The sequence below is a fragment of the Durio zibethinus genome, chromosome 22 (assembly GCF_047325235.1).
Source record: "Durio zibethinus cultivar Kanyao isolate XHJ-2024 chromosome 22, ASM4732523v1, whole genome shotgun sequence".
Lineage (NCBI taxonomy): Eukaryota > Viridiplantae > Streptophyta > Magnoliopsida > Malvales > Malvaceae > Durio > Durio zibethinus.
Window position 1 is genome coordinate 1970666 of NC_143183.1, and position 57092 is coordinate 2027757.

The following is a 57092-nucleotide window of genomic DNA, read 5'->3' on the forward strand; positions in this document are numbered from 1 at the left end:
CACTTAAAACTCCACCAATAACTTGTTAAAACAATCTCTTCAGAATTGACCAACTGGCATCCAACTTGTCTAGGATCAATAAATGCAGCCTATGCTTACCTTAAATTATTAAATGCAATTCCCATCCAATGGATCTTTCTCGAATTCTTTATAAATATCCTATAAACTGTCAACAATTTCAATTATGTCATCACCTTTGATCTAATACAAGAGGTAGATAGAAACCCAAGTACGCAAGGTAACACATAAAACCCAACACTCTTTAAAGTTTATCCACTGAAGCTTCCCATACTTTATCATTTTCATCTTCCTTATTTCCTTACCTTACCTTAACGTCAAACCACGCCTCAGAGTAACAATTCTGATGCCCTCTGATCGTACTTTTTGGTTACAGGTCACAGATATTTTTCCCTAAAACCTCACCTCTCTCCTAGTCAAGACATCCAACAACACCATCAACATTCATAATTTTATTTAAAATGTATTGAAGATTAAAATGTAACTCAAGTATATCTAAATTAATGAAATTACATAAACAAATAGAAATTACAATCCTAATCGACCAACCTCAACACACATATACTCAATCTTTTTTTTTTTTTATATTTTGGCAAGCACATATACTTATAATTTAATATTTTTTGAAGAAATTTTTTTTGGAAAAAAATTTCAAGTGTACAATTCCATGACCATTAGAAAGGAAAAAAGAGAAGTAAGGATCCTTCAGATTCAAACAAAGATGCATGCCTTATGATTCCCAGATTGTCTCTTTTTATAGTGTTCACAACAGGTAGAAGTATAATAAAATTTCAATCACTCAAACACAAATTTGGGGAATTGGAGAAATTTGAAAGGGCCAAACACTTTCTCTAACCAGCCGTGACCAACCAAAATGAGTATTGCCAATTTGCCATGCATTATCGTCATCGTATCCTATTCCAGGCTCCAGCTTCAGGTTTTTCAATAGCTTTGGCCAGTTTCATCATTCATTATATGACAAATATTCCACCCTTATTTGAATTTTCTGACAACTAATGCACACAACTGTTTGCAACATTTTTTAAAAAAGTTTAAATTATGGTAAGAAACTAAACCAGGGTTGTTCTTAATATTCATTGATGGGAGAGCTATTCGGTGGTTCTCTAGCAAATCTTGAAATTATTTTTTTCTATAGGAGGGCATAACCCAAAGGGAAAGGGAAAAAATCTTGGCTTGAAGTAAGATTTGGTGTCTTCTTAGAGTTACTTGCTCACTACCTCAAGAGGTCGCGACAAATTTTGAATTTTGATTTTAAGATAAAGTTAACTAAAATAGTAATTTAAATAATCAAAAAGAAATATGAGCAAAATGTGTTGTATACAAGAGTTACAGTTAGCAATGGGTTACCATTAATAATATTTGAATCTTACTATTTTTTTAAATTAAGGCGATTAACTTATCAATTGAATCAATTCATCTGATTTAATTTTATTAAGAAAATTAAAATTTTAATTTAATTTTTATTAAATTTATATATTTTTATTTAACACTTATGACAATATTATTGATTTTAATATATAATTGATGGATATAGTTAAGAAATGACAATGTGATTTTAAGTTTTATTAAATTATAATACATATAATCAACACCAATTTAAATATACATGCATATATTTTTATATATCTATATACATATAATTAGATAGATAAATAGATATACTCCAAAGATTTTTAAAATTTTTGGAAAGGGTAAGGACCCTCAAGCTCCCATTATGAATTATTTCTAGAACATTTACATATAATATAACCCACAATTTCTCTTTAAAAATTTTAACATTTGAGAGAATTCAAGAGTTGCATACTTTTAATTATACCTTACTTAGCAATACAATATATGTCAAATTCAAACCTAAGCATGTGGCTCAATATAGTGTAATTATCCACTTATACATCTTATATATATTTATTAAATATTTATTGTATTATGTATAAATACGTTAACTAAAGAATATAAATTTAATTTTTTTCACATGCAACAACCAAAAGAAATCAATTTATTTTACATTTTTCTCAATTTTTTCACTATTTTTTTGTTCCAGCCACATAAGAGTGTCTAAAATCAAATAAAACTTAAAATCCATTTGTAATTGGGATGAATAATCCTTCAAAATTAAGGAAACTTAGAGTCCCCTCTTCTCTTGTATCATAAATTTCTCACAGGCTTCGATTTTTTTCTCATACAACTACAAAAAATAAATCAATTTATTTTATCACATAACTCTTTCTTTGACGTATTTTTTCTCATTTTTTCACTTTTTTCTGTTCCAGCTACATAAGAGTGTCCAAAATATTGTAATACTTAAATCCGATGAATAATCCTTCAAATTTAAAGAAACTTAAAATCACTTCTTCTCTTGTGTTATAAATTTCTCATGGGCTTTGCTTTTCAAAAATTGCAATTACAAAAAATTGCAACCTTCCATTCTTCTTTTTATTGCATCCTTTGTTTCAAGTTTTAATATGTCTGATTAATTAGATCAAGTTTTAGTCCCTTGTTGGAATTTGAGTTTAGAGGGATAGGAGGCTTTTCTATGCATACCATTATCCAGCATATTTCTTAATAATGAAAGGGATGATGATGATCAGTTCTCTGATGATGCTTACATGGAAGATGTGGTAGTATTCGATATTGATGATGATATTATGGAGATTCTTGATGATGCTCTTGCTGATAACAATCCTTCAAAAATGATCAAGCCTGCTAGTAAATCAGCCATTGAAGGGTTGAAGAAGGTAAAGATCGATGAAAGATCATTGGTCATGTGTTCGGTGTGCTTTGAAGATGTTTCAATCGGGACTGAAGCCAAATGCCTGCCCTGCTCCCATGTTTATCATACAGATTGCATTGTTAAATGGCTTAAAGAGAGGAATTGTCGATTTTGATCTAAATGTTGTCTTGTCTGCCATTGATTTTGACGTGAATTCTAAGAAAATGACTGCTACTAATTGATTTCAATGTCATTTATAATATGTAATTATTGGGGTTTTGTTCTGTTTTCTTTTTGTTTCTTTTGAACAATTTGTTTGTAATCTTAAGGGTACTCAAATCAGAATGAAATTGTCATTTGGAACCCAAACCCTAAACCCTAGTCACCCAAGTCCTTATGTTGCATGATTATTAAAAAATATACCGAACTAATTCTGATGTTTTGGTATTTCTTATAATCTGTCAATTTCTATACATGACCGTGCTCTCTACAACTTACTGATATAAATTCTTGTTGATTAGTTTGTTTTGTTTTGCAGGGTTTTTCTATTTCTTATAAGTACCTTTGAGACCAAGATTGGTCCTAAACAACATTGTTCAGTCAATCAATGTTTGATCAAATCAAGTGGACACTTTACAGGAACTGGGCACATACAGAGCGTTGAGTTAGTATTCATGAGAGCAAACAAGAGAAGCTAGTGTTTCCAACACAATGAATTGATATACTGACTCAAATGAAACTAAATCCAATGAATTGATATACTGACTCAAATGAAACTAAATCCAACTTAGAAAAAGGCAGTAAAACTTTTAATCGTAGCTAAAAAATAGGAATAGAAAGCGAAGAAAATGGACTCAAATCTCGCTTGTTTTTTAAGTGGTGACGTCTTGTCAGAGCCTTTGAGTTGATGGTATGGGTATTGGAAGTGTTAATAGTTTGGTGATTGTATTGCTAGATCTATTCTTCCTAATTCTCTAGTCATAGATGTATTGTATTGTTGCGAATGCGCCTCAGTCTCAAGTTTCAAGTGTTTGAGGAAGTGAGCGAAGTTTCTAATGTGAGAGGAATAATATTCGAAAACTTTTTTTTTTTAGACTATGCTTAATGGATATTTTTAGTTCATAATTCTCTTTAGACTCTAATTACCCATTTCTATAAGAATTCTAAAATTCTTTTCCAGTTTTAGATTTCTCAACAACAACCTCTTACTCTGTAAATCTATTACAAATTCATAAATCCTCCAAGGGATTTTTATATTTGATTATATGTTGCATACCTGGTATGCACAAAACACAAAAAAGGGCAGTTATTTTATTTTCATCAGAGAACGATTATTCGATTATTTTTCCTCTTATCTAAGACTGCATTACTAGAATCAAACTTTGTGCCCATATTGGGTGTTTTCAACATTCTGTTTCAGTTCTATTTTCTGTTGTATTTTTGGTTCCGTGTCTCTTTGTCTAACAGCTCTGAATATTTTGTAGCATGCCTCCTGATTTAAATACAGAAACCATCAAATTGTTTGAAAAGAATCCTCTATTCTTCACAACCACTTTGATCTGACAAGCTTTCAACAGAAATTCTTTTGTTAAACACAAAGAAGGTCGAATCTATTTCAACTAGAATTGGTAGGGTGCGCCTGGCCCATGCAGTAGTGCAACGCATAGGCGACGCTCGAAAACCCCAGCAGCAAGCTTCTGTGATGTACCTTCGCCCTCAAAAAATTAATTTAATATCATGTGGATCAATGACCCACGTATCAGATATTAAACTGATAAGAACAGATACTACACTTGATCTTAGCCAAAAGGCCGAGAAAGGTATGCTTTGTAAATGTTCTCAACTTCTCTTTTATAAATTGCCTCGCCCAAACCCTTCTCAACTCTTCATGATGTGGAATAGAGAACACAGCCAAGTGCAGTAACATCTTATCTTTCGATGACCAGACTTCGAAAACTCTCAAATAGTTACCTGAATATCAGAGCAAAATCTGGCAACAAGAACACTCCTAACATTTACCATTTCCTTGGGAGATTATTTATTAATAATTTATGTGGTCAAAATGGTATTTGGCATCCGCTTCGAGAAGGCAGTGTTCATATAATCTATAGGTATAAATTCAATGGCTGGTTTTACGCTGTGTTTAGCTGCGAAATCAGTCATCTGTTGAGTCTCCTTCATTCTTTCAATCATGCTTATCTTCCTTGCCGTTAAGGGTATAATTCTTGTTAATTTCTCAGTCTTAATATCAAATCATGTCCAATACTAAAAATCTATACTTTATATATTAAAAGTATCCCTAAGGTTTAAGAAAGTTAATAGCTTACCTAACTTATGAGTTTTGTGGGCTTTGAGATATGAGGAGTGGGTCTATGTTTAACTGCCTTTTTTTTTTGTTTTTTTTGTTTTTTTTGTGGTGAGCTTTAGAATTTGTGATATTTTATTTATTGTTTATTGAGTAGGATTTTTTTCAGTTTTGTTTGAGAGGGCAGAGGGTTCAGTATTATCAGTATTAGCATTCAAGTTTATAGTCACTTCAAATGATGTTGCATGAAACTTTCTTTAAAGAGCGACAAAGTAAAGCCAATTATTGATCCCAATGGCATTTTTCCTTTCTCTTAAATTGTCTAAAGACTTTTTTATGTTGAAATTGGAAGAGTTATAAAAAAAGTGGTCGTATACCAATACCATGAGACAAAAAAATTCTTGTATAGTACTTAATATAATCTGTTCATAATATTTGATTTTAAATTGTGTATTTTAATTATGGTTATATTAAGATATGAAATAACAAATTTTTTAACAAATTAAATAATCCCCTCTATACTCTTAAAAAGATATGTGTCGAGAGTATAGAGAATTTATAGTTAATTTTATGTAATAGTTATTGCTATTTACGAAACATAAATAATGAAATTTTAAAAAGTTTAAATCCTATCATATTATTCATAATATAAATCTTTTTTTAATTTTAAAATATAATATTTAAGTTGATGTACAAAACCATAAAAACTGATTTACATGATTTACACCTACATTATTGGTGTAAATGTTTCTTAAACCTATATTGACTTTTAAATAAATCAGAGCAATCTATCAGTTCGGTTAAGTCAATTATAAAAACTTAAAAACCGATTAATTGGACTTCATCAGTTTAAGCAACCAAATTGACTAATTAATAGTACGAAAATAAAAAGTAATTGAAATGACTTAAATCAGTTGGTTTTGTCGATTTTGTTGGTCCTTTAGTTTCTAGCAAGTTTGGTCAAAGATTATTTGTTATAATTAATCACTATATTATCTTTTTGAATTTGACTATTTTCCATCCTATGATTTTGAACTAATCCGTGTGTGGATAATTAAGTTGATCAAATTATGTAACGGATATTTGTACATTAGTTAAATGATGAAATTAATTCTTCTATCTTAATGTTTTCAAATTGGATTCATATACTTCATTTTATTATCAAATTGAATCAAATTGTTAATAGTGCAAACATGTTCCGTTAAACTTGATAATGTGATATTTTAATTCTTTTGATGTGACATTTTCGCTTACGTGATGATTAATAAAGTCTATGTGGTCAAATATGATAACGTGATAAAATGTTTTTGCATGTCATCAGTTTTTCATGCCAACTTCTCTTAATTTACACAACTTATCCCTATATTTTGGTTAAATGGTGGAATTAGTTTTTTTATCTTAATGTATGTTCAATTTGATCCCTATACATAAATTAACTATCGAATTTAAGATTTAATCTAAAATAAATAAAATAAAACTAAAATAAAAGACAAAAAAACTTTTCAATACAAATAGATCAAATTGTAAACAAAGTCAATGTATAGGTCGACACAAGATTTGCACCAAACCCCTCTTGAAAAATAACATCGTTTCAACCTATTATAAAAAAAATTTTTTTTTTTTAATTTTCCTTTTTTCTCCTCTTTCATCCTTGTTTTTCTCTTACTTCTTTTTACAAGTCTCCTCCAAAGAACTCATATTTTAATGGGATTTATAGAAATCAAGGATTAAAAAATTCAACAATCACAAAAAATTTATCCATAAAAACTAAAACCGTTAATGCCCAGAAATCGATTATCGACACCACCATTTTGTATCATCATCTAAAGCAAAATTGAGCATAATACCCTAAAAATTATAAATTTCAAACCTTTAAAAAAAATTTTCTCGGTAAAAAATTATTTCTAATGGTTTTTGCTAATTGTCTTTATTTTTGTTGTGTTATCTTGTCGATTGCTATTGAATTCTCAAATTTTTTTCAAATTAATATTTCCAATAAAAATTTCATATTTTCCTTAACTTTTTTCAATTTTTTATTTTTATTTTTATTTTTTTTTTTACTTTGACTTCTTGATTTTCACTAACTAAACAATAAAAATAAATAAAATACTTTTAGAGTTTTAAATTTGGGTTTAAAATTCAATTTCACAATTAAACCAATTGATCAAAAAATGATTTTAGAGCCTAATGTCGAGATGAAATTTCAAAGCCATTTAATATTGAAATTTTTTTTCAAAAAGAATAGAATTCTACAATTGCTTTTATTGTTGACTGTATATATGAGTTTGTTGACTATGATTTTTTTAATCTAATTTTTATGCTTTAGTCATTTTACAAGTTTTTTTATTTTTTATATTTTAAGAATATTATAAAAGAAATTAACAAAAAGTGAAAAAATAAAATAAATAAAAAATAAAGAAAATATATAATTTAGTTTATTTTAGGCTTATAGTCTAATTTGAGATTAACCCAATTTGTCAAATTAAGTCCAATTAATAATTCAAATATCCAAAAAAAAATTATCTAAATATGAAAAAAATATCACGCTAGAATTAATAATTTATGCTTTTATATGTTATTTTAGATCAAATTTTAAATTCGATAATTAATTGATATATAAGGGTCAAATTTGAACACATATTAAAGTAGAATGACTAATTCTATTATTTAACCAAAGTATAGAAACGAGCCGTGTAATTTGAGAAAAGTTGATGTGAAAAAATGATGATGTGTTAAAAAATTTTACCACATCATCATTTTTTATCACGATGACTTTACACGTCAACAAAGTCAATGGCCATATAAGCAAAAATGCTACATTAAAAAAGTTAAAATACTATATTATCAATTTTTACAGAAAAAAGTTTGAACGATTAATAAATTAACTAAAGTCGGCTATTAAATGAATAGGAATCCAATTTGAACAGATTAAGATAAATAGATTAATTTTATTATTTAACTAAAGTACATATATCTGTTATATAATTTAACCTAATTAGGTTCATCACACAATAAACACTTTCCACCGCAGTCATCGGCATAACCTCCAAGACTTTATCTCTCTCTATTGCCTTAAATTCATATAAGACATAAAAAACAAATTCTAGGAGCAAGCCAAGCAACACTAAGCCATTTCTTAAAATCTCACGTCAAGAGTCTATTAAAGATGGTCTAAGTTTATTGTATAAATTTGTGGTCTTATTTTTGTTCAAGTCATTTATAGAAAATTTTAGTACAGAAAATGACCAACATTCTCTGTCTCTCAAATATCTATATCTTTGATAACAAGAGGTAGTGGGGTGCAACCATGGGTTTTAACAAAATAGAGATGAAGTTGATTGAGGATAAAACTTGCAGGCAAGTTACATTCTCAAAATATCGAGTAGATTTGCTTAAAAAATCCATGAAATTTCTATACTTTGTGGTGCTCAAATTGGGCTCATTATCTTGTCAAACACTAAGGGGAATTAGGGATATAGGTTTTAGGGTTTTGATAAAAAAGAATAAAAAATAAAAAGGAAGGGCTAAAGGGTAATTAGGTAAAGGGTTAGGAAAATTAATAATGTTTTTGTTTATTTTAATTATTTAATTATTTGAATTTTGATTTTTTCGATCGGTTCAAATTTAAAACTTCAACACAAAAAAGAAAAAAGATAAATTCGAGAACCAAATCAATTTAATGATGTGGGATAGGGAACTCACCCAAGTGCAGTTGTCACGGACCTAAGGGGGAGTCCTGAATCCCACATCGAACATAATAGGAGGGTCACTGGGGTATAAAAGGGTTCACACCATCTCCGCCTTGTGAGGCGCCTTTTGTAGGACAAAACCGTGAGGCCAGGGGGGCCAGAGCGGACAATACCTCACAAGGGTGTGAACCGTGGCGGTCAGGCTGATTCGGGACGCCGGAAGGGTGAATGCCCGGGTCCCGGAGCCGCGCGGGTTCGGAGCTTAAGTCTCGACCCGTGACACAGTAACATGTATCTTTCGATGACCAGTGAAAGCTGATTGCTAGTTACCTGAATATCAGAGCAAAATCTGGCAACAAAAACACTCTAACAATTACCATTTCCTTGGAAGATTATTTATTAATAATTTGCGTATTTGAAATGGTATTTGACATCTGCTTTGAGAAGGCACGGTTCATATAATCTATAGGTATAACTTCAATGTCTTGTTTTATGCTGCGTTTGGCTGCAAAATCAGTCATCTATTGAGTCTCCTTCATCCTTTCAATCATGCTTATCTTCGTTCCTGCCGTAAAGGGTATAACTTGTTAATTTCGCAGTCTTAATACCAAATTAAGTCCAATACTGAAAATATACAGTCAACTTAACGCATCTCTGCTTCGCAGATGCAGATGATTTACTAATATTTGCAAAGGGTAAGTTGGATTCTGTTATTGGTGTGAATGAGGTGCTGAAGGTGTTTTAACACCTTTTCTGGCCTGCAACTTAACTGTGAGAAAAGTGAGTTATATTCAACAGGAATTAATAGATAGGAGCTCAGTCCAATATAGCAGGTTTCAGGTTTTAAAATTGGATTGCTTTCTGTTAGATACTTGGGGGTACCTTTGGTTACCAGGAGGCTCACCGGAAAAGATTGTTCGCCACTAATGGACAAGATCACAACCAGGATTAAAAGTTGGGCAGCTAGGCATTTGTCTTATGGTGGAAGGTTGCAGCTAATGCAGTCCGTGCTGTTTGGTATGCAAAACAATTGGTCTAGGCGATTCATTATGCCAAAGCATGTGCTTAAGAAGAGAAATCAACTATGCTCCAGTTTCTTCTGGAAAAGGAGAGAAGGGTCCGCAAGGGGAGCTAGAGTGAGCCGTTGTGCAATTTGTTTCTCTAAATCTGAGGGAGGACTTGGTCTGAAAGATATAGTATCTTGGAACCAGGCTTGTCTCATGAAGAATATGCAGGACATTTTTATTAAAGTTGGTCCAATATGGATAGCATGGCTAGAAGCTTACGTTTTGAAGGAGAGGAGCATCTTGCAGGTTCCAGAACAACAAAACAGTAGCTGGAACTGGAGGAAGCTACTTCAGCTAAGATGATTGCACGGCATTTTATAAACATAGAGAATGCAGTTGAGATCTAGCTTTTTCTAAGCAACACCTACTCAGCTGCTATAGTATGAAATACGATTAGGCCGAAACAAGAGAAGGTTGAATGGCATAAACTCATATGGTTTCAATACCATATTCCAAAGCACTCTATAATATCTTGGATGGCTATATTATATAGACTTTCAACGAAGGACAGGTTGAAAACGTGGGGAATTGAGGTGTATGACAAATGTTGCCTGTGCCAGAGAGAGGACGAAACCAGAGAACATTTGTTCTTTGGATGTGATTATTCAAAATAGATTTGGCAAAAGATATTACGGAAGTGCAGGATCTTTCGGGGGTGGAGAACTGGTCCGAAGAGTTGAGATGGGCAGTGAGCAAATTGAGGGGAAAGCCTCCATCATATTGCGATTAGCCTGGAATTCCGGACATCAGATATGGAAAGAGAGCAACAGCAGGATGTTACAGGCCCTTGAACACATAAAAGATGCTGTGAGGCTTCGATTACAGGGACTAAGTGAGATACACATAAAAGATGTTGTGAGACTTCGATTACAGGGACCAAGTGAGATTGCTGCGAATACAGTAAATAAGATGATGTGTGATACGTGGAATCTTAATGTTGCTATGATAGAATAGGTTGCAATTAGAGATGCGTATATCGATGGTTTGTAAAAGACGGATTGTCGTATTGTAGTAGAATTCTGCTAGCTTGATAAATAAAATACAAATTATCAAAAAAAAAAATTTCTGAAAATATACTATAATAGAAAGAATTACGAACTTAAGATATATATGCAGACCTAAACGCACTATTACATAACATATTAACGATATATATTTTTTTGTATATTTATTGTATTTTGTATAAATACATAAAATATAAAATATAAAAATAAATTTGATTTTTTTTTCATGCAACTACAAAAAAAAAAAAATCAATTTATTTTATCACATAACTCTTTGACATATTTTTTTTCTCTTTTTTTTTTCTTTTTTTGTTCCAACCACATAAGAGTATCCAAAATCTAGTAACACTTAAATCCATTCTCAGCTAGGATGAATAATCCTTCAAAATTAAGGAAACTTATAGCCACCTCTTCTCTTGTATTATAAATTTCTCGTAGCCTTTGCCTTTGAGAAACTGCAATTACAAAAAATTGCAACCTTCCCTTCTTCTTTTTATTGCAATCTTTGTTTCAAGTTTGAATATGTCTAATGAATTAGATCAAGTTTTAGTCCCTTGTTGGAATTTGAGTTTGAGGGATAGGAAGCTTTTCTATGCATACCATTATCTAGCATGTTTCCTAATAATGAAAGGGATTATGATGATCAGTTCTCTGATGATGATTATATGAAAGATGTGGTCATATTCGATACTGATAATGATATTATGGAGATTCTTGAGGATGCTCTTGTTGATGAAGATCCTCCAAAGACGATCAGGCCTGATAGTAAATCAGCCATTGAAAGGTTGGAGAAGGTAAAGATCAATGAAAGATCATTAGTGTTATATTCGGTTTAGTTTGAAGATGTTTCAATTGGGATTGAAGCCAAACGCCTGCCCTGCGCCCATGTTTATCATACAGGTTGCATTGTTAAATGTCTTAAAGAGACGAATACATATCCATTGTACCGCTATGAAATGCCTGTTGTCGGTTTTGATCTAAATATCCCATTGCCTGCTATTGATTCTGATGTGGATTTTAAAAACATGACGACTACTAATTGATTTCAATGTCGTTTATATTATGTATTTGTTAGGGTTATGTTCTATTTCCTTTTTGTTTCTTTTGAACAATTTGTTTGTAATCTTATGGGTACATACAGAACATAAATGCATTGATACACTGACTCAAATGAAACTAAATCCAACTTAAAAAAAAGGCAGTAAAACTTTTAATCATCTAAGACTGCACTACTAATACGTCTATTACACCTTAAATTCTTCAATTTTAACTACTATGCTCTATGCACCATAGAGAATAATTTTGTTTTTGAAAAATTCTTCAATTTCTACTTATACCACCCCTTTTTGCTTTAATAAGTAAAAATGCATGCAGTAGTTTATACTTTCTGACAAAGCTTTTGAGACCAAGATATTCCCTAAAGAACATCGTTCAGTTAATGTTCAATCAAACCTGTTGAACACTAGCTTCTCAGATTTGATCTAATTTATCAATGCATTAGCAAGCATTCAAGGGTTACTCTGAAGTAGGCCTTCAGACTCAAAATATTGCTGCTAATATATGACATGATACAATCGATTATCTATAGAATGGACATTGACGAGTTTTAGAGATGAAAAGCAATGCTGTTTCAAGATTATTGTTTCCGACACCGGATTACCTGACTGTGCAGCTGCACTCGCCTTAACATTACGGTCTTGGAGACTGGGTGGTTATATTCTTTAAATTTCAACATGATTTTTTACCTTTCATTATGATCAAGTTTTCTCAAATTAAAGCATGCCTTTGATTGATTTTTTTTTTCATTGTTTAATAGGAAAAGGGATAGCAAGAAAAAATAATTGTTTATTATATTCAAGAAATTCATCATATATAAATATATATATTATTAGTGTATGTTACAAAGAATTCTGGGGGAAGTTAGGAATTAATTGTCTCCACTAATATCTTGTCTTATCTACAAACTGGACAGATACAATATATGTCATTGTTCTTTGCCGAAATCATTAAGGTTTCATTGATGGATGCTTTCATTTTTTTTTTATAAAAATCCATAAACTGCAAAATAATAAAAAATAAAAATATCAATAAAAAAATTAAGTTATTTGAAAATTTATCATTACTAATTTCACTTGTGAAAAGAATTCCTTATATTGTATACATATGTGATAAAATTCAAAACCAAACACTTACTTTATTTGGAGAATGAGGGTTTTAGTAAGAGATTTATATACTTATATTTTAACCAAATATTTAGGTGTTCAAACCGACACAGTTAGATGCAAATTATGCATATAATGCATTTTTTTAGCATTTATTTTTTTTAGGGTATTCGAGGTTGTAATGGATTGAATCATACTCACTATTAATCAATTATAACAAAAAGTTATATAGATATTCATTAGTTATAAGTTTGAATTTTACATAATATTTTAATGAATCATAAGTAATTTTGAATTATAATTAATTATAGTAGAATAATTATAAGTGACATGTTTATTTTTTTAATTTTAGTAGTACTATTATTTATTGTTATGTCTAAATCAATTGGTTAACAGTCAAAATTTAATTAACACAATTAAGCCTTTGAGTCGTCTAAGCAAAGCATAACTAAATAGCTATGTCACCTATTCTAAGGAGATGGCTTGTCCTTCACCAAAATAAGGACTCACTTAAAACTCCACCAATAACTTGTTAAAACAATCTCTTCAGAATTGACCAACTGGCATCCAACTTGTCTAGGATCAATAAATGCAGCCTATGCTTACCTTAAATTATTAAATGCAATTCCCATCCGATGGATCTTTCTCGAATTTTCCACAAATATCCTATAAACTGTCAACTATTTCAATTAGGTCATCACCTTTGATCTAATACAAACAGTAGATAAAAACCCAAGTCCGCAAGGTAACACACAAGACCCAACACTATTTAAAGTTTATCCACCGAAGCTTCCCACACCTTATCATTTTCATCTTCCTTATTTGCTTACCTTACCTTAACGTCAAACCACACCTCAGAGTAACAATTCTGATGCCCTATGATCGTACTTTTTGGTTACAGGTCGCAGATATTTTTCCCTGAAACCTCACCTTCCACCTTCTAGTCAAGACATCCAACAACACCATCAACATTCATAATTTTATTTAAAATGTATTGAAGATTAAAATGTAACTCAAGTATATCTAAATTAATGAAATTACATAAACAAATAGAAATTACAATCCTAATCGACCAACCTCAATACACATATACTCAATCTTTTTTTTTATTTTTTATTTTTTGGCAAGCACATATACTTATAATTTAATATTTTTTGAAGAAATTTTTTTTGGAAAAAAATTCCAAGTGTACAATTCCATGACCATTAGAAAGGAAAAAGGAGAAGGAAGGATCCTTCAAATTCAAACAAAGATGCATGTCTTATGATTCCCAGATTGTCTCTTTTTATAGTATTCACAACAAGTAGAAGTATAATAAAATTTCAATCACTCAAACACAAATTTGGGGAATTGGGGAAATTTGAAAGGGCCAAACACTTTCTCTAACCAGTTGTGACCAACCAAAATGAGTATTGCCAATTTGCCATGCATTATCGTTATCATATCCTATTCCAGGCTCTAGCTTCAAGTTTTTCAATAGCTTTGGCCAGTTTCATCATTCATTATGTGACAATTATTCCACCCTTATTTGAATTTTCTGACAACTAATGCACACAACGGTTTGCAACATTTTTTAAAAAAGTTTAAATTATGGTAAGAAACTAAACCAGGGTTGTAACACTCATTTATGGAAGAGCTATTAAGTGGTTCTCTGGCAAATCTTGAAAAAAAATTTTTCTATAGGAGGGCATAACCCAAAGGGAAAGGGAAAAAATCATGGCTTGAAGTAAGATTTGGTGTCTTCTTAGAGTTACTTGCTCACTACCTCAAGAGGTCGCAGACGACAAATTTTGAACTTTGATTTTAAGATAAAGTTAACTAAAATAGTAATTTAAATAATAAAAAAGAAATATGAGCAAAATGTGTTGTATACAAGAGTTACAGTTAGCAATGGTTACCATTAATAATATTTGAATCTTACTATTTTTTTAAATTAAGGCGATGAACTTATCAATTGAATCAATTCGTCTGATTTAATTTTATTAAGAAAATTAAAATTTTAATTTAATTTTTATTAAATTTATATATTTTTTATTTAACACTTATGACAATATTATTGATTTTAATATATAATTGATGGATATAGTTAAGAAATGACAATGTGATTTTAAGTTTTATTAAATTATAATACATATAATCAACACCAATTTAAATATACATGCATATATTTATATATATCTATATACATATAAATAGATAGATAAATAGATATACTCCAAACATTTTTAAAATTTTTGGAAAGGGTAAGGACCCTCAAGCTCCCATTATGAATTGTTTCTAGAACATTTACATATAATATAACCCACAATTTCTCTTAAAAAATTTTAACATTTGAGAGAATTCAAGAGTTGCATACTTTTAATTATACCTTACTTAGCAATAAAATATATGTCAAATTCAAACCTAAGCATGTGGCTTAATATAGTGTAATTATCCACTTATACATCTTATATATATTTATTAAATATTTATTGTATTATGTATAAATACGTTAACTAAAGAATATAAATTTAATTTTTTTCACATGCAACAACCAAAAGAAATCAATTTATTTTACATTTTTCTCAATTTTTTCACTATTTTTTTTGTTCCAGCCACATAAGAGTGTCCAAAATCTAATAAAACTTAAAATCCATTTGTAGTTGGGATGAATAATCCTTCAAAATTAAGGAAACTTAGAGCCCCCTCTTCTCTTGTATCATAAATTTCTCAAGGCTTCGATTTTTTTCTCATACAACTACAAAAAATAAATCAATTTATTTTATCACATAACTCTTTCTTTGACGTATTTTTTCTCATTTTTTCACTTTTTTCTGTTCCAGCTACATAAGAGTGTCCAAAATATTGTAATACTTAAATCCGATGAATAATCCTTCAAATTTAAAGAAACTTAAAATCACTTCTTCTCTTGTGTTATAAATTTCTCATGGGCTTTGCTTTTCAAAAATTGCAATTACAAAAAATTGCAACCTTCCATTCTTCTTTTTATTGCATCCTTTGTTTCAAGTTTTAATATGTCTGATTAATTAGATCAAGTTTTAGTCCCTTGTTGGAATTTGAGTTTAGAGGGATAGGAGGCTTTTCTATGCATACCATTATCCAGCATATTTCTTAATAATGAAAGGGATGATGATGATCAGTTCTCTGATGATGCTTACATGGAAGATGTGGTAGTATTCGATATTGATGATGATATTATGGAGATTCTTGATGATGCTCTTGCTGATAACAATCCTTCAAAAATGATCAAGCCTGCTAGAAAATCAGCCATTGAAGGGTTGAAGAAGGTAAAGATCGATGAAAGATCATTGGTCATGTGTTCGGTGTGCTTTGAAGATGTTTCAATCGGGACTGAAGCCAAATGCCTGCCCTGCTCCCATGTTTATCATACAGGTTGCATTGTTAAATGGCTTAAAGAGAGGAATTGTCGATTTTGATCTAAATGTTGTCTTGTCTGCCATTGATTTTGACGTGAATTCTAAGAAAATGACTGCTACTAATTGATTTCAATGTCATTTATAATATGTAATTATTGGGGTTTTGTTCTGTTTTCTTTTTGTTTCTTTTGAACAATTTGTTTGTAATCTTAAGGGTACTCAAATCAGAATGAAATTGTCATTTGGAACCCAAACCCTAAACCCTAGTCACCCAAGTCCTTATGTTGCATGATTATTAAAAAATATACCGAACTAATTCTGATGTTTTGGTATTTCTTATAATCTGTCAATTTCTATACATGACCGTGCTCTCTACAACTTACTGATATAAATTCTTGTTGATTAGTTTGTTTTGTTTTGCAGGGTTTTTCTATTTCTTATAAGTACCTTTGAGACCAAGATTGGTCCTAAACAACATTGTTCAGTCAATCAATGTTTGATCAAATCAAGTGGACACTTTACAGGAACTGGGCACATACAGAGCGTTGAGTTAGTATTCATGAGAGCAAACAAGAGAAGCTAGTGTTTCCAACACAATGAATTGATATACTGACTCAAATGAAACTAAATCCAATGAATTGATATACTGACTCAAATGAAACTAAATCCAACTTAGAAAAAGGCAGTAAAACTTTTAATCGTAGCTAAAAAATAGGAATAGAAAGCGAAGAAAATGGACTCAAATCTCGCTTGTTTTTTAAGTGGTGACGTCTTGTCAGAGCCTTTGAGTTGATGGTATGGGTATTGGAAGTGTTAATAGTTTGGTGATTGTATTGCTAGATCTATTCTTCCTAATTCTCTAGTCATAGATGTATTGTATTGTTGCGAATGCGCCTCAGTCTCAAGTTTCAAGTGTTTGAGGAAGTGAGCGAAGTTTCTAATGTGAGAGGAATAATATTCGAAAACTTTTTTTTTTAGACTATGCTTAATGGATATTTTTAGTTCATAATTCTCTTTAGACTCTAATTACCCATTTCTATAAGAATTCTAAAATTCTTTTCCAGTTTTAGATCTCTCAACAACAACCTCTTACTCTGTAAATCTATTACAAATTCATAAATCCCCAGTTTTAGATCTCTCAACAACAACCTCTTACTCTGTAAATCTATTACAAATTCATAAATCCTCCAAGGGATTTTTATATTTGATTATATGTTGCATACCTGGTATGCACAAAACACAAAAAAGGGCAGTTATTTTATTTTCATCAGAGAACGATTATTCGATTATTTTTCCTCTTATCTAAGACTGCATTACTAGAATCAAACTTTGTGCCCATATTGGGTGTTTTCAACATTCTGTTTCAGTTCTATTTTCTGTTGTATTTTTGGTTCCGTGTCTCTTTGTCTAACAGCTCTGAATATTTTGTAGCATGCCTCCTGATTTAAATACAAAAAACATCAAATTGTTTGAAAAGAATCCTCTATTTTTCACAACCACTTTGATCTGACAAGCTTTCAACAGAAATTTTTTTGTTAAACACAAAGAAGGTCGAATCTATTTCAACTAGAACTGGTAGGGTGCGCCTGGCCCATGCAGTAGTGCAACGCATAGGCGACGCTCGAAAACCCCAGCAGCAAGCTGCTGTGATGGGCCTTCGCCCTCAAAAAATTAATTTAATATCATGTGGATCAATGACCCACGTATCAGATATTAAACTGATAAGAACAGATACTACACTTGATCTTAGCCAAAAGGCCGAGAAAGGTATGCTTTGTAAATGTTCTCAACTTCTCTTTTATAAATTGCCTCGGCCAAACCCTTTTCAACTGTTCATGATGTGGAATAGAGAACACAGCCAAGTGCAGTAACATCTTATCTTTCGATGACCAGACTTCGAAAACTCTCAAATAGTTACCTGAATATCAGAGCAAAATCTGGCAACAAGAACACTCCTAACATTTACCATTTCCTTGGGAGGTTATTTATTAATAATTTATGTGGTCAAAATGGTATTTGGCATCCGCTTCGAGAAGGCAGTGTTCATATAATCTATAGGTATAAATTCAATGACTGGTTTTACGCTGTGTTTAGCTGCGAAATCAGTCATCTGTTGAGTCTCCTTCATTCTTTCAATCATGCTTATCTTCCTTGCCGTTAAGGGTATAATTCTTGTTAATTACTCAGTCTTAATATCAAATCATGTCCAATACTAAAAATCTATACTTTCTATATTAAAAGTATCCCTAAGGTTTAAGAAAGTTAATAGCTTACCTAACTTATGAGTTTTGTGGGCTTTGAGATATGAGCAGTGGGTCTGTGTTTAACTGCCTTTTTTTTTTTGCTTTTTTTTTTTTTTGTGGTGAGCTTTAGAATTTGTGGTATTTTATTTATTGTTTATTGAGTAGGATTTTTTTCAGTTTTGTTTGAGAGGGCAGAGGGTTCAGTATTATCAGTACCAGCATTCAAGTTCATAGTCACTTCAAATGATGTTGCATGAAACTTTCTTTAAAGAGCGACAAAGTAAAGCCAATTATTGATCCCAATGGCATTTTTCCTTTCTCTTAAATTGTCTAAAGACTTTTTTATGTTGAAATTGGAAGAGTTATAGAAAAAGTGGTCGTATACCAATCCCATGAGACAAAAATTTCTTGTATAGTACTTAATATAATCCGTTCATAATATTTGATTTTAAATTGTGTATTTTAATTATGGTTATATTAAGATATGAAATAACAAATTTTTTAATAAATTAAATAATCCCCTCTATACTCTTAAAAAGATATGTGTCGAGAGTATAGAGAATTTATAGTTAATTTTATATAATAGTTATTGCTATTTACGAAACATAAATAATGAAATTTTAAAAAGTTTAAATCCTATCATATTATTCATAATATAAATATTTTTTTTAATTTTAAAATATAATATTTAAGTTGATGTACAAAACCATAAAAATTGATTTACATGATTTACACCTAAATTATTGGTGTAAATGTTTCTTAAACCTATATTGACTTTTAAATAAACCAGAGCAATCTATCAGTTCGGTTAAGTCAATTATAAAAACTTAAAAACCGATTAATTGGGCTTCATCTGTTTAGGTAACCAAATTGACTAATTAATAGCACGAAAATAAAAAGTAATTGAAATGACTTAAATCAATTGGTTTTGTCGATTTTGTTGGTCCTTTAGTTTCTAGCAAGTTTGGTCAAAGATTATTTGTCATAATTAATCACTGTATTATCTTTTTGAATTTGACTATTTTCCATCCTATGATTTTGAACTAATCCATGTGTGGATAATTAAGTTGATCAAATTATGTAACGGATATCTGTACATTAGTTAAATGATTAGATTAATTCTCATATCTTAATGTTTTCAAATTGGATTCATATACTTCATTTTATTATCAAATTGAATCAAATTGTTAATAGTTCAAACTTGTTCCGTTAAACTTGATAATGTGATATTTTAATTTTTTTTATGTGACATTTTTGCTTACGTGACAATTAACTTTGTTGACATGTAAAGTCTATGTGGTCAAATATGATAACGTGATAAAATTTTTTGACATGTCATCAGTTTTTCATGCCAACTTCTCTTAATTTGCACAACTTATCCTTATATTTTGGTTAAATGGTGGAATTAGTCTTTTTATCTTAATGTATGTTCAATTTGATCCCTATACATAAATTAACTATCGAATTTACGATTTAATCTAAAATAAGTAAAATAAAACTAAAATAAAAGACAAAAAAACTTTTCAATACAGATAGATCGAATTGTAAACAAAGTCAATGTATAGGTCAACACAAGATTTGCACCAAACCCCTCTTGAAAAATAACATCGTTTCAACCTATTATAAAAACAATTTCTTTTTTAATTTTCCTTTTTTCTCCTCTTTCATCCTTGTTTTTCTCTTACTTCTTTTTACAAGTCTCCTCCAAAGAACTCATATTTTAATGGGATTTATAGAAATCAGGGATTGAAAAATTCAACAATCACAGAAAATTTATCCATAAAAACTAAAACCGTTAATACCCAGAAATCGATTATCGACACCACCATTTTGTATCATCATCTAAAGCAAAATTGAGCATAATACCCTAAAAATTATAAATTTCAAACCTTTAAAAAAAAATTTCTCGGTAAAAAACTATTTCTAATGGTTTTTGCTAATTGTCTTTATTTTTGTTGTGTTACCTTGTCGATCGCTATTGAATTCTCAATTTTTTTTCAAATTAATATTTCCAAAAAAATTTTCATATTTTCCTTAACTTTTTTCAATTTTTTATTTTTTTTTATTTTTTTTTACTTTGACTTCTTGATTTTCACTAACTAAACAATAAAATAAATAAAATACTTTTAGAGTTTTAAATTTGGGTTTAAAATTCAATTTCACAGTTAAACCAATTGATCAAAAAATGATTTTAGAGCCTAATGTCGAGATGAAATTTCAAAGCCATTTAATATTGAAATTTTTTTTCAAAATGAATAGAATGTCTACAATTGCTTTTATTGTTGACGGTATATCTTAGTTTGTTGACTATGATTTTTTCAATCTAATTTTTATGCTTTAGTCATTTTACAAGTTTTTTTTTATTTTTTATATTTTAAGAATATCATAAAAGAAATTAACAAAAAGTGAAAAAATAAAATAAATAAAAAATAAAGAAAATATATAATTTAGTTTATTTTGGGCTTATAGTCTAATTTGAGATTAACCCAATTTGTCAAATTAAGTCCAATTAATAATTCAAATATCCAAAAAAAATTTATCTAAATATGAAAAAAAATATCACGCTCAAATTAATAATTTATGCTTTTATATGTTATTTTAGATCAAATTTTAAATTTGATAATTAATTGATATATAAGGATCAAATTTGAACACATATTAAAGTAGAATGACTAATTCTATTATTTAACCAAAGTATAGAGACGAGCCGTGTAATTTGAGAAAAGTTGATGTGAAAAAATGATGAAGTGTTAAAAAATTTTACCACATCATCACTTTTTATCACGATGACTTTACACATCAACAAAGTCAATGGCCATATAAGCAAAAATGCTATATTAAAAAAGTTAAAATATTATATTATCAATTTTTACAGAAAAAAGTTCGAACGATTAATAAATTAACTAAAGTCGACTATTAAATGAATAGGAATCCAATTTGAACAGATTAAGATAAATGGACTAATTTTACTATTTAACTAAAGTACATATATCTGTTATATAATTTGACCTAATTAGGTTCATCACACAATAAACACTTCCCATCGCAGTCATCGACATAACCTCCAAGACTCTATCTCTCTCTATTGCCTTAAATTCATATAAGACATAAAAAACAAATTCTAGGAGCAAGCCAAGCAACACTAAGCCATTTCTTAAAATCTCACGTCAAGAGTCTATTAAAGGTGGTCTAAGTTTATTGTATAAATTTATGGTCTTATTTTTGTTCAAGTCATTTATAGAAAATTTTAGTACAGAAAATGACCAACATTCTCTGTCTCTCAAATATCTATATCTCTGATAACAAGAGGAATTGGGGTGCAACCATGGGGTTTAACAAGATAGAGATGAAGTTGATTGAGGATAAAACTTGCAGGTAAGTTACATTCTCAAAATATCGAGTAGATTTGCTTAAGAAATCCATGAAATTTCTATACTTTGTGGTGCTCAAATTGGGCTCATTATCTTCTCAAACACTAAGGGGAATTAGGGATATAGATTTTAGAGTTTTGATAAAAAAGAATAAAAAATAGAAAGGAAGGGCTAAAGGGTAATTAGGTAAAGGGTTAGGAAAATTAATAATGTTTTTGTTCATTTTAAATATTTAATTATTTGAATTTTGATTTTTTCGATCGGTTCAAATTTAAAACTTCAACACGAAAAAGAAAAAAGATAAATTCCAGAACCAAATCGATTTAATGTCTTAAATAAAAAAATCCAAATTGATTTAATTAAAATGAACGATTTAGATCAATTTTATTGATTTAAAGTTAATGCTTTCTCCTACTTTAAACAATAAAAAATGAAATAGAATGATGCTTTCTCTTAATCCTTTTACATATTGCTCCTATTAAAAATCTTTTGAATTATGTTTTGTTATACTAAAATGCAAATAGAATGATGTTTATATTGCCTTTGATATAATCAAAATAAAAATGGCTATTCCTCTTATTTTCTTAAAATTATAGCAACTTGAATTAGGATAACCGACGCGGAATGCAGTTACAGCAATAGTATACTCTAATAAAAAATATTACGAACTTAAGATACATATGTAGAGCTCACCTCACTCTTACTTAACATATAAAAAAGGTTCTTCCTCTTATTTTCTTAAAATTATAGCAACCTGAATGAGGATAATCGACGCGGAACATAGTTACCACAATAGTATACTATAATAAAAAATATTATGAACTCAAGATACATATGTAGAGCTCACCTCACTCTTACTTAACATATTAACAATAGATTTTTTATTATATATTTATTATATTATGTATAAATACATAAAATAAAGATTATCAATCTAAATTTGATTTTTTTCACATGCAACTACAGCAAAAAAAAATCAATTTATTTTATCACATAACTCTTTCTTTGACCTATTTTTTCTCAATTTTTTTTCATTTATTTTTTTCCAGCCACATAAGAGTGTCCAAAATCTAGTAATACTTAAATCCGTTCTCAGCTAGGATGAATAATCCTTCAAAGTTAAAGAAACTTAAAGTCGCCTCTTCTCTTGTATTATAAATTTCTCATAGGCTTTGCCTTTGAGAAATTGCAAATACAAAAAATTGCAACCTTCCATTCTTCTTTTTGTTGCATTCCTTGTTTCAAGTTTGAATATGTCTGATGAATTAATTCAAGTTTTAGTCCCATGTTTGGAACGTGAGTTTAGAGGAACATGAGGCTTTTCTATGCATACTATTATCCAACATGTTTCCTAATAATGAAAGGGATGATGATGATCAATTCTTTGATGATGCTTACATGGAAGATGTGGTCATATTCGATACTGATGATGATATTATGGAGTTTCTTGAGGATGCTCTTATTGATGACGATCCACCAAAGATGATCAGGCCTGCCAGTAAATCAGCCATTGAAGGGTTGGAGAAGGTAAAGATCGATGAAAGATAATTAGTGTCGTGTTTGGTGTGCTTTGAAGATGTTTCAATCGGGACTGAAGCCAAACGCCTGCCCTGCTCCAATGTTTATCGTATAGGTTGCGTTGTTAAATGATTTAAAGAGAGAAATACATGTCCATTGTGCCGCTATAAAATGCCTGTTGTGGATTTTGATCTAATTGTCCCATTGCCTGCCATTGATTCTAATGTGGACTCTGAGAACATGACTGCTACTAATTGATTTCAAGTGTCATTTATAGTATGTATTTATTAGGGTTATGTTCTATTTTCTTTTTGTTTCTTTTGAACAATTTGTTTGTAAACTTAAGGGTACCCAAATCATAGTGAAATTGTCATTTGGAACCCAAAACCTAAACCCTAATCACCCAAGTCCTTATCTTACATGATTATTAAAAAATTTACTGCACTTTTCCTTTTAATTCTGATGTTTTTGTATTTCTTATAATATGTTATTTCTATACATGACCATGCTCTCTACAACTATTGATATAAATTCTTGTTGATTAGTTTGTTTTGTTTAGCAGGGTTTTTCTATTTCTTATCAATATCTTTGAGACCAAGATTGGTCCTAAAGAACACTGTTCAGTCAGTCAATGTTTTGATCAAATCAAGTGGATACTTTACAGAAACTGGGACGTTGAGTTAGTATTCACGAGAGCAAACAAGAGAAGCTAGTGTTTCCAACAAAATGAATTGATACACTGACTCAAACGAAATTAAATCCAACTTTTAATCGAAGGCAGTAAAACTTTTAATCATCTAAGACTGCAATACTAATATGTCTATTACACCTTTTACAGAATCAAAATTTGTGTCCATATTGAATGTTTTCAACATTCTCTTTCAGTTCTATGTACCGCTGTAACAGAGCTCCGAATTTTTTGTAGCATGACTCCTGATTTAAATACAGAAAACATCTGATCTTACTTACATTTAACAGAAAACTTCTTGTTCAACAGAGAAAAAACCAGAATCTATTTGGTGGGGTGCGCCTGACCCATCCAGCAGTGCAACGCATGGGCGACACTTGAAGACCCCGGTAGCAAGCTACCGTGATGGACCTTCTCCCTCAAAAAATTAATTTAATATCATGTGGATCAATGACCCACGTATCAGATATTAAACTGATAAGAACAGATACTACACTTGATCTTAGCCAAAAGGCCGAGAAAGGTATGCCTTGCAATCGCTCTCAACTTCTCTCTCATAACTTGTCTCGCCCAAACCCTATTCAACTGTTCATGATGTGGGATAGGGAACTCACCCAAGTGCAGTAACATGTATCTTTCGATGACCAGTGAAAGCTGATTGCTAGTTACCTGAATATCAGAGCAAAATCTGGCAACAAAAACACTCTAACAATTACCATTTCCTTGGAAGATTATTTATTAATAATTTGCGTATTTGAAATGGTATTTGACATCTGCTTTGAGAAGGCACGGTTCATATAATCTATAGGTATAACTTCAATGTCTTGTTTTATGCTGCGTTTAGCTGCAAAATCAGTCATCTATTGAGTCTCCTTCATCCTTTCAATCATGCTTATCTTCGTTCCCGCCGTAAAGGGTATAACTTGTTAATTTCTCAGTCTTAATACCAAATTAAGTCCAATACTAAAAATATACAGTCAACTTAACGCATCTCTGCTTCGCAGATGATTTACTAATATTTGCAAAGGGTAAGTTGGATTCTGTTATTGGTGTGAAGGAGGTGCTGAAGGTGTTTTAACACCTTTTCTGGCCTGCAACTTAACTGTGAGAAAAGTGAGTTATATTCAACAGGAATTAATAGATGGGAGCTCAGTCCAATATAGCAGGTTTCTGGTTTTAAAATTGGATTGCTTTCGGTTAGATACTTGGGGGTACCTTTGGTTACCAGGAGGCTCACCGGAAAAGATTGTGCGCCACTAATGGACAAGATCACAACCAGGATTAAAAGTTGGGCGGCTAGGCATTTGTCTTATGGTGGAAGGTTGCAGTTAATGCAGTCCGTGCTGTTTGGTATGCAAAACTATTGGTCTAGGCGATTCATTATGCCAAAGCATGTGCTTAAGAAGAGAAATCAACTATGCTCCAGTTTCTTCTGGAAAAGGAGAGAAGGGTCCGCAAGGGGAGCTAGAGTGAGCCGTTGTGCAATTTGTTTCTCTAAATCTGAGGGAGGACGTGGTCTGAAAGATATAGTATCTTGGAACCAGGCTTGTCTCATGAAGAATATGCAGGACATTTTTATTAAAGCTGGTCCAATATGGATAGCATGGCTAGAAGCTTACGTTTTGAAGGAGAGAAGCATCTTGTTGGTTCCAGAACAACAAAACAGTAGCTGGAACTGGAGGAAGCTACTTCAGCTTAGATAGATTGCACGGCATTTTATAAACATAGAGAATGGAGTTGAGATCTAGCTTTTTCTAAGCAACACCTACTCAGCTGCTATAGTATGAAATGCGATTAGGCCGAAACAAGAGAAGGTTGAATGGCATAAACTCATATGGTTTCAATACCATATTCCAAAGCACTCTATAATATCTTGGATGGTTATATTATATAGACTTTCAACGAAGGACAGGTTGAAAACGTGGGGAATTGAGGTGTATGACAAATGTTGCCTGTGCCAGAGAGAGGACGAAACCAGGGAACGTTTGTTCTTTGGATGTGATTATTCAAAATAGATTTGGCAAAAGATATTACGGAAGTGCAGGATCTTTCGGGGGTGGAGAACTGGTCCGAAGAGTTGAGATGGGCAGTGAGCAAATTGAGGGGAAAGCCTCCATCATATTGCGATTAGCCTGGAATTCCGGACATCAGATATGGAAAGAGAGCAACAGCAGGATGTTGCAGGTCCTTGAACACATAAAAGATGCTGTGAGGCTTCGATTACAGGGACTAAGTGAGATACACATAAAAGATGTTGTGAGACTTCGATTACAGGGACCAAGTCAGATTGCTGCGAATACAGTAAATAAGATGATGTGTGATACGTGGAATCTTAATGTTGCTATGATAGAATAGGTTGCAACTAGAGATGCGTATATCGATGGTTTGTAAAAGACGGATTGTCGTATTGTAGTAGAATTCTGCTAGCTTGATAAATAAAATACAAACTATCAAAAAAAAAAAAAATTCTGAAAATATACTATAATACAAAAATTACGAACTTAAGATATCTATGCAGACCTAAACGCACTATTACATAACATATTAACGATATATATTTTTTTGTATATTTATTGTATTTTGTATAAATACATAAAATATAAAATATAAAAATAAATTTGATTTTTTTTTCATGCAACTACAAAAAAAAAAAAATCAATTTATTTTATCACATAACTCTTTGACATATTTTTTTTCTCTTTTTTTTTTCTTTTTTTGTTCCAACCACATAAGAGTATCCAAAATCTAGTAACACTTAAATCCATTCTCAGCTAGGATGAATAATCCTTCAAAATTAAGGAAACTTATAGCCACCTCTTCTCTTGTATTATAAATTTCTCGTAGCCTTTGCCTTTGAGAAACTGCAATTACAAAAAATTGCAACCTTCCCTTCTTCTTTTTATTGCAATCTTTGTTTCAAGTTTGAATATGTCTAATGAATTAGATCAAGTTTTAGTCCCTTGTTGGAATTTGAGTTTGAGGGATAGGAAGCTTTTCTATGCATACCATTATCTAGCATGTTTCCTAATAATGAAAGGGATTATGATGATCAGTTCTCTGATGATGATTATATGAAAGATGTGGTCATATTCGATACTGATAATGATATTATGGAGATTCTTGAGGATGCTCTTGTTGATGAAGATCCTCCAAAGACGATCAGGCCTGATAGTAAATCAGCCATTGAAAGGTTGGAGAAGGTAAAGATCAATGAAAGATCATTAGTGTTATATTCGGTTTAGTTTGAAGATGTTTCAATTGGGATTGAAGCCAAACGCCTGCCCTGCGCCCATGTTTATCATACAGGTTGCATTGTTAAATGTCTTAAAGAGACGAATACATATCCATTGTACCGCTATGAAATGCCTGTTGTCGGTTTTGATCTAAATATCCCATTGCCTGCTATTGATTCTGATGTGGATTTTAAAAACATGACGACTACTAATTGATTTCAATGTCGTTTATATTATGTATTTGTTAGGGTTATGTTCTATTTCCTTTTTGTTTCTTTTGAACAATTTGTTTGTAATCTTATGGGTACATACAGAACATAAATGCATTGATACACTGACTCAAATGAAACTAAATCCAACTTAAAAAAAAGGCAGTAAAACTTTTAATCATCTAAGACTGCACTACTAATACGTCTATTACACCTTAAATTCTTCAATTTTAACTACTATGCTCTATGCACCATAGAGAATAATTTTGTTTTTGAAAAATTCTTCAATTTCTACTTATACCACCCCTTTTTGCTTTAATAAGTAAAAATGCATGCAGCAGTTTATACTTTCTGACAAAGCTTTTGAGACCAAGATATTCCCTAAAGAACATCGTTCAGTTAATGTTCAATCAAACCTGTTGAACACTAGCTTCTCAGATTTGATCTAATTTATCAATGCATTAGCAAGCATTCAAGGGTTACTCTGAAGTAGGCCTTCAGACTCAAAATATTGCTGCTAATATATGACATGATACAATCGATTATCTATAGAATGGACATTGACGAGTTTTAGAGATGAAAAGCAATGCTGTTTCAAGATTATTGTTTCCGACACCGGATTACCTGACTGTGCAGCTGCACTCGCCTTAACATTACGGTCTTGGAGACTGGGTGGTTATATTCTTTAAATTTCAACATGATTTTTTACCTTTCATTATGATCAAGTTTTCTCAAATTAAAGCATGCCTTTGATTGATTTTTTTTTTTCATTGTTTAATAGGAAAAGGGATAGCAAGAAAAAATAATTGTTTATTATATTCAAGAAATTCATCATATATAAATATATATATTATTAGTGTATGTTACAAAGAATTCTGGGGGAAGTTAGGAATTAATTGTCTCCACTAATATCTTGTCTTATCTACAAACTGGACAGATACAATATATGTCATTGTTCTTTGCCGAAATCATTAAGGTTTCATTGATGGATGCTTTCATTTTTTTTTTATAAAAATCCAGAAACTGCAAAATAATAAAAAATAAAAATATCAATAAAAAAATTAAGTTATTTGAAAATTTATCATTACTAATTTCACTTGTGAAAAGAATTCCTTATATTGTATACATATGTGATAAAATTCAAAACCAAACACTTACTTTATTTGGAGAATGAGGGTTTTAGTAAGAGATTTATATACTTATATTTTAACCAAATATTTAGGTGTTCAAACCGACACAGTTAGATGCAAATTATGCATATAATGCATTTTTTTAGCATTTATTTTTTTTAGGGTATTCGAGGTTGTAATGGATTGAATCATACTCACTATTAATCAATTATAACAAAAAGTTATATAGATATTCATTAGTTATAAGTTTGAATTTTACATAATATTTTAATGAATCATAAGTAATTTTGAATTATAATTAATTATAGTAGAATAATTATAAGTGACATGTTTATTTTTTTAATTTTAGTAGTACTATTATTTATTGTTATGTCTAAATCAATTGGTTAACAGTCAAAATTTAATTAACACAATTAAGCCTTTGAGTCGTCTAAGCAAAGCATAACTAAATAGCTATGTCACCTATTCTAAGGAGATGGCTTGTCCTTCACCAAAATAAGGACTCACTTAAAACTCCACCAATAACTTGTTAAAACAATCTCTTCAGAATTGACCAACTGGCATCCAACTTGTCTAGGATCAATAAATGCAGCCTATGCTTACCTTAAATTATTAAATGCAATTCCCATCCGATGGATCTTTCTCGAATTTTCCACAAATATCCTATAAACTGTCAACTATTTCAATTAGGTCATCACCTTTGATCTAATACAAACAGTAGATAAAAACCCAAGTCCGCAAGGTAACACACAAGACCCAACACTATTTAAAGTTTATCCACCGAAGCTTCCCACACCTTATCATTTTCATCTTCCTTATTTGCTTACCTTACCTTAACGTCAAACCACGCCTCAGAGTAACAATTCTGATGCCCTATGATCGTACTTTTTGGTTACAGGTCACAGATATTTTTCCCTGAAACCTCACCTTCCACCTTCTAGTCAAGACATCCAACAACACCATCAACATTCATAATTTTATTTAAAATGTATTGAAGATTAAAATGTAACTCAAGTATATCTAAATTAATGAAATTACATAAACAAATAGAAATTACAATCCTAATCGACCAACCTCAATACACATATACTCAATCTTTTTTTTTTATTTTTTATTTTTTGGCAAGCACATATACTTATAATTTAATATTTTTTGAAGAAATTTTTTTTGGAAAAAAATTCCAAGTGTACAATTCCATGACCATTAGAAAGGAAAAAGGAGAAGGAAGGATCCTTCAAATTCAAACAAAGATGCATGTCTTATGATTCCCAGATTGTCTCTTTTTATAGTATTCACAACAAGTAGAAGTATAATAAAATTTCAATCACTCAAACACAAATTTGGGGAATTGGGGAAATTTGAAAGGGCCAAACACTTTCTCTAACCAGTTGTGACCAACCAAAATGAGTATTGCCAATTTGCCATGCATTATCGTTATCATATCCTATTCCAGGCTCTAGCTTCAAGTTTTTCAATAGCTTTGGCCAGTTTCATCATTCATTATGTGACAATTATTCCACCCTTATTTGAATTTTCTGACAACTAATGCACACAACGGTTTGCAACATTTTTTAAAAAAGTTTAAATTATGGTAAGAAACTAAACCAGGGTTGTAACACTCATTTATGGAAGAGCTATTAAGTGGTTCTCTGGCAAATCTTGAAAAAAAATTTTTCTATAGGAGGGCATAACCCAAAGGGAAAGGGAAAAAATCATGGCTTGAAGTAAGATTTGGTGTCTTCTTAGAGTTACTTGCTCACTACCTCAAGAGGTCGCAGACGACAAATTTTGAACTTTGATTTTAAGATAAAGTTAACTAAAATAGTAATTTAAATAATAAAAAAGAAATATGAGCAAAATGTGTTGTATACAAGAGTTACAGTTAGCAATGGTTACCATTAATAATATTTGAATCTTACTATTTTTTTAAATTAAGGCGATGAACTTATCAATTGAATCAATTCGTCTGATTTAATTTTATTAAGAAAATTAAAATTTTAATTTAATTTTTATTAAATTTATATATTTTTTATTTAACACTTATGACAATATTATTGATTTTAATATATAATTGATGGATATAGTTAAGAAATGACAATGTGATTTTAAGTTTTATTAAATTATAATACATATAATCAACACCAATTTAAATATACATGCATATATTTATATATATCTATATACATATAAATAGATAGATAAATAGATATACTCCAAACATTTTTAAAATTTTTGGAAAGGGTAAGGACCCTCAAGCTCCCATTATGAATTGTTTCTAGAACATTTACATATAATATAACCCACAATTTCTCTTAAAAAATTTTAACATTTGAGAGAATTCAAGAGTTGCATACTTTTAATTATACCTTACTTAGCAATAAAATATATGTCAAATTCAAACCTAAGCATGTGGCTTAATATAGTGTAATTATCCACTTATACATCTTATATATATTTATTAAATATTTATTGTATTATGTATAAATACGTTAACTAAAGAATATAAATTTAATTTTTTTCACATGCAACAACCAAAAGAAATCAATTTATTTTACATTTTTCTCAATTTTTTCACTATTTTTTTTGTTCCAGCCACATAAGAGTGTCCAAAATCTAATAAAACTTAAAATCCATTTGTAGTTGGGATGAATAATCCTTCAAAATTAAGGAAACTTAGAGCCCCCTCTTCTCTTGTATCATAAATTTCTCAAGGCTTCGATTTTTTTCTCATACAACTACAAAAAATAAATCAATTTATTTTATCACATAACTCTTTCTTTGACGTATTTTTTCTCATTTTTTCACTTTTTTCTGTTCCAGCTACATAAGAGTGTCCAAAATATTGTAGTACTTAAATCCGATGAATAATCCTTCAAATTTAAAGAAACTTAAAATCACTTCTTCTCTTGTGTTATAAATTTCTCATGGGCTTTGCTTTTCAAAAATTGCAATTACAAAAAATTGCAACCTTCCATTCTTCTTTTTATTGCATCCTTTGTTTCAAGTTTTAATATGTCTGATTAATTAGATCAAGTTTTAGTCCCTTGTTGGAATTTGAGTTTAGAGGGATAGGAGGCTTTTCTATGCATACCATTATCCAGCATATTTCTTAATAATGAAAGGGATGATGATGATCAGTTCTCTGATGATGCTTACATGGAAGATGTGGTAGTATTCGATATTGATGATGATATTATGGAGATTCTTGATGATGCTCTTGCTGATAACAATACTTCAAAAATGATCAAGCCTGCTAGTAAATCAGCCATTGAAGGGTTGAAGAAGGTAAAGATCGATGAAAGATCATTGGTCATGTGTTCGGTGTGCTTTGAAGATGTTTCAATCGGGACTGAAGCCAAATGCCTGCCCTGCTCCCATGTTTATCATACAGGTTGCATTGTTAAATGGCTTAAAGAGAGGAATTGTCGATTTTGATCTAAATGTTGTCTTGTCTGCCATTGATTTTGACGTGAATTCTAAGAAAATGACTGCTACTAATTGATTTCAATGTCATTTATAATATGTAATTATTGGGGTTTTGTTCTGTTTTCTTTTTGTTTCTTTTGAACAATTTGTTTGTAATCTTAAGGGTACTCAAATCAGAATGAAATTGTCATTTGGAACCCAAACCCTAAACCCTAGTCACCCAAGTCCTTATGTTGCATGATTATTAAAAAATATACCGAACTAATTCTGATGTTTTGGTATTTCTTATAATCTGTCAATTTCTATACATGACCGTGCTCTCTACAACTTACTGATATAAATTCTTGTTGATTAGTTTGTTTTGTTTTGCAGGGTTTTTCTATTTCTTATAAGTACCTTTGAGACCAAGATTGGTCCTAAACAACATTGTTCAGTCAATCAATGTTTGATCAAATCAAGTGGACACTTTACAGGAACTGGGCACATACAGAGCGTTGAGTTAGTATTCATGAGAGCAAACAAGAGAAGCTAGTGTTTCCAACACAATGAATTGATATACTGACTCAAATGAAACTAAATCCAATGAATTGATATACTGACTCAAATGAAACTAAATCCAACTTAGAAAAAGGCAGTAAAACTTTTAATCGTAGCTAAAAAATAGGAATAGAAAGCGAAGAAAATGGACTCAAATCTCGCTTGTTTTTTAAGTGGTGACGTCTTGTCAGAGCCTTTGAGTTGATGGTATGGGTATTGGAAGTGTTAATAGTTTGGTGATTGTATTGCTAGATCTATTCTTCCTAATTCTCTAGTCATAGATGTATTGTATTGTTGCGAATGCGCCTCAGTCTCAAGTTTCAAGTGTTTGAGGAAGTGAGCGAAGTTTCTAATGTGAGAGGAATAATATTCGAAAACTTTTTTTTTTAGACTATGCTTAATGGATATTTTTAGTTCATAATTCTCTTTAGACTCTAATTACCCATTTCTATAAGAATTCTAAAATTCTTTTCCAGTTTTAGATCTCTCAACAACAACCTCTTACTCTGTAAATCTATTACAAATTCATAAATCCCCAGTTTTAGATCTCTCAACAACAACCTCTTACTCTGTAAATCTATTACAAATTCATAAATCCTCCAAGGGATTTTTATATTTGATTATATGTTGCATACCTGGTATGCACAAAACACAAAAAAGGGCAGTTATTTTATTTTCATCAGAGAACGATTATTCGATTATTTTTCCTCTTATCTAAGACTGCATTACTAGAATCAAACTTTGTGCCCATATTGGGTGTTTTCAACATTCTGTTTCAGTTCTATTTTCTGTTGTATTTTTGGTTCCGTGTCTCTTTGTCTAACAGCTCTGAATATTTTGTAGCATGCCTCCTGATTTAAATACAAAAAACATCAAATTGTTTGAAAAGAATCCTCTATTTTTCACAACCACTTTGATCTGACAAGCTTTCAACAGAAATTTTTTTGTTAAACACAAAGAAGGTCGAATCTATTTCAACTAGAACTGGTAGGGTGCGCCTGGCCCATGCAGTAGTGCAACGCATAGGCGACGCTCGAAAACCCCAGCAGCAAGCTGCTGTGATGGGCCTTCGCCCTCAAAAAATTAATTTAATATCATGTGGATCAATGACCCACGTATCAGATATTAAACTGATAAGAACAGATACTACACTTGATCTTAGCCAAAAGGCCGAGAAAGGTATGCTTTGTAAATGTTCTCAACTTCTCTTTTATAAATTGCCTCGGCCAAACCCTTTTCAACTGTTCATGATGTGGAATAGAGAACACAGCCAAGTGCAGTAACATCTTATCTTTCGATGACCAGACTTCGAAAACTCTCAAATAGTTACCTGAATATCAGAGCAAAATCTGGCAACAAGAACACTCCTAACATTTACCATTTCCTTGGGAGGTTATTTATTAATAATTTATGTGGTCAAAATGGTATTTGGCATCCGCTTCGAGAAGGCAGTGTTCATATAATCTATAGGTATAAATTCAATGACTGGTTTTACGCTGTGTTTAGCTGCGAAATCAGTCATCTGTTGAGTCTCCTTCATTCTTTCAATCATGCTTATCTTCCTTGCCGTTAAGGGTATAATTCTTGTTAATTACTCAGTCTTAATATCAAATCATGTCCAATACTAAAAATCTATACTTTCTATATTAAAAGTATCCCTAAGGTTTAAGAAAGTTAATAGCTTACCTAACTTATGAGTTTTGTGGGCTTTGAGATATGAGCAGTGGGTCTGTGTTTAACTGCCTTTTTTTTTTTGCTTTTTTTTTTTTTTGTGGTGAGCTTTAGAATTTGTGGTATTTTATTTATTGTTTATTGAGTAGGATTTTTTTCAGTTTTGTTTGAGAGGGCAGAGGGTTCAGTATTATCAGTACCAGCATTCAAGTTCATAGTCACTTCAAATGATGTTGCATGAAACTTTCTTTAAAGAGCGACAAAGTAAAGCCAATTATTGATCCCAATGGCATTTTTCCTTTCTCTTAAATTGTCTAAAGACTTTTTTATGTTGAAATTGGAAGAGTTATAGAAAAAGTGGTCGTATACCAATCCCATGAGACAAAAATTTCTTGTATAGTACTTAATATAATCCGTTCATAATATTTGATTTTAAATTGTGTATTTTAATTATGGTTATATTAAGATATGAAATAACAAATTTTTTAATAAATTAAATAATCCCCTCTATACTCTTAAAAAGATATGTGTCGAGAGTATAGAGAATTTATAGTTAATTTTATATAATAGTTATTGCTATTTACGAAACATAAATAATGAAATTTTAAAAAGTTTAAATCCTATCATATTATTCATAATATAAATATTTTTTTTAATTTTAAAATATAATATTTAAGTTGATGTACAAAACCATAAAAATTGATTTACATGATTTACACCTAAATTATTGGTGTAAATGTTTCTTAAACCTATATTGACTTTTAAATAAACCAGAGCAATCTATCAGTTCGGTTAAGTCAATTATAAAAACTTAAAAACCGATTAATTGGGCTTCATCTGTTTAGGTAACCAAATTGACTAATTAATAGCACGAAAATAAAAAGTAATTGAAATGACTTAAATCAATTGGTTTTGTCGATTTTGTTGGTCCTTTAGTTTCTAGCAAGTTTGGTCAAAGATTATTTGTCATAATTAATCACTGTATTATCTTTTTGAATTTGACTATTTTCCATCCTATGATTTTGAACTAATCCATGTGTGGATAATTAAGTTGATCAAATTATGTAACGGATATCTGTACATTAGTTAAATGATTAGATTAATTCTCCTATCTTAATGTTTTCAAATTGGATTCATATACTTCATTTTATTATCAAATTGAATCAAATTGTTAATAGTTCAAACTTGTTCCGTTAAACTTGATAATGTGATATTTTAATTTTTTTTATGTGACATTTTTGCTTACGTGACAATTAACTTTGTTGACATGTAAAGTCTATGTGGTCAAATATGATAACGTGATAAAATTTTTTGACATGTCATCAGTTTTTCATGCCAACTTCTCTTAATTTGCACAACTTATCCTTATATTTTGGTTAAATGGTGGAATTAGTCTTTTTATCTTAATGTATGTTCAATTTGATCCCTATACATAAATTAACTATCGAATTTACGATTTAATCTAAAATAAGTAAAATAAAACTAAAATAAAAGACAAAAAAACTTTTCAATACAGATAGATCGAATTGTAAACAAAGTCAATGTATAGGTCAACACAAGATTTGCACCAAACCCCTCTTGAAAAATAACATCGTTTCAACCTATTATAAAAACAATTTCTTTTTTAATTTTCCTTTTTTCTCCTCTTTCATCCTTGTTTTTCTCTTACTTCTTTTTACAAGTCTCCTCCAAAGAACTCATATTTTAATGGGATTTATAGAAATCAGGGATTGAAAAATTCAACAATCACAGAAAATTTATCCATAAAAACTAAAACCGTTAATACCCAGAAATCGATTATCGACACCACCATTTTGTATCATCATCTAAAGCAAAATTGAGCATAATACCCTAAAAATTATAAATTTCAAACCTTTAAAAAAAAATTTCTCGGTAAAAAACTATTTCTAATGGTTTTTGCTAATTGTCTTTATTTTTGTTGTGTTACCTTGTCGATCGCTATTGAATTCTCAATTTTTTTTCAAATTAATATTTCCAAAAAAATTTTCATATTTTCCTTAACTTTTTTCAATTTTTTATTTTTTTTTATTTTTTTTTACTTTGACTTCTTGATTTTCACTAACTAAACAATAAAATAAATAAAATACTTTTAGAGTTTTAAATTTGGGTTTAAAATTCAATTTCACAGTTAAACCAATTGATCAAAAAATGATTTTAGAGCCTAATGTCGAGATGAAATTTCAAAGCCATTTAATATTGAAATTTTTTTTCAAAATGAATAGAATGTCTACAATTGCTTTTATTGTTGACGGTATATCTTAGTTTGTTGACTATGATTTTTTCAATCTAATTTTTATGCTTTAGTCATTTTACAAGTTTTTTTTTATTTTTTATATTTTAAGAATATCATAAAAGAAATTAACAAAAAGTGAAAAAATAAAATAAATAAAAAATAAAGAAAATATATAATTTAGTTTATTTTGGGCTTATAGTCTAATTTGAGATTAACCCAATTTGTCAAATTAAGTCCAATTAATAATTCAAATATCCAAAAAAAATTTATCTAAATATGAAAAAAAATATCACGCTCAAATTAATAATTTATGCTTTTATATGTTATTTTAGATCAAATTTTAAATTTGATAATTAATTGATATATAAGGATCAAATTTGAACACATATTAAAGTAGAATGACTAATTCTATTATTTAACCAAAGTATAGAGACGAGCCGTGTAATTTGAGAAAAGTTGATGTGAAAAAATGATGAAGTGTTAAAAAATTTTACCACATCATCACTTTTTATCACGATGACTTTACACATCAACAAAGTCAATGGCCATATAAGCAAAAATGCTATATTAAAAAAGTTAAAATATTATATTATCAATTTTTACAGAAAAAAGTTCGAACGATTAATAAATTAACTAAAGTCGACTATTAAATGAATAGGAATCCAATTTGAACAGATTAAGATAAATGGACTAATTTTACTATTTAACTAAAGTACATATATCTGTTATATAATTTGACCTAATTAGGTTCATCACACAATAAACACTTCCCATCGCAGTCATCGACATAACCTCCAAGACTCTATCTCTCTCTATTGCCTTAAATTCATATAAGACATAAAAAACAAATTCTAGGAGCAAGCCAAGCAACACTAAGCCATTTCTTAAAATCTCACGTCAAGAGTCTATTAAAGGTGGTCTAAGTTTATTGTATAAATTTATGGTCTTATTTTTGTTCAAGTCATTTATAGAAAATTTTAGTACAGAAAATGACCAACATTCTCTGTCTCTCAAATATCTATATCTCTGATAACAAGAGGAATTGGGGTGCAACCATGGGGTTTAACAAGATAGAGATGAAGTTGATTGAGGATAAAACTTGCAGGTAAGTTACATTCTCAAAATATCGAGTAGATTTGCTTAAGAAATCCATGAAATTTCTATACTTTGTGGTGCTCAAATTGGGCTCATTATCTTCTCAAACACTAAGGGGAATTAGGGATATAGATTTTAGAGTTTTGATAAAAAAGAATAAAAAATAGAAAGGAAGGGCTAAAGGGTAATTAGGTAAAGGGTTAGGAAAATTAATAATGTTTTTGTTCATTTTAAATATTTAATTATTTGAATTTTGATTTTTTCGATCGGTTCAAATTTAAAACTTCAACACGAAAAAGAAAAAAGATAAATTCCAGAACCAAATCGATTTAATGTCTTAAATAAAAAAATCCAAATTGATTTAATTAAAATGAACGATTTAGATCAATTTTATTGATTTAAAGTTAATGCTTTCTCCTACTTTAAACAATAAAAAATGAAATAGAATGATGCTTTCTCTTAATCCTTTTACATATTGCTCCTATTAAAAATCTTTTGAATTATGTTTTGTTATACTAAAATGCAAATAGAATGATGTTTATATTGCCTTTGATATAATCAAAATAAAAATGGCTATTCCTCTTATTTTCTTAAAATTATAGCAACTTGAATTAGGATAACCGACGCGGAATGCAGTTACAGCAATAGTATACTCTAATAAAAAATATTACGAACTTAAGATACATATGTAGAGCTCACCTCACTCTTACTTAACATATAAAAAAGGTTCTTCCTCTTATTTTCTTAAAATTATAGCAACCTGAATGAGGATAATCGACGCGGAACATAGTTACCACAATAGTATACTATAATAAAAAATATTATGAACTCAAGATACATATGTAGAGCTCACCTCACTCTTACTTAACATATTAACAATAGATTTTTTATTATATATTTATTATATTATGTATAAATACATAAAATAAAGATTATCAATCTAAATTTGATTTTTTTCACATGCAACTACAGCAAAAAAAAATCAATTTATTTTATCACATAACTCTTTCTTTGACCTATTTTTTCTCAATTTTTTTTCATTTATTTTTTTCCAGCCACATAAGAGTGTCCAAAATCTAGTAATACTTAAATCCGTTCTCAGCTAGGATGAATAATCCTTCAAAGTTAAAGAAACTTAAAGTCGCCTCTTCTCTTGTATTATAAATTTCTCATAGGCTTTGCCTTTGAGAAATTGCAAATACAAAAAATTGCAACCTTCCATTCTTCTTTTTGTTGCATTCCTTGTTTCAAGTTTGAATATGTCTGATGAATTAATTCAAGTTTTAGTCCCATGTTTGGAACGTGAGTTTAGAGGAACATGAGGCTTTTCTATGCATACTATTATCCAACATGTTTCCTAATAATGAAAGGGATGATGATGATCAATTCTTTGATGATGCTTACATGGAAGATGTGGTCATATTCGATACTGATGATGATATTATGGAGTTTCTTGAGGATGCTCTTATTGATGACGATCCACCAAAGATGATCAGGCCTGCCAGTAAATCAGCCATTGAAGGGTTGGAGAAGGTAAAGATCGATGAAAGATAATTAGTGTCGTGTTTGGTGTGCTTTGAAGATGTTTCAATCGGGACTGAAGCCAAACGCCTGCCCTGCTCCAATGTTTATCGTATAGGTTGCGTTGTTAAATGATTTAAAGAGAGAAATACATGTCCATTGTGCCGCTATAAAATGCCTGTTGTGGATTTTGATCTAATTGTCCCATTGCCTGCCATTGATTCTAATGTGGACTCTGAGAACATGACTGCTACTAATTGATTTCAAGTGTCATTTATAGTATGTATTTATTAGGGTTATGTTCTATTTTCTTTTTGTTTCTTTTGAACAATTTGTTTGTAAACTTAAGGGTACCCAAATCATAGTGAAATTGTCATTTGGAACCCAAAACCTAAACCCTAATCACCCAAGTCCTTATCTTACATGATTATTAAAAAATTTACTGCACTTTTCCTTTTAATTCTGATGTTTTTGTATTTCTTATAATATGTTATTTCTATACATGACCATGCTCTCTACAACTATTGATATAAATTCTTGTTGATTAGTTTGTTTTGTTTAGCAGGGTTTTTCTATTTCTTATCAATATCTTTGAGACCAAGATTGGTCCTAAAGAACACTGTTCAGTCAGTCAATGTTTTGATCAAATCAAGTGGATACTTTACAGAAACTGGGACGTTGAGTTAGTATTCACGAGAGCAAACAAGAGAAGCTAGTGTTTCCAACAAAATGAATTGATACACTGACTCAAACGAAATTAAATCCAACTTTTAATCGAAGGCAGTAAAACTTTTAATCATCTAAGACTGCAATACTAATATGTCTATTACACCTTTTACAGAATCAAAATTTGTGTCCATATTGAATGTTTTCAACATTCTCTTTCAGTTCTATGTACCGCTGTAACAGAGCTCCGAATTTTTTGTAGCATGACTCCTGATTTAAATACAGAAAACATCTGATCTTACTTACATTTAACAGAAAACTTCTTGTTCAACAGAGAAAAAACCAGAATCTATTTGGTGGGGTGCGCCTGACCCATCCAGCAGTGCAACGCATGGGCGACACTTGAAGACCCCAGTAGCAAGCTACCGTGATGGACCTTCTCCCTCAAAAAATTAATTTAATATCATGTGGATCAATGACCCACGTATCAGATATTAAACTGATAAGAACAGATACTACACTTGATCTTAGCCAAAAGGCCGAGAAAGGTATGCCTTGCAATCGCTCTCAACTTCTCTCTCATAACTTGTCTCGCCCAAACCCTATTCAACTGTTCATGATGTGGGATAGGGAACTCACCCAAGTGCAGTAACATGTATCTTTCGATGACCAGTGAAAGCTGATTGCTAGTTACCTGAATATCAGAGCAAAATCTGGCAACAAAAACACTCTAACAATTACCATTTCCTTGGAAGATTATTTATTAATAATTTGCGTATTTGAAATGGTATTTGACATCTGCTTTGAGAAGGCACGGTTCATATAATCTATAGGTATAACTTCAATGTCTTGTTTTATGCTGCGTTTAGCTGCAAAATCAGTCATCTATTGAGTCTCCTTCATCCTTTCAATCATGCTTATCTTCGTTCCCGCCGTAAAGGGTATAACTTGTTAATTTCTCAGTCTTAATACCAAATTAAGTCCAATACTAAAAATATACAGTCAACTTAACGCATCTCTGCTTCGCAGATGATTTACTAATATTTGCAAAGGGTAAGTTGGATTCTGTTATTGGTGTGAAGGAGGTGCTGAAGGTGTTTTAACACCTTTTCTGGCCTGCAACTTAACTGTGAGAAAAGTGAGTTATATTCAACAGGAATTAATAGATGGGAGCTCAGTCCAATATAGCAGGTTTCTGGTTTTAAAATTGGATTGCTTTCGGTTAGATACTTGGGGGTACCTTTGGTTACCAGGAGGCTCACCGGAAAAGATTGTGCGCCACTAATGGACAAGATCACAACCAGGATTAAAAGTTGGGCGGCTAGGCATTTGTCTTATGGTGGAAGGTTGCAGTTAATGCAGTCCGTGCTGTTTGGTATGCAAAACTATTGGTCTAGGCGATTCATTATGCCAAAGCATGTGCTTAAGAAGAGAAATCAACTATGCTCCAGTTTCTTCTGGAAAAGGAGAGAAGGGTCCGCAAGGGGAGCTAGAGTGAGCCGTTGTGCAATTTGTTTCTCTAAATCTGAGGGAGGACGTGGTCTGAAAGATATAGTATCTTGGAACCAGGCTTGTCTCATGAAGAATATGCAGGACATTTTTATTAAAGCTGGTCCAATATGGATAGCATGGCTAGAAGCTTACGTTTTGAAGGAGAGAAGCATCTTGTTGGTTCCAGAACAACAAAACAGTAGCTGGAACTGGAGGAAGCTACTTCAGCTTAGATAGATTGCACGGCATTTTATAAACATAGAGAATGGAGTTGAGATCTAGCTTTTTCTAAGCAACACCTACTCAGCTGCTATAGTATGAAATGCGATTAGGCCGAAACAAGAGAAGGTTGAATGGCATAAACTCATATGGTTTCAATACCATATTCCAAAGCACTCTATAATATCTTGGATGGTTATATTATATAGACTTTCAACGAAGGACAGGTTGAAAACGTGGGGAATTGAGGTGTATGACAAATGTTGCCTGTGCCAGAGAGAGGACGAAACCAGGGAACGTTTGTTCTTTGGATGTGATTATTCAAAATAGATTTGGCAAAAGATATTACGGAAGTGCAGGATCTTTCGGGGGTGGAGAACTGGTCCGAAGAGTTGAGATGGGCAGTGAGCAAATTGAGGGGAAAGCCTCCATCATATTGCGATTAGCCTGGAATTCCGGACATCAGATATGGAAAGAGAGCAACAGCAGGATGTTGCAGGTCCTTGAACACATAAAAGATGCTGTGAGGCTTCGATTACAGGGACTAAGTGAGATACACATAAAAGATGTTGTGAGACTTCGATTACAGGGACCAAGTCAGATTGCTGCGAATACAGTAAATAAGATGATGTGTGATACGTGGAATCTTAATGTTGCTATGATAGAATAGGTTGCAACTAGAGATGCGTATATCGATGGTTTGTAAAAGACGGATTGTCGTATTGTAGTAGAATTCTGCTAGCTTGATAAATAAAATACAAACTATCAAAAAAAAAAAAAATTCTGAAAATATACTATAATACAAAAATTACGAACTTAAGATATCTATGCAGACCTAAACGCACTATTACATAACATATTAACGATATATATTTTTTTGTATATTTATTGTATTTTGTATAAATACATAAAATATAAAATATAAAAATAAATTTGATTTTTTTTGCATGCAACTACAAAAAAAAAAAAATCAATTTATTTTATCACATAACTCTTTGACATATTTTTTTTCTCTTTTTTTTTTCTTTTTTTGTTCCAACCACATAAGAGTATCCAAAATCTAGTAACACTTAAATCCATTCTCAGCTAGGATGAATAATCCTTCAAAATTAAGGAAACTTATAGCCACCTCTTCTCTTGTATTATAAATTTCTCGTAGCCTTTGCCTTTGAGAAACTGCAATTACAAAAAATTGCAACCTTCCCTTCTTCTTTTTATTGCAATCTTTGTTTCAAGTTTGAATATGTCTAATGAATTAGATCAAGTTTTAGTCCCTTGTTGGAATTTGAGTTTGAGGGATAGGAAGCTTTTCTATGCATACCATTATCTAGCATGTTTCCTAATAATGAAAGGGATTATGATGATCAGTTCTCTGATGATGATTATATGAAAGATGTGGTCATATTCGATACTGATAATGATATTATGGAGATTCTTGAGGATGCTCTTGTTGATGAAGATCCTCCAAAGACGATCAGGCCTGATAGTAAATCAGCCATTGAAAGGTTGGAGAAGGTAAAGATCAATGAAAGATCATTAGTGTTATATTCGGTTTAGTTTGAAGATGTTTCAATTGGGATTGAAGCCAAACGCCTGCCCTGCGCCCATGTTTATCATACAGGTTGCATTGTTAAATGTCTTAAAGAGACGAATACATATCCATTGTACCGCTATGAAATGCCTGTTGTCGGTTTTGATCTAAATATCCCATTGCCTGCTATTGATTCTGATGTGGATTTTAAAAACATGACGACTACTAATTGATTTCAATGTCGTTTATATTATGTATTTGTTAGGGTTATGTTCTATTTCCTTTTTGTTTCTTTTGAACAATTTGTTTGTAATCTTATGGGTACATACAGAACATAAATGCATTGATACACTGACTCAAATGAAACTAAATCCAACTTAAAAAAAAGGCAGTAAAACTTTTAATCATCTAAGACTGCACTACTAATACGTCTATTACACCTTAAATTCTTCAATTTTAACTACTATGCTCTATGCACCATAGAGAATAATTTTGTTTTTGAAAAATTCTTCAATTTCTACTTATACCACCCCTTTTTGCTTTAATAAGTAAAAATGCATGCAGCAGTTTATACTTTCTGACAAAGCTTTTGAGACCAAGATATTCCCTAAAGAACATCGTTCAGTTAATGTTCAATCAAACCTGTTGAACACTAGCTTCTCAGATTTGATCTAATTTATCAATGCATTAGCAAGCATTCAAGGGTTACTCTGAAGTAGGCCTTCAGACTCAAAATATTGCTGCTAATATATGACATGATACAATCGATTATCTATAGAATGGACATTGACGAGTTTTAGAGATGAAAAGCAATGCTGTTTCAAGATTATTGTTTCCGACACCGGATTACCTGACTGTGCAGCTGCACTCGCCTTAACATTACGGTCTTGGAGACTGGGTGGTTATATTCTTTAAATTTCAACATGATTTTTTACCTTTCATTATGATCAAGTTTTCTCAAATTAAAGCATGCCTTTGATTGATTTTTTTTTTTCATTGTTTAATAGGAAAAGGGATAGCAAGAAAAAATAATTGTTTATTATATTCAAGAAATTCATCATATATAAATATATATATTATTAGTGTATGTTACAAAGAATTCTGGGGGAAGTTAGGAATTAATTGTCTCCACTAATATCTTGTCTTATCTACAAACTGGACAGATACAATATATGTCATTGTTCTTTGCCGAAATCATTAAGGTTTCATTGATGGATGCTTTCATTTTTTTTTTATAAAAATCCAGAAACTGCAAAATAATAAAAAATAAAAATATCAATAAAAAAATTAAGTTATTTGAAAATTTATCATTACTAATTTCACTTGTGAAAAGAATTCCTTATATTGTATACATATGTGATAAAATTCAAAACCAAACACTTACTTTATTTGGAGAATGAGGGTTTTAGTAAGAGATTTATATACTTATATTTTAACCAAATATTTAGGTGTTCAAACCGACACAGTTAGATGCAAATTATGCATATAATGCATTTTTTTAGCATTTATTTTTTTTAGGGTATTCGAGGTTGTAATGGATTGAATCATACTCACTATTAATCAATTATAACAAAAAGTTATATAGATATTCATTAGTTATAAGTTTGAATTTTACATAATATTTTAATGAATCATAAGTAATTTTGAATTATAATTAATTATAGTAGAATAATTATAAGTGACATGTTTATTTTTTTAATTTTAGTAGTACTATTATTTATTGTTATGTCTAAATCAATTGGTTAACAGTCAAAATTTAATTAACACAATTAAGCCTTTGAGTCGTCTAAGCAAAGCATAACTAAATAGCTATGTCACCTATTCTAAGGAGATGGCTTGTCCTTCACCAAAATAAGGACTCACTTAAAACTCCACCAATAACTTGTTAAAACAATCTCTTCAGAATTGACCAACTGGCATCCAACTTGTCTAGGATCAATAAATGCAGCCTATGCTTACCTTAAATTATTAAATGCAATTCCCATCCGATGGATCTTTCTCGAATTTTCCACAAATATCCTATAAACTGTCAACTATTTCAATTAGGTCATCACCTTTGATCTAATACAAACAGTAGATAAAAACCCAAGTCCGCAAGGTAACACACAAGACCCAACACTATTTAAAGTTTATCCACCGAAGCTTCCCACACCTTATCATTTTCATCTTCCTTATTTGCTTACCTTACCTTAACGTCAAACCACGCCTCAGAGTAACAATTCTGATGCCCTATGATCGTACTTTTTGGTTACAGGTCACAGATATTTTTCCCTGAAACCTCACCTTCCACCTTCTAGTCAAGACATCCAACAACACCATCAACATTCATAATTTTATTTAAAATGTATTGAAGATTAAAATGTAACTCAAGTATATCTAAATTAATGAAATTACATAAACAAATAGAAATTACAATCCTAATCGACCAACCTCAATACACATATACTCAATCTTTTTTTTTTATTTTTTATTTTTTGGCAAGCACATATACTTATAATTTAATATTTTTTGAAGAAATTTTTTTTGGAAAAAAATTCCAAGTGTACAATTCCATGACCATTAGAAAGGAAAAAGGAGAAGGAAGGATCCTTCAAATTCAAACAAAGATGCATGTCTTATGATTCCCAGATTGTCTCTTTTTATAGTATTCACAACAAGTAGAAGTATAATAAAATTTCAATCACTCAAACACAAATTTGGGGAATTGGGGAAATTTGAAAGGGCCAAACACTTTCTCTAACCAGTTGTGACCAACCAAAATGAGTATTGCCAATTTGCCATGCATTATCGTTATCATATCCTATTCCAGGCTCTAGCTTCAAGTTTTTCAATAGCTTTGGCCAGTTTCATCATTCATTATGTGACAATTATTCCACCCTTATTTGAATTTTCTGACAACTAATGCACACAACGGTTTGCAACATTTTTTAAAAAAGTTTAAATTATGGTAAGAAACTAAACCAGGGTTGTAACACTCATTTATGGAAGAGCTATTAAGTGGTTCTCTGGCAAATCTTGAAAAAAAATTTTTCTATAGGAGGGCATAACCCAAAGGGAAAGGGAAAAAATCATGGCTTGAAGTAAGATTTGGTGTCTTCTTAGAGTTACTTGCTCACTACCTCAAGAGGTCGCAGACGACAAATTTTGAACTTTGATTTTAAGATAAAGTTAACTAAAATAGTAATTTAAATAATAAAAAAGAAATATGAGCAAAATGTGTTGTATACAAGAGTTACAGTTAGCAATGGTTACCATTAATAATATTTGAATCTTACTATTTTTTTAAATTAAGGCGATGAACTTATCAATTGAATCAATTCGTCTGATTTAATTTTATTAAGAAAATTAAAATTTTAATTTAATTTTTATTAAATTTATATATTTTTTATTTAACACTTATGACAATATTATTGATTTTAATATATAATTGATGGATATAGTTAAGAAATGACAATGTGATTTTAAGTTTTATTAAATTATAATACATATAATCAACACCAATTTAAATATACATGCATATATTTATATATATCTATATACATATAAATAGATAGATAAATAGATATACTCCAAACATTTTTAAAATTTTTGGAAAGGGTAAGGACCCTCAAGCTCCCATTATGAATTGTTTCTAGAACATTTACATATAATATAACCCACAATTTCTCTTAAAAAATTTTAACATTTGAGAGAATTCAAGAGTTGCATACTTTTAATTATACCTTACTTAGCAATAAAATATATGTCAAATTCAAACCTAAGCATGTGGCTTAATATAGTGTAATTATCCACTTATACATCTTATATATATTTATTAAATATTTATTGTATTATGTATAAATACGTTAACTAAAGAATATAAATTTAATTTTTTTCACATGCAACAACCAAAAGAAATCAATTTATTTTACATTTTTCTCAATTTTTTCACTATTTTTTTTGTTCCAGCCACATAAGAGTGTCCAAAATCTAATAAAACTTAAAATCCATTTGTAGTTGGGATGAATAATCCTTCAAAATTAAGGAAACTTAGAGCCCCCTCTTCTCTTGTATCATAAATTTCTCAAGGCTTCGATTTTTTTCTCATACAACTACAAAAAATAAATCAATTTATTTTATCACATAACTCTTTCTTTGACGTATTTTTTCTCATTTTTTCACTTTTTTCTGTTCCAGCTACATAAGAGTGTCCAAAATATTGTAGTACTTAAATCCGATGAATAATCCTTCAAATTTAAAGAAACTTAAAATCACTTCTTCTCTTGTGTTATAAATTTCTCATGGGCTTTGCTTTTCAAAAATTGCAATTACAAAAAATTGCAACCTTCCATTCTTCTTTTTATTGCATCCTTTGTTTCAAGTTTTAATATGTCTGATTAATTAGATCAAGTTTTAGTCCCTTGTTGGAATTTGAGTTTAGAGGGATAGGAGGCTTTTCTATGCATACCATTATCCAGCATATTTCTTAATAATGAAAGGGATGATGATGATCAGTTCTCTGATGATGCTTACATGGAAGATGTGGTAGTATTCGATATTGATGATGATATTATGGAGATTCTTGATGATGCTCTTGCTGATAACAATACTTCAAAAATGATCAAGCCTGCTAGTAAATCAGCCATTGAAGGGTTGAAGAAGGTAAAGATCGATGAAAGATCATTGGTCATGTGTTCGGTGTGCTTTGAAGATGTTTCAATCGGGACTGAAGCCAAATGCCTGCCCTGCTCCCATGTTTATCATACAGGTTGCATTGTTAAATGGCTTAAAGAGAGGAATTGTCGATTTTGATCTAAATGTTGTCTTGTCTGCCATTGATTTTGACGTGAATTCTAAGAAAATGACTGCTACTAATTGATTTCAATGTCATTTATAATATGTAATTATTGGGGTTTTGTTCTGTTTTCTTTTTGTTTCTTTTGAACAATTTGTTTGTAATCTTAAGGGTACTCAAATCAGAATGAAATTGTCATTTGGAACCCAAACCCTAAACCCTAGTCACCCAAGTCCTTATGTTGCATGATTATTAAAAAATATACCGAACTAATTCTGATGTTTTGGTATTTCTTATAATCTGTCAATTTCTATACATGACCGTGCTCTCTACAACTTACTGATATAAATTCTTGTTGATTAGTTTGTTTTGTTTTGCAGGGTTTTTCTATTTCTTATAAGTACCTTTGAGACCAAGATTGGTCCTAAACAACATTGTTCAGTCAATCAATGTTTGATCAAATCAAGTGGACACTTTACAGGAACTGGGCACATACAGAGCGTTGAGTTAGTATTCATGAGAGCAAACAAGAGAAGCTAGTGTTTCCAACACAATGAATTGATATACTGACTCAAATGAAACTAAATCCAATGAATTGATATACTGACTCAAATGAAACTAAATCCAACTTAGAAAAAGGCAGTAAAACTTTTAATCGTAGCTAAAAAATAGGAATAGAAAGCGAAGAAAATGGACTCAAATCTCGCTTGTTTTTTAAGTGGTGACGTCTTGTCAGAGCCTTTGAGTTGATGGTATGGGTATTGGAAGTGTTAATAGTTTGGTGATTGTATTGCTAGATCTATTCTTCCTAATTCTCTAGTCATAGATGTATTGTATTGTTGCGAATGCGCCTCAGTCTCAAGTTTCAAGTGTTTGAGGAAGTGAGCGAAGTTTCTAATGTGAGAGGAATAATATTCGAAAACTTTTTTTTTTAGACTATGCTTAATGGATATTTTTAGTTCATAATTCTCTTTAGACTCTAATTACCCATTTCTATAAGAATTCTAAAATTCTTTTCCAGTTTTAGATCTCTCAACAACAACCTCTTACTCTGTAAATCTATTACAAATTCATAAATCCTCCAAGGGATTTTTATATTTGATTATATGTTGCATACCTGGTATGCACAAAACACAAAAAAGGGCAGTTATTTTATTTTCATCAGAGAACGATTATTCGATTATTTTTCCTCTTATCTAAGACTGCATTACTAGAATCAAACTTTGTGCCCATATTGGGTGTTTTCAACATTCTGTTTCAGTTCTATTTTCTGTTGTATTTTTGGTTCCGTGTCTCTTTGTCTAACAGCTCTGAATATTTTGTAGCATGCCTCCTGATTTAAATACAAAAAACATCAAATTGTTTGAAAAGAATCCTCTATTTTTCACAACCACTTTGATCTGACAAGCTTTCAACAGAAATTTTTTTGTTAAACACAAAGAAGGTCGAATCTATTTCAACTAGAACTGGTAGGGTGCGCCTGGCCCATGCAGTAGTGCAACGCATAGGCGACGCTCGAAAACCCCAGCAGCAAGCTGCTGTGATGGGCCTTCGCCCTCAAAAAATTAATTTAATATCATGTGGATCAATGACCCACGTATCAGATATTAAACTGATAAGAACAGATACTACACTTGATCTTAGCCAAAAGGCCGAGAAAGGTATGCTTTGTAAATGTTCTCAACTTCTCTTTTATAAATTGCCTCGGCCAAACCCTTTTCAACTGTTCATGATGTGGAATAGAGAACACAGCCAAGTGCAGTAACATCTTATCTTTCGATGACCAGACTTCGAAAACTCTCAAATAGTTACCTGAATATCAGAGCAAAATCTGGCAACAAGAACACTCCTAACATTTACCATTTCCTTGGGAGGTTATTTATTAATAATTTATGTGGTCAAAATGGTATTTGGCATCCGCTTCGAGAAGGCAGTGTTCATATAATCTATAGGTATAAATTCAATGACTGGTTTTACGCTGTGTTTAGCTGCGAAATCAGTCATCTGTTGAGTCTCCTTCATTCTTTCAATCATGCTTATCTTCCTTGCCGTTAAGGGTATAATTCTTGTTAATTACTCAGTCTTAATATCAAATCATGTCCAATACTAAAAATCTATACTTTCTATATTAAAAGTATCCCTAAGGTTTAAGAAAGTTAATAGCTTACCTAACTTATGAGTTTTGTGGGCTTTGAGATATGAGCAGTGGGTCTGTGTTTAACTGCCTTTTTTTTTTTGCTTTTTTTTTTTTTTTGTGGTGAGCTTTAGAATTTGTGGTATTTTATTTATTGTTTATTGAGTAGGATTTTTTTCAGTTTTGTTTGAGAGGGCAGAGGGTTCAGTATTATCAGTACCAGCATTCAAGTTCATAGTCACTTCAAATGATGTTGCATGAAACTTTCTTTAAAGAGCGACAAAGTAAAGCCAATTATTGATCCCAATGGCATTTTTCCTTTCTCTTAAATTGTCTAAAGACTTTTTTATGTTGAAATTGGAAGAGTTATAGAAAAAGTGGTCGTATACCAATCCCATGAGACAAAAATTTCTTGTATAGTACTTAATATAATCCGTTCATAATATTTGATTTTAAATTGTGTATTTTAATTATGGTTATATTAAGATATGAAATAACAAATTTTTTAATAAATTAAATAATCCCCTCTATACTCTTAAAAAGATATGTGTCGAGAGTATAGAGAATTTATAGTTAATTTTATATAATAGTTATTGCTATTTACGAAACATAAATAATGAAATTTTAAAAAGTTTAAATCCTATCATATTATTCATAATATAAATATTTTTTTTAATTTTAAAATATAATATTTAAGTTGATGTACAAAACCATAAAAATTGATTTACATGATTTACACCTAAATTATTGGTGTAAATGTTTCTTAAACCTATATTGACTTTTAAATAAACCAGAGCAATCTATCAGTTCGGTTAAGTCAATTATAAAAACTTAAAAACCGATTAATTGGGCTTCATCTGTTTAGGTAACCAAATTGACTAATTAATAGCACGAAAATAAAAAGTAATTGAAATGACTTAAATCAATTGGTTTTGTCGATTTTGTTGGTCCTTTAGTTTCTAGCAAGTTTGGTCAAAGATTATTTGTCATAATTAATCACTGTATTATCTTTTTGAATTTGACTATTTTCCATCCTATGATTTTGAACTAATCCATGTGTGGATAATTAAGTTGATCAAATTATGTAACGGATATCTGTACATTAGTTAAATGATTAGATTAATTCTCATATCTTAATGTTTTCAAATTGGATTCATATACTTCATTTTATTATCAAATTGAATCAAATTGTTAATAGTTCAAACTTGTTCCGTTAAACTTGATAATGTGATATTTTAATTTTTTTTATGTGACATTTTTGCTTACGTGACAATTAACTTTGTTGACATGTAAAGTCTATGTGGTCAAATATGATAACGTGATAAAATTTTTTGACATGTCATCAGTTTTTCATGCCAACTTCTCTTAATTTGCACAACTTATCCTTATATTTTGGTTAAATGGTGGAATTAGTCTTTTTATCTTAATGTATGTTCAATTTGATCCCTATACATAAATTAACTATCGAATTTACGATTTAATCTAAAATAAGTAAAATAAAACTAAAATAAAAGACAAAAAAACTTTTCAATACAGATAGATCGAATTGTAAACAAAGTCAATGTATAGGTCAACACAAGATTTGCACCAAACCCCTCTTGAAAAATAACATCGTTTCAACCTATTATAAAAACAATTTCTTTTTTAATTTTCCTTTTTTCTCCTCTTTCATCCTTGTTTTTCTCTTACTTCTTTTTACAAGTCTCCTCCAAAGAACTCATATTTTAATGGGATTTATAGAAATCAGGGATTGAAAAATTCAACAATCACAGAAAATTTATCCATAAAAACTAAAACCGTTAATACCCAGAAATCGATTATCGACACCACCATTTTGTATCATCATCTAAAGCAAAATTGAGCATAATACCCTAAAAATTATAAATTTCAAACCTTTAAAAAAAAATTTCTCGGTAAAAAACTATTTCTAATGGTTTTTGCTAATTGTCTTTATTTTTGTTGTGTTACCTTGTCGATCGCTATTGAATTCTCAATTTTTTTTCAAATTAATATTTCCAAAAAAATTTTCATATTTTCCTTAACTTTTTTCAATTTTTTATTTTTTTTTATTTTTTTTTACTTTGACTTCTTGATTTTCACTAACTAAACAATAAAATAAATAAAATACTTTTAGAGTTTTAAATTTGGGTTTAAAATTCAATTTCACAGTTAAACCAATTGATCAAAAAATGATTTTAGAGCCTAATGTCGAGATGAAATTTCAAAGCCATTTAATATTGAAATTTTTTTTCAAAATGAATAGAATGTCTACAATTGCTTTTATTGTTGACGGTATATCTTAGTTTGTTGACTATGATTTTTTCAATCTAATTTTTATGCTTTAGTCATTTTACAAGTTTTTTTTTATTTTTTATATTTTAAGAATATCATAAAAGAAATTAACAAAAAGTGAAAAAATAAAATAAATAAAAAATAAAGAAAATATATAATTTAGTTTATTTTGGGCTTATAGTCTAATTTGAGATTAACCCAATTTGTCAAATTAAGTCCAATTAATAATTCAAATATCCAAAAAAAATTTATCTAAATATGAAAAAAAATATCACGCTCAAATTAATAATTTATGCTTTTATATGTTATTTTAGATCAAATTTTAAATTTGATAATTAATTGATATATAAGGATCAAATTTGAACACATATTAAAGTAGAATGACTAATTCTATTATTTAACCAAAGTATAGAGACGAGCCGTGTAATTTGAGAAAAGTTGATGTGAAAAAATGATGAAGTGTTAAAAAATTTTACCACATCATCACTTTTTATCACGATGACTTTACACATCAACAAAGTCAATGGCCATATAAGCAAAAATGCTATATTAAAAAAGTTAAAATATTATATTATCAATTTTTACAGAAAAAAGTTCGAACGATTAATAAATTAACTAAAGTCGACTATTAAATGAATAGGAATCCAATTTGAACAGATTAAGATAAATGGACTAATTTTACTATTTAACTAAAGTACATATATCTGTTATATAATTTGACCTAATTAGGTTCATCACACAATAAACACTTCCCATCGCAGTCATCGACATAACCTCCAAGACTCTATCTCTCTCTATTGCCTTAAATTCATATAAGACATAAAAAACAAATTCTAGGAGCAAGCCAAGCAACACTAAGCCATTTCTTAAAATCTCACGTCAAGAGTCTATTAAAGGTGGTCTAAGTTTATTGTATAAATTTATGGTCTTATTTTTGTTCAAGTCATTTATAGAAAATTTTAGTACAGAAAATGACCAACATTCTCTGTCTCTCAAATATCTATATCTCTGATAACAAGAGGAATTGGGGTGCAACCATGGGGTTTAACAAGATAGAGATGAAGTTGATTGAGGATAAAACTTGCAGGTAAGTTACATTCTCAAAATATCGAGTAGATTTGCTTAAGAAATCCATGAAATTTCTATACTTTGTGGTGCTCAAATTGGGCTCATTATCTTCTCAAACACTAAGGGGAATTAGGGATATAGATTTTAGAGTTTTGATAAAAAAGAATAAAAAATAGAAAGGAAGGGCTAAAGGGTAATTAGGTAAAGGGTTAGGAAAATTAATAATGTTTTTGTTCATTTTAAATATTTAATTATTTGAATTTTGATTTTTTCGATCGGTTCAAATTTAAAACTTCAACACGAAAAAGAAAAAAGATAAATTCCAGAACCAAATCGATTTAATGTCTTAAATAAAAAAATCCAAATTGATTTAATTAAAATGAACGATTTAGATCAATTTTATTGATTTAAAGTTAATGCTTTCTCCTACTTTAAACAATAAAAAATGAAATAGAATGATGCTTTCTCTTAATCCTTTTACATATTGCTCCTATTAAAAATCTTTTGAATTATGTTTTGTTATACTAAAATGCAAATAGAATGATGTTTATATTGCCTTTGATATAATCAAAATAAAAATGGCTATTCCTCTTATTTTCTTAAAATTATAGCAACTTGAATTAGGATAACCGACGCGGAATGCAGTTACAGCAATAGTATACTCTAATAAAAAATATTACGAACTTAAGATACATATGTAGAGCTCACCTCACTCTTACTTAACATATAAAAAAGGTTCTTCCTCTTATTTTCTTAAAATTATAGCAACCTGAATGAGGATAATCGACGCGGAACATAGTTACCACAATAGTATACTATAATAAAAAATATTATGAACTCAAGATACATATGTAGAGCTCACCTCACTCTTACTTAACATATTAACAATAGATTTTTTATTATATATTTATTATATTATGTATAAATACATAAAATAAAGATTATCAATCTAAATTTGATTTTTTTCACATGCAACTACAGCAAAAAAAAATCAATTTATTTTATCACATAACTCTTTCTTTGACCTATTTTTTCTCAATTTTTTTTCATTTATTTTTTTCCAGCCACATAAGAGTGTCCAAAATCTAGTAATACTTAAATCCGTTCTCAGCTAGGATGAATAATCCTTCAAAGTTAAAGAAACTTAAAGTCGCCTCTTCTCTTGTATTATAAATTTCTCATAGGCTTTGCCTTTGAGAAATTGCAAATACAAAAAATTGCAACCTTCCATTCTTCTTTTTGTTGCATTCCTTGTTTCAAGTTTGAATATGTCTGATGAATTAATTCAAGTTTTAGTCCCATGTTTGGAACGTGAGTTTAGAGGAACATGAGGCTTTTCTATGCATACTATTATCCAACATGTTTCCTAATAATGAAAGGGATGATGATGATCAATTCTTTGATGATGCTTACATGGAAGATGTGGTCATATTCGATACTGATGATGATATTATGGAGTTTCTTGAGGATGCTCTTATTGATGACGATCCACCAAAGATGATCAGGCCTGCCAGTAAATCAGCCATTGAAGGGTTGGAGAAGGTAAAGATCGATGAAAGATAATTAGTGTCGTGTTTGGTGTGCTTTGAAGATGTTTCAATCGGGACTGAAGCCAAACGCCTGCCCTGCTCCAATGTTTATCGTATAGGTTGCGTTGTTAAATGATTTAAAGAGAGAAATACATGTCCATTGTGCCGCTATAAAATGCCTGTTGTGGATTTTGATCTAATTGTCCCATTGCCTGCCATTGATTCTAATGTGGACTCTGAGAACATGACTGCTACTAATTGATTTCAAGTGTCATTTATAGTATGTATTTATTAGGGTTATGTTCTATTTTCTTTTTGTTTCTTTTGAACAATTTGTTTGTAAACTTAAGGGTACCCAAATCATAGTGAAATTGTCATTTGGAACCCAAAACCTAAACCCTAATCACCCAAGTCCTTATCTTACATGATTATTAAAAAATTTACTGCACTTTTCCTTTTAATTCTGATGTTTTTGTATTTCTTATAATATGTTATTTCTATACATGACCATGCTCTCTACAACTATTGATATAAATTCTTGTTGATTAGTTTGTTTTGTTTAGCAGGGTTTTTCTATTTCTTATCAATATCTTTGAGACCAAGATTGGTCCTAAAGAACACTGTTCAGTCAGTCAATGTTTTGATCAAATCAAGTGGATACTTTACAGAAACTGGGACGTTGAGTTAGTATTCACGAGAGCAAACAAGAGAAGCTAGTGTTTCCAACAAAATGAATTGATACACTGACTCAAACGAAATTAAATCCAACTTTTAATCGAAGGCAGTAAAACTTTTAATCATCTAAGACTGCAATACTAATATGTCTATTACACCTTTTACAGAATCAAAATTTGTGTCCATATTGAATGTTTTCAACATTCTCTTTCAGTTCTATGTACCGCTGTAACAGAGCTCCGAATTTTTTGTAGCATGACTCCTGATTTAAATACAGAAAACATCTGATCTTACTTACATTTAACAGAAAACTTCTTGTTCAACAGAGAAAAAACCAGAATCTATTTGGTGGGGTGCGCCTGACCCATCCAGCAGTGCAACGCATGGGCGACACTTGAAGACCCCAGTAGCAAGCTACCGTGATGGACCTTCTCCCTCAAAAAATTAATTTAATATCATGTGGATCAATGACCCACGTATCAGATATTAAACTGATAAGAACAGATACTACACTTGATCTTAGCCAAAAGGCCGAGAAAGGTATGCCTTGCAATCGCTCTCAACTTCTCTCTCATAACTTGTCTCGCCCAAACCCTATTCAACTGTTCATGATGTGGGATAGGGAACTCACCCAAGTGCAGTAACATGTATCTTTCGATGACCAGTGAAAGCTGATTGCTAGTTACCTGAATATCAGAGCAAAATCTGGCAACAAAAACACTCTAACAATTACCATTTCCTTGGAAGATTATTTATTAATAATTTGCGTATTTGAAATGGTATTTGACATCTGCTTTGAGAAGGCACGGTTCATATAATCTATAGGTATAACTTCAATGTCTTGTTTTATGCTGCGTTTAGCTGCAAAATCAGTCATCTATTGAGTCTCCTTCATCCTTTCAATCATGCTTATCTTCGTTCCCGCCGTAAAGGGTATAACTTGTTAATTTCTCAGTCTTAATACCAAATTAAGTCCAATACTAAAAATATACAGTCAACTTAACGCATCTCTGCTTCGCAGATGATTTACTAATATTTGCAAAGGGTAAGTTGGATTCTGTTATTGGTGTGAAGGAGGTGCTGAAGGTGTTTTAACACCTTTTCTGGCCTGCAACTTAACTGTGAGAAAAGTGAGTTATATTCAACAGGAATTAATAGATGGGAGCTCAGTCCAATATAGCAGGTTTCTGGTTTTAAAATTGGATTGCTTTCGGTTAGATACTTGGGGGTACCTTTGGTTACCAGGAGGCTCACCGGAAAAGATTGTGCGCCACTAATGGACAAGATCACAACCAGGATTAAAAGTTGGGCGGCTAGGCATTTGTCTTATGGTGGAAGGTTGCAGTTAATGCAGTCCGTGCTGTTTGGTATGCAAAACTATTGGTCTAGGCGATTCATTATGCCAAAGCATGTGCTTAAGAAGAGAAATCAACTATGCTCCAGTTTCTTCTGGAAAAGGAGAGA

General features: G+C 30.5%; 7 non-coding genes across 7 annotated transcripts; all 7 read right to left on the bottom strand.

Annotated features, from left to right (window-relative positions):
- Positions 1-4377: 4377 nt before the first annotated feature.
- On the bottom strand, positions 4378-4573 carry LOC149512447 (U2 spliceosomal RNA). The gene has a single exon (XR_016332206.1). It is a non-coding gene; the product is annotated as a U2 spliceosomal RNA (small nuclear RNA).
- A 13355-nt stretch (positions 4574-17928) lies between these two features.
- Positions 17929-18124, bottom strand: LOC149512448 (U2 spliceosomal RNA). The gene has a single exon (XR_016332268.1). It is a non-coding gene; the product is annotated as a U2 spliceosomal RNA (small nuclear RNA).
- A 6380-nt stretch (positions 18125-24504) lies between these two features.
- Positions 24505-24700, bottom strand: LOC149512449 (U2 spliceosomal RNA). The gene has a single exon (XR_016332205.1). It is a non-coding gene; the product is annotated as a U2 spliceosomal RNA (small nuclear RNA).
- An 8995-nt stretch (positions 24701-33695) lies between these two features.
- LOC149512450 (U2 spliceosomal RNA) lies at positions 33696-33891 on the bottom strand. The gene has a single exon (XR_016332269.1). It is a non-coding gene; the product is annotated as a U2 spliceosomal RNA (small nuclear RNA).
- A 6380-nt stretch (positions 33892-40271) lies between these two features.
- On the bottom strand, positions 40272-40467 carry LOC149512451 (U2 spliceosomal RNA). Its single transcript, XR_016332274.1, has one exon. It is a non-coding gene; the product is annotated as a U2 spliceosomal RNA (small nuclear RNA).
- Positions 40468-49399: 8932 nt separating this feature from the next.
- LOC149512452 (U2 spliceosomal RNA) lies at positions 49400-49595 on the bottom strand. The gene has a single exon (XR_016332270.1). It is a non-coding gene; the product is annotated as a U2 spliceosomal RNA (small nuclear RNA).
- A 6381-nt stretch (positions 49596-55976) lies between these two features.
- LOC149512453 (U2 spliceosomal RNA) lies at positions 55977-56172 on the bottom strand. Its single transcript, XR_016332275.1, has one exon. It is a non-coding gene; the product is annotated as a U2 spliceosomal RNA (small nuclear RNA).
- Positions 56173-57092: the final 920 nt, after the last annotated feature.